A 70,818-nucleotide genomic window follows, 5' to 3' on the forward strand; every position below is an offset into this window, starting at 1 on the left:
GGAGGGAAGGAAAATAACTCAGTGTTGGTGAAGGAAGAAACTGGGTAAGATGACAATGAAATTAGTGGGAATCGCCAAGCTGGTTGCCAGTGCCTTGTAGGATGTAAAATGTGGATTAATCAGAATGCCATTTGTAAGATCCAAATGATCTTAATTATTGGAGCACACGGACTTTAAATACATGGATAAAATGGCTTTAAAATCTGGCAAGCAAACATGCTGAGGACCACAGTGATCTCTGAGTAGAGACCACTCCCTTTGCCTTCAAAGCTCTTCTGTCATCTCAGCTCCCTGCTGGTTTCCTTCTGCTAAAGGAAGTTTGAATTTGTTTGGTTTTTGATACAAACCGCTCTGTTTTTGATGTTTCACTGAAAGCGATTGCAAGAGTGCCTCTGGGGAGGGTGGAGCTTCCATGGAGGAAGTCTCTGATCTCGGATGTCGAGGCCATTCGATTTTGGGAACTGGCACCATGTTGCATGAAAACGCAGTGGCTCATTGCCCCTCGGCTCACTGTGCTGAACCCTGCTTTCTCTGTGATGCTCATGTGCCTCAAAGTCTTCAGTCTTCTTCCTCCTTGGTGGCCAGTTCTGCCACAACCTGCCCAGCTGGCTGTTGGCACCACTCACTGGTTTTCCATTCTTGCTGGGGTTCCATGGCTGTTGCATGGCTTCCTACAGGGGACACTCTCATGGCCCCGCCTTTCCACGCGGGCTTCGAAGCTGCCAGTTCCTCAGATCTGCCCACAGCTGTCCTAAGGTAAACTTCCAAAGATGGTCCTTGGTTGAGTTGGTGTCAGAAACAGGAGTGGGGACATGAGGAGTTCCTGCATTTTTTTTTTTTTTTTTTTTGGTACCAGGGATCAAACTCACAACTGTGCACTTGAAAGATGCTTATGCTAAATCCCCAGCCTGAGTTCCTGCATTTTTTGGAGTGGGAAGGATTGTCATTTGATTTGGCCATAAGTGGGTACCATTTTAAGCAAAACCAGATTTGCTGGCATGAGTGGTTTTAACATTCGGTAGACGCAGACATGGAAGTGAAATCCTCTGAGAAGCCACAGTGGGAAGCCCCAGAGCACTTTTCTACCCCGCTCCCAGTGCTCCACAGCATCTCTAAGCAGCAGGACTTCCTCTTCGTCCTTGGTTCCTTGCAGCCACTTCTAATCCCTGCCACTCTCTTGTCATTGTGGAAGGTGCCACGATGATACAGAAGAACAATTTAGATAGCAGTAGTTGCTCCCTCACACATGTATTTTGTTTTCTTAACCTTCTTAGAGTATCTAAACATACATACTCATAATGAAATTGTGCCTTTTCTATCAATAGGGTTGTTAGAATATAGATTCTGATTCAGGAAGTCTTTATTGGAGTTCCCAAACCCTGCATTTCTTCTCTCTCTCTTTCTCTCTCTCTCCTCTCTCAGTACTGGGAATCAAACACACAACCTTGTGCTTTTGCTTGCCAGGTAAGTGCTGCGCCGCTGAGCTATATCCTCAGGCCCAAAGCCTGCTTTTCTAACAAGCTTCCCAATGCCACTAAAACTGCTCTTGGAAAACCACACTTTTCTTATAGAAGCTCCAGGCAACCTCACCTCTGCCTCCTACCAGCCATCTAAATCCTGCTGATGTTCCAAAAACAGCAGACTGGGAAATAGGGTCGCAAAGCCTGAATTCTGCCTCTGTCTCTCCCTCTTTCTCTGTCTCTGTTTCTCTGTCTCTGTCTCTGTCTCTGTCTCTCTCTCTCTCTCTCTCACACACACACACACACACACACACACACAGAGTGAGGTGAAGGAAAGGGGGAGAGAGAGAGAGAGAGAGAGAGAGAGAGAGAGAACTTCAGGGACTCACAGTTGCAAGTACAGACCTCCATGCTGCAATCTGAGCTCTGCTAGAAATGGTCAGGACTTGTATCCCTCTCTGGGCCTGTTACCTCTCTTTGTGGGGCCCTTGTTTACCAGTTTGGGGGGCATGATGAGATGAGAGTCAGCTGGTCTGGGCAAATCAGGATATAAACAGGGCTTTGCACATGTAAGTGCCTGGCATAGTTCTTGTCAAAGTGAGGTCAGTCAACACAGCTGAACTGGTTTATGCTTCTGTGAAGCACTGGACTGCCTACCCGGAGGGAGGGTGCAGGAAGCTCTGCACTCCAGCCATCTGTATGCACAGATTCTAGATTGAAGGCTGCTAAGGTAGCTAAGGGAACTGATAAAGAAGTAAACTTTGAGATAAACTTGGAGATTTGAATCCCATTATCTAAATAGGGGATGGGAGGTAAGTATGTGAAGGGCACACCCAGGTGCTTCCTGATCAGTAGACTTGCTAGGAGGTCCCCAAACATCTTCTGAACTCACAACACCGAGAAGGCAAATTTGCTGGGAAACAGCACTGCAAGGGGTGAGGGTATGGGGGTGTCAATGCCTGATTCAAGGGCTCTGGGTGGCAGAGATGTCCAGGACTTCTGATGAGGTGGGGGTGAAGGAGACCAGAGATAAACTTCTTCAGGGCTATAAGCATTTTGGCTGTGAAACTGAGACATACTGACAAAGGAGGACATTTCACTTTAAAAACACCAGATAAGGATGAGGGTAGTGATGGAACAGGTTACCTTCATTGGTGACATTTGTTTGGAGGCTTGGGTTTCTGTGTAGGTATTTAAATCCATGTTTAAAATCTACTGACAAAACATACTACGGTAATTCAGGTCACTGATACAATCATGTTGTTTTCTATTTCCACAAGTGCTAAGATCTCACAGGGAAGTCATGGAAAATCTATTTGAGGGCTAGTTTTCTTTTAATCCTGGAAATTAAAGGTATCTTTTGTGGCCCTGGTGGGCCTCCTCTCCAATATTAGTTCCCAACATCACTTGTGAAAATATGTAGCATTTTGCCAACACCTGCCATTTCTAATTTTTTTTTTTTTTTGGTAGGGATTGGGGAGGCTACGATGCTGTTTCCATTAAACAAGTTTACAAGCTACTTTTCTTTGTTTCCCATGGACTTTGATGGAAAAATTCTCTGCCTAGCAGAGAAACAAGGGGCAAATATCACAGTCACTCATTCAAAGTCTCAAAACCCTCCTCTAGGGGCCCAGGCCGGGTGCCTGTTTGGATCAGTTGGTCAGTTTGATTACCGACTTTGTCAGTGGTTCCGAAGTGACCTACTGTGACCAGAACTTAATTTCTAAAATTTGTTTATTAGTACATGTTTAACGTACATAATGTTTACATCCGTGGTGAGCGGTTGCTACATGCACATAATAAATTCTCGGCTTTTGAGAAAGGTAGTTTGAAAGGGAAGTGTGGTAACTGTCCTGGGTGAGTGCAGCCTCAAGTCGGACCGCAGAGACCTTTCCTGGAGGGGCCGGGAGGCCCTGCGCGGCCAGCAGGCGGCGCGCAAGCGCTGTAGGCCCCGAGCCGCGGTGGGCCGCGCGTCGGCCGGAACGTGCGCGCGACCGTAGCGGCGGGGACTTGCACGCCGGCGCTGAGGGTGCCACTTCCGGGAGGGGCGGGGCCGGCGGCGGCACCACCTCCAATCTCTGCAGTGCCTGTGGAGTGGGGGTGGTGGTGGCTGTAGTGGGAGCGGCAGGGTTGGCGGCCTGCGGATCAGTTGCACGCTGAGGAGGAGACGCGGAAGCTGGTGCTGCTCGGGAGGAAGCGCGACCGCTGGAAGGAGCGGGCCTGCTGGTTCCGGTCTGAGGAGGTGGAAGGGCCGCCGCGGGTTCGAGCTGAGGTTGAAGAGGGCGGGGAAGAGGCGGGTCGGGGCGCCGGCAGCGCGAGGCCCAAGGACCGAGTGGGGTTGGAGTCCCAGGCGCCCGGCGCGGTCAGAGTGCGGAGTGCGCCTGGCTCACTGGTCCCAAGACGGGAACCGGGGTTGCGGGGGGAAATGCACCCTGGATCAGTGCCTCAGCATCTGATCCCGGGCCGGTAAGGGGAACCGGGGACCTCGGGCTCGGAGACAGTGGGGCGTGTTCCCTAGCAGCTACCTGTGTGTGGGTCCCGGCTAGTCCTACGAGCGAGGGAAAACAGTTGCAGCGGAATTGCGATGTTCTGGTTTGGAGTGGAGCGAGATACAGTTTCTGGGAGTGAAATCTGAGTCTTCCAAGGCGGGGGGCGCACCCCTGTCTGGGCTGCTGTGGCGAATCTAGGCGGGCTGTGGAGACAGTTTAAAGCCTTAGAAGTAAACAAACCTGTTTTCTTTTATAGACGCTGAAAAAAAGGGGGAACCGAGAGAACGTCGGAAAAGGAAGATGCTTAGTACAGACCTTCTGATGTTGGTGAGTCTTTTTCAGACGTCTGAACGCCCTGGACCTTTAAGATTTATTTTTAGTCCAAAGGATCCGGAGGATCATTTTGAGTTCCAGGCGAGTCTGGGCTGCTTAGGCCAATCTCAACTACATAGTGAGACCCTGTCTCAAAAAAACTCTCCTTCCTAAAAGCATCTCTTTGTAGCAGTTTTATCTCTGATGCTGGCTTTTGTCAGAAGAGCATCTCTACCATCTTTTTGATGATCAATCAGAATGCATTACATGCTTGAGTTAAATACACAGTGTATAGAACTTAAAAATTCTTCCAGAATGCTTTTCAAAATTCTTGCATTTTACCTCTTATACATATTCGTGTATAAGTACTTGTCTTCTAGAGGTAGGATTCCCAGGGAGGCACAGATTTCATGTCTTATTTGTTTAGGAGGGAATAAATTACCTTCTATAGTGCTCTGTTTTAAGTGCTTGACAGATGCTTGTTGAACTAGTCCGAATTTAAGGGTTTTTTTGTTTGTTTGTTTCTTGGTTTTAAGGATCCTGTTTTCTCTCTTCCTGATGTTTTTATGTGTTGTTTGTTTCCACAAAGTAGGGAAAATAACTTAGCAGTTACACAGTGACAGTTTAAATTCTGTGTAGAATCTTTATTTTCAATAGTTAAGATGATACATTTTATGTTATGTGTGTTTTACCACACTTGATTTTTTTTATTAAAAATAAAAGAATGAGGAGCTGGGGATTTAGCTCAGCGGCACAAGCGCCTGCCTTGCAAGCAGGCAGTCGTGAGTTCGATCCCTGGTACCGATAAAAAGGAAAAAGACAAAAAAAAAAAAAAAAAGAATGATGTCAAAGACAAATGGAAGAAAATAATAAAGATCAGAAGACACAATCCCTTATCAGATGGTCAACATCATTTTTCATATAGGTTAACATTTTGATTCTTAATTTCTGTAAAAATAAAAGACTCAGAATAGTCTAAACAGCTTTGATAAAGGAACAAAATTAGAGCTCCAACCCTTCCCAGTCCCATAATTTATCACCAGTCATGACAAAAAGGCACTGATATCAAGATAGACAAACCACCAAAGTACCAATATAAAGTCCTAAAATAGATACCCACGTAACAGACAATTGATTTCTGGCAAAGATGCAAAAGCAATGAAGTGGAGAAAGGATTGTACCCTCAATAAATATACTGGAACAACTGGATATCCACATGCAGTAAACCCAAACCTTATAGCACGTCCAAAATTTCTTAAATGACTTCAGCCAGGCAACAACTCGGGCCAACCTGCCTTCACCTTAATGAACACACTGTGAGTCATTTTGAGATGACTTCTGGATAGTTTAAGAAATTTCTGTGTAGAATCTGTAGTGTGAAAATTATGCGAAACCTGCATCTTTCAAATAAGGGTACAGAAAAAGTAGTTGGGTTTAGTTTTTGTTTAATAAGTCCCTTCTCTGAGTCTAATACCTCATTTTGCAATATCAGCAATTTAAGAATATTTTCTATCTTTTTCACCTCACTGTCCCAGAGAATTGACTGTTGTTGTTCAGAAGTTGGCTAAAACAAGTAATGTTGCTTTCTTATACCAGTGCTGACTTCCTGTAATGGCAACACCTGTAAGGTTGCAGGAAACATAAAGAAGAGGGAGAGTAAGTTGTGATTCCTTTTAGTGCAGGGTTGGGGCAAGGATGATTTGAGGTTGTGTGTCAGAGGTAGAGGACTACTTGCTTTATCCATAGAGTCTAGCGACAAGTTTGTCTAGAATAGATTCTTGCCCCAAATTTCACAGATTTCCAGCAGGTAATAAATAGTCTTACATAATTTAAAATTTTTATTTTAAGAGCATTTTTGTCAATAAATCAGGAAGGGAAACAAGTCTACCTCTTAGAGTCTTCCCACCCCTTTGGCAATAATTACATCATCCTGAGATGACCCGTTAGCATTGCCGAGTTTTAATGGTTTTAATGAGTGACAGTTTCTGGTTTTCCTTTTATAGATTTGTGTGTTTGTGTAATTCATAGATCCTATATTTATTTATATACAGAGTTATGTTTCTTTCTTCAGGAGTGTATGCACTTACATAGCCTGAACATTGAATTTATTCAGTATATTAACTTTGGAATCAGTTTAGCTTCGAAATACATACCTTTCATCTTCTCACCTCATCATCTAGAATAGTTAAAGGTGTTGCTTTGCTTGTTGCTATTATGATTCAGTTATAAAGGTGTAGATTTGGGTGCCCTGCAATGGTCATCGTTTTCTGAAGACAACACACAAGTTGCATGAAATTCTTTCACTGGAAAAGCTACTGTCTGTTCCTTGAGTGTTACTTCTTGATTTTTGTAGTGCTGTATATTGAACTGAGGATTGTACATGCTTCTTGTTTTATTGAGCATGTATTACATGTTGGGTGCAGAAGTAGATAACCTACGTATTCACTTAATTTTCCCAAAAACCTTTTGAAAAATGTGCTAGCATTTTCCTTTAATAGAGGAAAAGCTAGATTTATATCAGGTACCATAGCAATTAAGTGGTAAAGCTGGGTCCTACCTTAGCTGATCTAAACTTCAATCTGTCTCTCCTACCCCTCTTGGGATACTGCTCTGGGCTGTGTTCTGGTGGGGACTGAACTTACTGACCATTGTGCCAGGTGGAACAGAGTTTGTGTATAATGGGGTATAAGAAGAGAGTGTTGGGTCTGGTAGGGCTGACAGCGTGCTGTGAGAGAAACCGTGAAGATCACCTGGAATCCATAAATAATGAGGCTTTGAATCCAGACCAGGGAGCTTAGGAATTTGGGTAGTGTGTTTCTGATCTCAGTTTTGTACTCATTCAATTAGGGTGGTTTGCCTGGCTTTTTCCTTTTGCTTGTGTGTGACATGGTGGCACTGTGATACTTCTTACTTGTGTCTCAAGAGCAATAAAAGGAGTATGTTCATTTGCTGAGAGCTGTGATGCTTTCAGAGTGAATTCAAATTGGGCAACTGGGGAGCAGCCTTTCTCTGCTTTGGCAACTTTCTTTCCTTCCATATTCTTCTCAGTGCCAGGAGGTCTGATCACTTTGCAAATTGCTAAGTAAAGTGACTTTTCTCTTTCCCTACCCAAGGATGAATATTAGTTGGTATTCACAGCCAATCAGTGGTAGTGTAGGTGGCCAGGTAGTACTGGGTGGGGTTTGAGTGATCATTGCTTATCTAAGGCAGTGGTTTGCAGCTGGGAGTAGTTTTGTTCCACAGAGATCTTTGGCAATCTCGCAGACACTTTCGGTCTGAATACTTGAGGAGTTCTACTGGTTAGAGGTCAGGAATGCAGCCAGACATCCTGCAGTGTGTACCGTCCCCTACAACCCAGAATGATGTGGCTTACAATGTCAGTAGTATCAAGGTTGGGGAACCCTGATCTGTGGTTCCTTGACATAGATAAGTGTGTGTCTAAATAGTTTGTGCTTTCCTGTGGATAGGGAAATGAGTTTTTTCTTAGAGTTTCTTGGGTCTTTAGGGTGTTCCTGAGGGTCATCTTGCCCATGAATCAAGCTCTACTGCTTTGGTTAGTGTGTAGCAAGATCTGCAGGAAGAGCAAAATTCTTAGAAGATGCTTCCTTTTCAACGTTTTGGTCGCACTCTTTTCTTGATTTGAATCTAGCAAACCTCATTAGCCTTGGTTTTTGATTCAAACATCAGATCTTTCCAGGTCTCTGAGCTTTATCTTTGACCTTCAGATCTTTTTCTGAAATGTTTTCTTTCTGATGTCACATGAGGGTTAAGCAATAAACTGAAATGTTGAGTTCATTAAAAACTCATTTCTAAAAAAAAAAAAGTTCATTTCTGTCATTTGGCTCTTGTGTCTTGTTTGTAGGATTAGCTAGAAGAAAGGCAGTGTGTGGGAGATTGCCAGAGAAGACATCTGAACTTTTATAAGTGGCTGTTGTAGGGCGAGCATTATATTTGGCAATGTTCTAATCTTATAAATGGAACAGAGCTGTAATAAATTAGTCTTTAGGGAAGTTATAAAGTCCAAATCCCAGTATTTGACTTAGCTTTCTAGCCTATGTGACAGGAATTTTTAGTAGCATTTGCCTTCTTAATTAGGCGTTGCCCAGTCTAATATTACATACAATTTATACACATCGGTGGCAGAATTGGGAATCAGCCTGGGCTTAAGAATTTTCCACAGGGAATTGATTTGTTATGAGGCAGTCTGTATGTGTAAACATACAGCACTCAATTACTGAGAGAAGAACCGGAGGGTGGGGCTGAGGGGAGATAGCAGCCCCCTGGGAAGGTGGAAGAGGGAAAGCTGAGTGTGGAGTGTTAGATACATCAGCCAAGTGGCACATTGTAGCAGGATGGTTGAGGGTATCGAGGGACCATCGCCAAGGCTGGGCAGGCTTAAGAGAAACCAAAGGGATGATGAAACATCCCAGAGCCAGCACCTGGAGAGCCTGTACCACTCTTAGACCTCAGAGGGGAAGGGAGGGAGTAATGTCTGGAAATTTGCAGGAGTTCACATGAAGAGTTGATAGTCTGTTGGATTGTAGCCACTAAAACCAGTGGTCCGGCAGGAAAGGAATCGAATACTTTTCCTACCCTCTAATTACCTCCAGGAGCTTCCATTTGGTTCAGCCCAGCTAGAAACCAGGAAATAAGGGAGCCTGGCTGATTTAGTTCACAGAGGGCAGACACAGTGGAATTGGAAAAAGGATCTGGAGCAGAGAGGGGAAGTTGAGGTCCAGTTAGTTGCAAATGGCAACAACTGAGGGTTAGTCCTTGGGCAGAATCTTGGAAATGAATGGGATGGAATGATTACAGAAAGTGTGTATTCCCACGGTGGTAACAGGAGGAGGGTAGACTCCAAGGCATGTTGTTGCCACCGCTCTGACAAGTGCAGAGCCTTTGTCTCAGTAGTAGTAGCCTTACGATCTTTATTGCCTTCATGGAGGGCATTGAGAAGCCCAAAGTCCGGTTTTCTTGCTGAGTGTTTTCTCAGGGAGTTTGCTCTGCTGGTGGAAGACATTAGCAAGTGTTTCATTTGTTCAAATCACTGAATGTGTTCGTTAGGATTAGGGTTGACTGTGCTTCCTTATAACGAAAAAGCTAAAGTAACAGATTTTAAAGGATAGAAATGTATTTCTTTAAAGTAAGAAAATGTGGAGTAGGCAGTTCCTGGTGGACATGGCCACCCAGGTCTCTCAATTCTAGTTTACTTGCTGTCCGCTGCCAGTGAGCGTTTTCTCCTGGTCCAGAGTAGCTGCTTTTGGTTCATGTGTCATTCATCCTGAAGACGATGGAGAAGATGAGCTGGCCCTCCTTTTTAATTACAGGTGCTCTTTGAGTGAATTGTGTGATATATCCTGAAGAATGTATAAAACACACACCAGGGCCGGGAGTTCAGCTCAGTGGCATGAGCGCCTGCCTGGCAGCGCGAGGTCATGAGTTTGATCCCTGGTACCAAAACAAACAAACAAACAAACAAAAAACCAGAAACACAGACCTACATTTAAAGACTTACACTAAGGAAAATCACGTATCTACCACCTGGGTTAAGAATTACAACATTTATGCAACTACCTCTGCCCCACTCTGTCACAAACATCTCCTTTTCTTTTCTCTAGGGTCCCACTATAATTATTTCCTTGCCATTTTTGAAAAATGGTGTTAATACTACCTAATACTGGGCATTTGGGTTGTTTCCAGTTTGGATTTTTTAAAGCATTGCTGTTCATGATGTTTCTTGTGTATGAAAAAGGATCAGAGGTGTAGTAGTTGTTCTGATTATAGCTAGGAGTAGAACTATTGGTTTATAAAAGACATGCACCTCTAACTTTGCACCTCTAACTGATATATAACTGCCAGACTTCTCTAAAGAAGTTGATATAATTTGTATTACTGTCAACAGTATGTGGGAATTCTTGTTTCTATGCAGCTTGCCAAACATATTTATAAGGCTGTTGTTTTTTTGTTAAACCAGTCTGGTAGGTGGATGTCTAATGTGGTTTCCATATGTGTTTCCTGATTACTGATGAAGGTAGGTACCCTTTTCAGTGTTTATTAACCATTTGATTTCCTGGTTTGTGAGTGCCTTTTTAAGACATTTGCCTTAAATTTTTTTGTCTAGTTCTCCTAATATTAGATTTTGTTTTGTTTTGTATCTATCTATCTATCTATCTATCTATCTATCTCTACATGTTGAGAATTTATTGCAAGGTGCATGTAGTTTTAAAATTGTTAAATCTTCTTAAGTTGAGCTTTTAATCTAATAATGATTTTTCACTTAATACAGTAAGTCCCTGACTTACAAAGGAGTTCTGTTCCAGGAGAACATTCGTAAGTCAATGTCATTTGTAATCCAGCAAAGTGAATCTTTACAATATACCTGTAAAGTTCACCACTGGAATGTTTATAAGTTGGGACCATACTGTACAGTTTTTTATCATAAATAGGCAAATGTAAGTGTTTGATGAATGAAAGAATGAGTTGTCTGTTGTATAGGCAGAATGTGTAGGACAGTCCTGGGCCGGAAGTTGCAATTAATTTGTTTGTCCTATAGCAGATGAACATTTATGTTTTGGGCTGTTATGAACAAACATATTATTTGAAAAATTATATTTAGGCTGTTAGGAATGATACTGTCTTTTGGTAAACATAAAATATAAATAGATTTGCTGTGTCACGATCTGTGCCAAACAAGTTTCCTGAGTGGTTATACTAATTTACATTCCTGTAGGGTTTTCTGATATGTAACATTTGGATTTAGTTTTGGGCAGCAAATGTTAAATTTCGGTTACCTGCACACTAAATGTTGAGAGAGTACTAAGAACTCTTCTACAAAGTATGAGGGCACTTCATTAATGTGAAATGCCCTTTTCAGTAATTTCCGCAGAGAGTAAACCCTACTACCTTCTTTTTAATCTAGTCTGTAAACATTAGTAAACATTTGATGGGAACAAGCAACCCAGATTATTGGGTATAAAATGGGCTATGAAAAGGATTGAATTTAAAATTGTGAAACACCATTTGTAGGAGTTAATTCTGAATCTAAAATCATAATCCCGTGTAACAGTTAAGAATCTAACTTCATACTCTGTGTTGGAGACACCATGTTCTCTAGGAGCTTTTTCTAAAGCATTTAAGTTCACTGTTTAGAACTGCATTTTGGTAGGTGGATCTAAAATGGAACAGGTCCATTCATTATTGAGTTCCAGGTTCATTGCACCTAGTCCATGAGATGTTTGAGGCAAACTGAAAATTTCTTTTCAAACTCTAATGAAGGCAATCTAGGGCAAATAATGCAAATACTATGGTGGATCTGTTTCTCATCTAGCTGTTTGGTGGCCATAGTGGAAGAAAACCTAAGACTATATCACCCAGACCTTTTTGAAAGCCTTTTCAAATGCTTTCTGCTGGTCATGATCATAACAGCAACAGCAGTCTGTCTGGATGACTGAAAACATACATTTATGATATGCAAACAATGGGTAACTGCTTTACTCCTGTTTTGTTGGTAGGTAAGAGGGCACTTGCAACCTTCTGATTGATTTAGTAGATTGTTGAAGGTTAAGAGTTGATTTAGCATATTGCTTACTGAACTGAACAACAGCTCATTACTAAGAGATGTATTTTATTACCACCATTTGCAAGCAAATACAGCATGGGCTTGTGAGTCAAACTTCTTAAAGCCTCTTCCAGTTCCTTTGTGACTTCATTTGGATTCTGCAAAAGTTGCTTTGCTTTGGTGGTTGCCAAAGAAGTAAGGAGAATTTCAGCAGAGAAGGAACATATTTAGTAAGTGTTTATTACGCACAGTAATTTTCTTGCCTTATTTAATAGGCACAACCCTTTGAATAGCAGCTTTTTTTGGGTGAACTTTTATTTTTGCATATGAGCAAAATCCAGTTGCATAGCAGTTGAGTAATGTGCCAAATATCACACAGTTTTCAAGTGAGAGCTCAAAGTCAAAGCTTTTGATTACCAGTGGTGACTTTCTGGGAGCACACAGCTGCCTATTTGCCTCTCCAAAAAGTCCATTGGAAAAGTGATGACACACCGGTTCAGGGAGAACTCAGAAGCTGCTGACATTCTTAGAAGTCCTGGGGAATTGCTAAACAAAAAGGAGTGTTTTTACAAAGTATGATCATTTTAGCAGATAGTGGCTTTGTTTATAAATTCTTCAAAACAGTTCTTTTAAACAATAATGACTCTTTTTGTCTAGTTTATACACTTGTTTGACAGATTACTAAACAACTTAGATTTTAGTCCTTTGTAGAATAGCAGTTTCTGCTGTTGCCTTCAGTGTATTTTAGAAACCTTCAGAAGCCCTTTTTTCCCCCCTTTTTAAAAACAGCCTGTGAATCCAAAGAATCTTAGGTTACTGTTAGATGACAGTATTTAGTGAATATTCTGAGTTGGTGATGCTTTTTAAAATATACAACTCAGTGAAGATTTTTAAATTTTGTATTCATCGAGTTGTGCAACCATGACCACAATCAGTTTTTGAACATTTTTCAAAGAAAAATGCTCAGCATGCATATCCTTCTTTCCCCCAAGTCTCTTAGTCCTACCAGTGTGCTGTCTATAGATTTAATTCAGGACATTTTATATAAATGTTTCATATTTTTTAATAAGACAACTTTATTAAGCCAAAAGCTGTATACCAGTTTATTACCTTAAAAAATAAGATTCAGTAGATCCTAGTTCATTGACAGATTTGTTTCTTATAATTTCTTATAAATTTCATATAATATCCTTGAGTCTCTGGCTGAACTCAAGCTAATCATGATGTGGTCTTTTGTGACTGGCTTTCTCATTTATAATGTTTTTGAGGAACATCCATGTTGTAATAGGAATCAGAACTTTATTTTTTATTGCAGTTTTAGGGCTTTTCCTGGAGCATTTTAAGTAATGGACATATCAATATGTTTCAATTTTTTTTTTCACTATAAGAGACATGGCTGGGTTTTTTATTTTTTATTTTTGCTTACTTTGCATATTTGTAATACTATTTCTGTGATTCATGTTAAGTATTAATAGAGGAATGAGTCCCAATGACTGGCCTTTCAGATGTCCTGAACTCTGTAATTTTTTGCAGAATTGTAATGTTTGCAAGCATTTTCTGGAAGCTTGGGAAACTGGAAAGATTTCTAGCTTTTGTTAAAAGATAATAAAGTAAAACCATGACTCACACAGATACACAAAGAACTTTCTTAAAGATTTTATTTTTATTTATAGTGAGGAGACTAGGAAAATGTTACAGTGAATTAAAAGAAGAAGTGCAAAGAACGTATTTCTAGATTAGGAATATTTAAATGAATGCGAAGTGGAGGCAAAACTCATTTTTTCTGTAATGGAGAAGAAAGTCAGCTGAGCCTTTACTGCGCTGGCGTCGTTTGCTTGTGTATCTAAGAAAATTAGTTGGTGTTGCTACTAATTTTCTACCACTTTCACAGCTGCGTATTTTAGGGTTAGAAACCCAGAGTAACACATATAATACTAACAGGGCACGTTTCCTTCTCACTTTGAACAGATTATCAGGAGGTCTGAAACACTTCCAAATGTTAATTGTAAATTAAATCCTTGCATTGATTATTTAGGTGTTTATTTTTATTTATTTAATTTATTTTTTAATTTTTTTTGCGACAGGCTCTCACTACACAGTTCAGGCTAGTCTCGAGCTCACTTTGTATCCCAGAATGGTCTCAAACTTGCAGTGATCCTCTTGCCTCAGCCTCCTGAGTGCAGGGATTACAGGCGTGAGCTACCATGCTCGGCTTTTATTTTAGTTTTTAAAAGCAGCTCTTTGGTAGCAGTTTGGAAGGTAGACTTTCTACAGGGTTTTTATGTAGGTTTATTTAGTTTGAGGCAGTCAGAGACCTGAGGATAGATCCCTGTTTTAATATTTTGAACAGGATTATGTGTCAGAAATCTCCAAAGAAACAATTCCAAGACATCTCAGTAAATGAAATACAATAATAATAAGGTTAAAACAATCTCCAAATAAGTAGCCTTAGCAACTTAGATTGTATATATATATTCTCTATTTTTCATCTCTGATAGCAGTATGCCAGTTGTAGGGAAGGGATTTCAACAGGTGGTTATAAATTTGGAAGGTGTAGGTTTTGTAACTCCATGGCAAAGGTAGAATAATCCTGTTAGTGAGATTAGTGTGTGGAGAGAGAAGCTTAGCACACCTCTTCTCCAATTTGACTACATGCAGAGAAATTAAGGCTTTTCTGGGTGAAGAATACGGGATTGTTTCAACAGATCTGGCTTATTATCCAAAAATTTCTCATTTCTAGTCTTCAAAGGATGATTGTACTTCTTTTGTACTTTGGAGGATAACTCTTCATTTGGCTATTTATAGGGGACTAAGAGATCTAGCAAGATACCATGTACCAGTTTGTGTAGAAGTTTTTCCCTTTGTCTTACATACTTGCCTTGGGCTGAGAGTATATTTTACTAACCCATAATTACTTTTTTACTCACACCCCTCAAACATGTTCTGTTTTTTGAACTTACTTTAATGCATTTTACTCTTCTCTCTCAGTGTAAGCTCTCTGTAGTATATCTGAGAGCTTTTTGGTATATCTGAGATAACCAGTGTTCAGAATTGTTACTTGACAGAGTCAGCATCTGTCTTTACTTTATACTTTGTTCTGATTACAATCAATTAATCAATAAAAAATGACCTTATAGCAATACTTGTCCCTGAGCTTTTAGGAGCATATAAGCTGTAGTTTCCCATGAGTAGACTGTTGACCTGGGAATATTTCATTCTGTCCTCTCCCTGTGGCAGGGTGGTTTTGTATCTCCTCAATAGAAAGGTACTTGGCCTGAGTACTGCAGGGCTAAGTGTAACAGTTAAATTTGGAAGCCCTGATGGAGTGCTGAATGTACATATCCGATCTTGACAAACACAGCTGGAAGGGAAGGGTGGGCACTGGTAAGTGTTTTGACATGAACTTTTCAGATATTGCACGTGTTGCTTCACCTGGTGAGATTTTAGGGCAAGTGTGTGGTTTGCTCTTGAGGTAAAGAAGAAGAGACTGTGAGAATTGTTAGTTTGGATCCATTCTCTGATTTGTACTACTGATAGGTAATTTCTGGAAATTAGAGTAGTGAAAAAGGCAATGCATTTCAACCAGAAGATTTCAGTCCTTTTGCTGGTATTTTTGAGCTGTGTGACCGTTGGACTTTAGTGTCCTTATCTGCAAAGGACAGATGAGCTCTTATCGCCTGGGATGTGATTCATCCTTGAGCTTATCCTAAGAGTACCAGTGCTGGCAGAGTCCAGTTACAAATGACCGGCCTTTGTCCTCTGCAGATTCAGTCCACTGCTACTACTGTGTCTTGCACAGTTTAAGTGGGAGAGATGCCTCATGGAAGGAGAAACTTGCTAACATCATATGAAACAAAGCTGTGAAAAACAAATGTATTCCTATAATTATTTTATCTTAAAGATAGATACTGTGTTGATCATACAAACTTAATCTTGCTTTGTACCGTGTAGAAATTAATAGCACTGTTATCTTAATGGGGAATTAGTAATTACATTGTTTGTTTGCCATCTCAGTCTAGATGTTTGTCTGTAGTCATGATCTAGCTGTACAATTTTAGATTGTTGGGAACAGTACATGTGTCCAAGAGGATAAACTGGTTATGTCTAGAACAAAAATTGTGAAAAAGAAAACTTGGGAAACCCCTGGATTATAATGATTTAGGGGAAATACAACTCCCAGCCTGCTAGATGTCTGAAATGCTGAGTTTGTGTTCTCTAAAATCGGTGAATGAACAATGGTAGTTAAGAGTGGGAAGAATTTATTGAAAGAAAATTTCTGTCTAAGAGGGATAGAAGAGGGCTGCCCACCAATCCCTGCTTCTCAAAGGTGTTTACTGAGGAAAGCCATGAGGTGAGGTGGCTTTAAGGTGGGGCAGAACTATAATAAGATTACAAGGATAGCAGCTTAGGTAATACTAATCCAGTGGAAAATCGTAGGATGGTGTGAGGTGGGATAAAACTATGGTCAGCCATTAAGATTACAGTCTGTATAGTCTCCTGGGTAATACTGATTAAATGAGGACCAAATGGGGGAAAAAGTCTTACAGCAAGCACATATGGGACGGACAAGGACTTTCCTGGAAGGAAAGTGGGTTAAGGAGGTTTGGTCCTTTGTCCCAAGTGATGTCTATTAGAATGTCCACTACTGTTCATCCTTAGGGAAAGCATATGGGTTAGTAGTTCCTCTTTTTTTCTGGCCTTCAGTGAATATGCCTCCAGCTACAGCTGTCTTCTGCAGTGACCTCTGGAGGACCCAGCCCTATCTGTCTGTAGTACACTACCTAAATTAGCCATCTGTAATAACGTCATGTGTAGTCCTGTGCCATACACACTGAGAATCAAGATTTGAAGGCGTTATCTAGTACTGCACTGAGAGGTTTGGATTTGTGGGCTTTGCTCAGAAACAAGCCTGTCTGTAAGAGCTTAGGCACACCGTCTCCTTCTGCAGCCTCTGCTTGGAGAGAGAACTTTGCACTCGATCTCTAAGCTCCTGGATTCTGTGGTTCCTCAGGGTTGGAGTATTGCATCAGGACCCAGCCTGGGGTTTGTGATGTTTTTAACACCCAAAGGAGCTGCTTCATCCTTTTATTTTCCCAAGGAGATAGGCTACATAACCCCACAGAGCCAGATTCTGCACTGAGCTGCCAGCGTTGTGAGGTGTCTCTTCATTGGGGACTGCATAGGTTGTTTGTAGTAACCTAGAAGGACCTTAGCATGATGCCAGGAGATGTAATTTCTGTGTTCAGATGGCTACCTACTTAAAAAGCTTGCTAGAGAACCATTTTATCTTTAGATTTTGGAGGTACATCTTCTCTCAAAGTGTCTGTTTTGAATTCAAAGATTCCCACTGTTTTAAGCAATTACCAAGAAAATATGTTCTGTGAACTTAATTTTAAAATGTTAGAAATGTCTTCACATTTGACTTTTAATGCTTGAGTAAAATTATTTGGTTTTTACGGGTTCTTTACTGTCTCCCTAATGCTAGTTCTATTTTTTTTTTTTTAATGCTGGAAAGAGTTGATGATATCCATGTTCATCTTTTGATACTGGGTAGCCTCCAATTTCTGGGTGAGTTAGGAGTTAGTACCAGACGAAAAGCTCTCGGTGACTGTTCATTCACATTGCCAATTCATATGGTTTGGTCACAGCTTTAACGCTAGACTGTTTTTTGTGATGATGGAAGTCTCACAATGATGATGGCAGACTCCTCTGGTCTCTCCCAGGTTTGGACCAATACAGCCAATGCTTTGGAGCATTGAGGTTGTTGATAGCAACAGCAGGCTCTCAGGAGTGGCATCAAGAAGAAGGGTGGTGGAGAGAGGTGGGAGAATTAGCTCTCTGGAGTCTTCCATACGGGCACTGATCCTAACCATGAGAGCTCTCCCTTCATGAGCTAATCAGCTCCCAAAGCTCCCATATCAGTACCATCTACCACCCATCGGTACCATCAGTGGGAGGTTTCAAATAGGTGAGCAGAACCATGGCAGGTGGGAACGTTTTCAAGAAACACGTGGTAATGCCTGTCCTCTTAAGCTTTCACACTTTTGTGTTAGCAGGATGTGTGTCCAGCAGAAACATAGCTCAAACCAGTACCTTTTTTTTTTTTTTTTTCTCAAAACATCTTCAGCTTTCTTCAGCTTCCCTTTCTTTTTTTTGTCTTTCCACAGTTAGTGGTGACATCGTTATCTGGTATCTCAAACTTAAATTTGAAAATTGGGAATTAGCCAGTGTCCTTCCAGCCTCAGCTCTGTGATTGATGGGTTCACTCATGTACTCAGGCACCGTCAGCCACTTCGCCAGTTTTATATGCAATACGTATTGTGCGCCTTATTCTGTATTGAGAATTCATTGCTAGCTGAGAAATGATCCCTGCACTCTTGCAAGCGTCACTCTTACCGCACAAAAGAACTGCTATTCCCAGCTCCTTTTTACACACTTGCAGCTATTTACCCTTCCTGGTGTGACTTCTTGCTTTAACTTTGTTTCCAAGAGAGTTTTCTTTATCATTTCAGCTAGCTTAAATTTTATTATCATTATTGCCCCAAGCAGAATCAGGTGGACCTTCCTTAGTGTTCTCAGTACTCACATCCTGCTATGGCTTCTCCCTTCAAGAGTTTTAATTAGTAGTGTATGCGAGGATGCCCGTCTGTTTATAAAGGTGTGTGTATATGCAGACATCTTGGTACCTCCCTTAGGCTGTAAGTGCAGTGAGAACAAGGAACCACAATATATACTTGACTGTTCCTGCAGCTTAGTACTTTAAAGATTTGAGTAAATAAATGGATAAAAGGCCATCAGTGAACTTATTTTTGCAGGATACTGTAGGGAGTTGTAAGTATGAATGAGATCTGGCTTGTCTTTAAGACATAGCCATAAAGGATCATAGTCAGGGAGGTAAGAAAAAGAGGAATATAGGAATATACTGCAAGGCAGGTTGTGGTAAGCTATATACAGACTTTTTTAGCTGTGAATACTTAAGAATTGAAGGGATGAGATCAGTTCTCATGAGTGCGATATTCTGTACATTTATAGAGAGGATTTTTTTTCTTCCTCGTGCTACGTACGTATCATGAAGGATACATATGATAATAAAATGTGGTCCCTGACTTTTAAGAGTTTTATAGCCAGTAGAGGAGGGATTGGCATATTCTACCCTGTGGGCCAAATGTGGCCCTTCATCTGTTTTTTAATGGCGTGTGAACTAAGATTTTCATTTAGTTTTAAAATTGTTGGGGGACGTGTTTTGTGACATGAGAAAATGATATGAAATTCAAATTTCTTTGTGCATAATTAAATTATGTAAGAATGCAGCCACATATATTTACATACTATGACTATGTTTAAGCTACAGCAGTAGAGGTGAGTAGCTGTAATAGAAATATTTGATTCACAGTATCTAAAATATTCATTGTTTGACTATAGAACCAGTCTGCCCACTGCTAGGTTAGAGAGTGGGAAAGATTCAAATAAAGCAGAGGAGGACAGAAATGATTTTCATATTGAGAGGATTAGCTTGAGTTGAGAGAGGGGTCAGAGAATACTGGCAGTCATAATAGGATTGACATGATGATCAAGCTTAGCCTTATTTTACAAAAAAAGATCAAACATTGAGTCAAAGTCCACATGGCTCATAAGTGGTAGTCTTAGTGTGAGTGGCACAGATGCTTTTCTGTAGACAATAAAATTACTGAGGTGTGGCTGTATCAGAATTGATGAACAAACTAAAAGCAGACTTTCTCTGAATTTAATGTTTCTGTTTTTCTCTTGTATTTCTAGAAGGCCTTTGAGCCTTACTTTGAGATTTTGGAAGCATATTCCACAAAAGCCAAGAATTACGTAAATGGGTATTGCACCAAATATGAGCCCTGGGAGCTGATTGCATGGAGTGTCCTGTGGACCCTGCTGATAGTCTGGGTGTATGGATTCATCTTCCAGCCAGAGAGTAAGTATAGTGTCCCTTCTATAACAGTGAAGTGTCCATAACCTTGATGCTCATGGCTGGTGAATTAGATTAATTTGTCTTTTGGTTTGGTTCTGATTTTTAAAATCTTAATGACATTGTCTTCCAGTTTGGTAATTATTACTTATCTTAATTTTTTTCTTTCATTTATAGCTTACATAAAAAGTCCTCAGAAATGAGTCTTGTAAAAATTCATAGATGTTTCAGAGTAGAGCTTAAGTTTTTTTCAGTACCAATTTCTCTTCAGAACAGGAATGTATTGCTTTCATTTTGAACCTTCCTTTTCAATAAAGATTAGGTGAAATTGGAACAGCACCGATCGGCTCCCATTTGAGTGCCTGTTTAGGACCAGCACTGTGCCAGGTAGCCTAAGATCTTTCTTTTGGAGTAGTACTTCTAAGGCGATGCAGAAGTTAAATCTCAGTGATCTGCTTATAAATAAATCTTCCACCCTTTCTCAGATGTAAGCCTCTGTCCTGTCCACCCATTTCCTTCCCACTGAAAACCTGACTGCGTGTGACCTTCCTCTGACCTTTTTTTTTTCCCTGCAGGCTATGCTTGGTGTGTTGGATTACACCTAAATCTAAACAGTAGGTGTGGTGATAGATGTTCTCTTAATTCTGCACCCTTTCTCCACTCTCAGAGCGTCTGAGTTAACTTTCTTGGTGTCAGGAACCAATCACGTTGTGGAGAATCTAGTCATTTTCCCTTGGGTTGAATTTCTGCAGTGCTTTGCTAGTTTCTCTGATAACATCTTTTGAAAGGATTCTTTTATCTGTATCTTTTCTGCTTTCTCTCTTTTCCCTCAGGAAAAGCCATTTAATAGCTAGATTGTTTCTATCTCTTAATCATATATGCAGCCCATGCAGAGTAAATAAACATTGCAAGAAATGACAAGTAAGAAATAAGTTCCAGGCTGGATGTGGTGATGCACCCCTGCAATCCCAGCACTCAAGGGCATCCTGGGCTGCGTAGTGAGTTCAAGGCCATCTGGAACCTCACATGAGACCGTTTCTCAGGAAAAAAAAAAAAAAACAAGTTCTCCTGCTTTATAGCTTTTTAGTTAAAGTGGAAAAGAGACATAAATAACTGTTTGTGGCAGCTTTACAAGCCCTGTCCTCAGTTTTCATAAACTCTAACAGATTGGATTGACCATTTTGCTGCATCTGCTCAGTGACTGGGTTATAGTTGTACATGTGTCATCTGCGTAGCACACTGCTTTCCCAAGAAGTATGCCATTCATTGAGCAAAGAGCCCGTCGTTCTACAGGGCGAAGCACCTCTGCGCTATCCAGAGAACCCTAGGGAATAGCAGCATAGCAGTGTTCCTGGGTTTCTTCCTTTTTACTGCAGTAAGTGAGATAGATAGATAAATAGATAGATAACATCAGCCAGGCATCGCAGCACTCAGGGAGGCTGAGACAAGAGAGTCATAAATTCGAGCTGCACCTGGGCAGCTTAGTGACGTAGGTCGATCCTGTCTGAAAACAGTGACTGACTTCATGAGGAGTGCAAACAGGGTGCAGGCACTTCACTGTGGAAGCGGAAACAATGTAATTTCCCTTTAAAAGTACTACATTTATGAAACCATATTAAATCTAGAGAGCTTGAAATTTGTATTTGTTTGCCATAATGAATATTAATGTTAGATATTTAATTCCTTTAAATAAAACTAATTTTAGGTGACAAGTCAAATTGCATATATTTATCATGTTTAACATGCTGTTTTGGAATATGTGAGCAGCACAGAATGGTTAGATTGAGCTAGTTAATATATGTATTACCTCGCACACTTCGCATTTTTCTGGTTAGGTACTGACTTTCAGTTCTGCAGCTTACTGTGCTGTGCATTTTGCTTAGCTGATAGCAGATGCACTGTCATCTTGGGTTCTGATATGTACTTATCTGCCTTTCTTGTTCAAAAAGGAATATGCTGGCTCTGCGCATTCCATGAGAAAATATTAGCAGCAAAATATTAAAGATCTTTGTGGTTAGCTCCAAGCCATTTCATTGTGTATGTATTTCATTACAAAAATCAGTACATGTAGGGGCTGGGGGATTAGCTCAGCGGCACAAGCGCCTGCCTGGCAAGAGCAAGGTTGTGAGTTCGATCCTCGGTACCAAAAATAAATAAATAAATAAAATTTAAAAAATCAGTACATGTTCCCTATGAGAAATTTAGTCAATATACATAAACCATAAGAACAAAATTAAAATCTTGCTTTCAAATGCATCTATATCTAGGTCTAATCTAAATCAGGTTGCACCATAAAAACTGTAACTGTTAGAGGTCTAAAATTGTTGAATATTGACAATTTAATGTAGTTGACACAGAAGACACAGTTTTTGTTTTGTAATTTGCAAATTGAATTTCAGATACAGATTATGTCTTTCCTCCAAAGATAAGGGGTAATTTTGATAGGGTTGCTATTTTATTAGTTCCTTGCTCATGTTAGGAATATGCTATGAACTGCCTTTGTATAAAGTATATTGTAGAAGCTCCTGAAATTGGACTCATGTTAAATTAGAGCATTAAGTAATTCTGGAACAAAGAGTAGAAAGTACCTAAGAACTGTAACAGCAAGATCCTGGGCAGGTTCCCTCTGTGATTATCAACTCAAAAGCTATGCCTTAATGCTTCATTATTGAATTTAACTTGGGCTTGTCCGTTGTTTATCACCAGAAATCAGCTTAATGTGAGGTGAAATAATCCCCTCTCCATTTCTCACAGGACCTCTTGGGCAGCACCCTTAAGCATCCTGTTTCCCCATAGTCAAATGAGCATGGAAATACCTGATCCACCTAGTCAAAAACAGAATTTATAAATCGCAAGGAGACAGTTGTTTTTAGGCAGGCATTTCTGTTTTAGATGAGCAAATTCATTTTTTAAATTCCTGTGGTTATGGAGTGGAGAGGGAAGATGGAATTACCCAGATTGTCTTAGAAAACAGTATAGGTTCATACTCCGTTCATGCCTGGGATCAAAGCTGGGTCTATAGTCTTAGAAACTCATGTGGGTTAACAACATTCCTATCATGCATTTGAAGCAGCATAGAGTTGCGGACTAAAACAGAAAGACTTTAGTTAAATCCCGCTGTCACTGATCTGATCTGTGGCCTTAAGCAAGTTTTCCTTGACTGTCAGTTGCCTTTTACGTCACTCAGGTGCTGTACAAAGCCTTCTAGACCAATCTCAAAATACTGTTGTCAGGGTCAGTTGAGATTTATTGAATGTGAGTGCACTAAACAGTCTAGTTAGATACCGTGTATTTATAGCTTATCATTATAAATCTTATTTATATTACATAAGATATAAACTATTTATATTACACAAATTTTATTTATACTTTTATTTGTGTGTTTATTTTAATTGACTTCATAGTGATTATAACTGATTCCTGTCAAACACAATTCTCCATTCTCCATACTGCCTTTCAGAATGGATTCTGGTGTCCACGATTTTCAGGGTCTTCTTAGGTCCAGAAAATGTTGCTAGGATTTGTGTTAAGGTTTGTGTCTCGATGACTCCCAAAGCCTCATGTGGTCTTAGGTGGGGATTTTTCAGAGGTGACTGGCTCTAGAGTGTGTGGTGCTGGGACTGATTCATGGTGCAGTGCTAGGATCAGGGGCACTTGGTTTAAGAATGTGAGGGTTACCTGCCCTAGGTAGCCTGCATAAAATGTAAGACATCCATTGCTTGTTTTGCTACCTTCTGCCCACCATAAGCTGTTCCTCCTCAGTTGTGTCACCCTGCCTTGGAGCCTGCCAGTTATGGACTAAACCCCCCAAACTGAGCTAACTGAATTTTTCCTCCTTTAATTTTGGGTATTGGGTATTTTGTCTCAGCAGCAAGAGAAAAGTAACTAAGACAATATGTGTTGGATTGGAGATAAGAGCATAGATCCTGAAAAAACCTTGGGTTGTTCCTTTCTTCAGAGACCAAGCAGAGAAGCATTGGGCATCTGGAAACTGTGACAACGTTTCTGGAATACACGTGTCATTTGATGCAGCAGTTCTGCTGTTGCACATTTGTTTGTAGATACACTAGTGTGAATGCAGTATAGTGCATGTTACGAAGTTTTCTTAACATAGATTATAAGAGCAAATATTACAGACAGCCTGTAATTTACCAGTAAGGGGTAAATTATTCAGTTGTGGTACTTCTAAACAATGACATAATCTGTAGCTAGTAAAATGAAGGGGAAAACACTGATCTTCTAAGGTAAGATTTCTAAGTAGAAAAACAAGGGCTAATATAGAGTTAGACTATTATCTTTTGTATCAAAATGAAGAGAAATGAGAATATATCTTTATGGTTATTTGTGTATACATAAAGATTATGAAAGAGACTAGAAGAATATGCTGGAAACTAGGTGTGTTTAACCCGGGAGCAGGTTAAGGCCCATGAGATTAAAGAAAGAAAGAGTGAAGTTACTGTGTATGAGTATTTTTAAAATAAATTCTGGACTATGTAAAGATACTACTCACTCAGAAAACTAAAAGGTTTTTACCAGGTAAACTAAGCAATCTTTGCAGTGAGAAGGAAAGTAAAGTTGTGAGATACAGTGAATAATCTGTTGACTTGCAAGTAGGTCATATCCATAGAACTACATTGGAGTAATGGAACCTTTGTTTCTTGTAGGCTTATGGTCAAGGTTTAAAAAGAAGTTTTTTAAGCTTGTAAGGAAGATGCCCTTTATTGGTAAGAAGGTGAGTGGTTGCTATGTAGGTCTTTCTTCCCCTCTTTAGAATCATAACTCTGTCTTCTTATTTGCTATTACTGTTTGAAAAGGAGCGGCTGATCTTGTCTTCTGCTTCCAGGGGACATTTGGCAGTGTTTGGAGACAGTCTGGGTTGCTGTGACCCTAGTGCAGTTCTGCTGGCATCTAGTGGGTAGAGGCCAGGGTGTCTGAAACATCGTACCATGCACAGGCCAGCTTTGCAGCGGAAATTTATCTGCTCACGATGTTAAAGTGGGCCAAGCAAGGCTGGAGGAACCTTGAATGAACCATTTCTTCAACACGTGAGGAGAGACCTGTTAAAGTAGAGTAATTTGAAATTAGAAAACTTGACTGAAGTGTTACCATTCTTTAGAACAGTATTTGGCTGTTCTAAATGTAACTTTTTCTAGGGTTAAGTTAGATTAGCCAACTTTCTGTAAAAGGGTAGACAGGAAACATTGTAAGCTTTACAGGCCATACTTCTTGTTCTAGCAAGAAGAGGACAGTTGTAAGAAATGAGCCCGTGTGTATTCCAGGGAAACCTCATTCCCAAAGACACCGAGTGGATTTGACCCTCACTACAGTTTACTGACCCCAGGTTAGAAGCTTAAGGAGATAAAAGGCTGTTCCCTTGCTCTTTGCACCTGTGTGCTGCTGCCTTCACTGTTTCCTCTTTGCTCTCACCAGCGCCAGATAAGCTATCCCCTGTGCCCTCCTCCTGGTCTTTCTTGCAGAGATAAACAGGGCAGGCCCCCTGCAAGCTCTGAGGAAGCCCGACGAGGCTGGATGCTGTCACCTCTCCCAGCACCCTGTCCTGCCCTCGGCCTTCTTTGATTCTTTTCCTGCTTAACTCGCCTTCACATTTTCTTTCACATTTGGCCTTCGCGTCCTGGGGTGAGAGAAGAAGCCATACAGTGGCAGGCTGATAGCATAAAGACAGTCGGGCTCCCCTTTGTGTCATTTGCCTGTTTTCTGTTCATATCCCTCTCCCTTTGTCTTTCCATGTCAAGATTTTGGGGACAAATAAATGCTAGAGTTCCAAAACCCACTTGTAAATTTGTAACAGAATTGAAAGAAGCTCAGAGATGGCCTTTTATTTTTCAGAAGTGAATTCTGAAGCTTAGAAAAGTTCTCTCATGTGTTCATTACTACCACGTTTATTGAGTACTTACTCAAGCGTCAGGCACTTTCTGGGTGGTGAGGCTGAGTGGTAAACAGCATATGGTGGAACTTAAGCAGCATTTTAGGAAAGACAGGAAAAAATACATATATAAAATTTCATTTTAAAATACATATTTTGAAGAAATTTAAATTGAGTAATGTGATAGAGGCTGCAAGGTAAGAATTACAGGTGAGAAGGTACTTGCCAAGCTGTCTAATATTCCTCTCATTGTGAATTTTTTTGGTTGTTTTCTTTTTTAAAAAACGGTGTAGTCTATGCATGGAAATGCACATAGTTTGCTCCAGTTTACATGGTTGCTTTGGACTCGGTATAATTTTTTGTTTACAGCTTTACAAATATTTCCACTTTATAGTGTGATTCCACATTGCCAAATAGTGTGAACTTCGCTGCTGGCTCGGGCTGGCGTGGCAGGCTGCTGCAGGCATGCTTCAAAGGAGTGGCTGTCCCTGTGGTTTCTTTGTGGTTGGGCACATTCCAGACCCTCCAGTACTTCAGTCATCCAGGAGTAGGCTGAGAAAACAGAGTTCAGAGTGACATCTTGGGCATCAAATTTGAACAAAGGCATTGCTGGAGTCCTAGCTTTTTGTCATGTACATAGCCTTTGTCCTCAGACTTAGCGCCTGGGTACTTTATCATCAGTAGTAACTCCTGCTGTCCTGTCTCCTCCGTACTCTGCTGCACTCATGAGTCTTCCCCCTCCTACCCTCAACTTTTGCTTTCCTGACTTCTGTTTTCTGTCTGTCTTGCTAAAACAGTGTCATGAGATCAGCAGGTTTTCCCACTGTGTGTCCACTGCCTCAGTTCCTTCTGTTCACTGTGTATCCCCGGCCAGTCCTTGTTCAGCAAATATTTGCTAACTGCGTGAGTGAATGAATGACAGTGAGTGGCTCCCAAGCTGTGGTTCTAAGGGTGAAAGAACCATAGGCGATAAATTACAGGTAGCAAAAAGGACCTTAGTTCCTCCTGGCATTTCAGCGTCAGACAGTACAAACTGTTGACAGCAGGAGAATCAATGCAGTCATTTTGGCAGCCCTTCATGTTATGTGTTTGTACACAGGAGCTTGTCTGGGACCTCCAGGTTCCCAGTGTGCACTGTGCATGTCGGTCAGAGTTCTTGTCACTTGCATAATGACCGAGATCCCCTTTACTGCACTGTGGCTGGCTTCATGGCTCTGCCTTTGTTGCTTATATGTGCATGCTATAGCTGCTGCCAAGGCTAGAATGAAGTCCAGATACTGCCCTCAGATTAGTGTTCACTTCAGCAAATACAAACCAGGTAAAGTCGGGAGAGGAAAGGGATGTGAGGAAAATCAGGGCAATTTGACTGTTAGGAAGTTGACTTCTTTTCCACAGTTCAAATCTAGGCCCTTGCATTTCTTAGGCAAGCACTGTACCACTGAGCTACATTGCCAGCCCCTAAAAGTTGGCTTTTTTCAGTTCTCAGCGGTTGTTGCTGAACAGTTGGTATCACATCTCTTTAAGGAATACTGTCCCAGTTCACTAGCCTGTGTGTAATGCCTGGGGTTGGGCAGATGGTCAGATGGAAAAGTCATGACTGGCTTTTCCACGTTCTGAATTGTATCCTTTTATCTGTTTTCATACGCTTGAAGATTCAGAGCAAATGTTCAGAGATCAAAGAAGACCTTAGGAAGCATTTGCAGTTCCTGAAAGTGGGTAAAGACTATGTGAAAGCTCTGCCAGCCCAGGGTTTGAGCACGACGGCAGTCCTGGAGAGACTCAAGGAGTACAGCACCATCGGTAAGATGCTCGGGGTAGGCGGTACCCACGCCTCTGTGTGGTGGCTTTTGTCATCCTTCAGTAATTTCTTAGGGTAGGAAAAACTTATCTCTGGTTCCTGTGTGTTCAGGAGGGCCCACTCCCTGTTTGAAGGTCTGAATTTCATATTTGAAAAATTTAGATTCATCATGCATTCATTCATATACTCATTTATTTATTTTAGATATTGTCTCATTATGTAGTTCAGGCTGCCCTTGAACTACTGTGTAGCCTTGGCTGCTCTCAAACTTGTGGCGATCACCCTGCCTCAGTCCACTGAGTGCTGCGGTTATGGGTGTGCACCACCATGCCTGCCTCATCATTTGTAAAGCAACCAGATTTGAGAGAGTGGAACTTGGTTCCATTTCCTTTGGTAAATATGAATAAAATAGATAATTTGTATTTTTAAAAAGAACCTAAATAGAAATGAAATACAGGTTTATGAAATTTGAAATCTCTGTCAAAAAAGTCACTAGCATGCCACTATTAAAAGAGGAGCACAGATGATACATTTCTAGGTAGATACAGATAGACAGATCTGTTTAGATCTATATCTAGAGATACACTATAGATACCTGTATCTATTTCAGAGGTTTTTTTTCATTTGTTTTGTTTTTGAGACAGGGTCTCATCATGTACTCCAGGCTGGCCTTAATGGTGATATTCCTGCCTCAGCCTCTGAGTGCTGGGATTATAAGTGTGTGGCACCATGCCCATCTTCTAGCTCAGAATGTTAGCAGTGTTTTGTGTGAGCATATACAGACATATGTGTGAGCACCCATGGGAAAGATCAAAAACGCCAGATAACTTAATGTTTAAGAGTATAACCCATGGACTGGTTTTATATCCTGGTTTTGCTAAAAAGAGTTACTTACTTTCTGTATGCCCCATTTTCTCTATCCCTGCAATTTCTGTTTCCCTAAAAGGCTGATTAAAAGATTAAATGAAATCATCGGGGGGCTGGGGATATGGCTCAGTGGTAGAGTTCTTGCCCTCCATTCATGAGCCCTGCCCTGGGTTGCATCCCCAAAACCACACACACACACACACACACACACACACACACACACACACAAATCAGTTGAAATCACACATGGAAATATTTAGTATCTGGCATATGTTGCACAGTACCTAGTATTCAATAAATGTTAACTATTGCTGCTATTAATGTAAACATATATATGACTTTTATATTAAAATCATATAGGAAATACTTTTTTAAAAATAAGCTTTTTAGTTTGACAAAATTTTAGATTTATAGAGAAGTAGCAGAGATGCTGTAGGGACTTTCTATGTTCCTTGCACTCATCTTCTCTTTTCTATTCTAATATCCAGTCCAGGATAGATGCCACATTGCATTTTGACAATAACATTTCTAACGAATAGTGTTGAAGAAAGAGTGAAGTCGCACTGGTAGCAAGCCAGAGATGGCTTTTGCTGCAGAGGGCTGTGAGAGTGAGGGGTGGCTGTGTATCAGCTGCTCAGTCTCTGGTGTCTTGCTAAACTGAAGGAGATTTTTGCTTTGGGGCCTGTGACTACCGTGTCTGCATTTCCAGTTCCTATGCTTCTGTGATAGCTTTCTCACTGCCCATCTTCAGTAGGGCACAACCATGCTGCAGCAAAAAGAGCCAGGACACCCACGTAAACAGCTATGTTGCTATAACGTAGAGTGTGTGGGTAGACACACCGGGCCGGCATGTGCCAAGTCCGACCCTGTGTTCCGGTCAGCAGCCTTCTCACTTTAGTCTCAGGGCTGACTGTGCCTGAGCTCTGACATGTCCTACGGTCCCTGGGGCTACTTCCGTGTGGGCTCCAGGCTTGGCAGAAGGCAGGGCCTGAGACGGGGGTGTGTGCGACTCATCCTTCATCACGGCCTGTGCCGTGGCCTGCAGCTCTGATGGTGGTGTACTGGAATTCCACACTTTCCGCTTGCTCCTCTCTGTCAACCCTGCTCACAGCAGTTGCCACACTTCCTGCGACTGGATGGAAAGGGAAAGAAGGAAAAGGTCATGTTAAAGCCAACAGAGAACACAAAGTAAGTGCAGGCAGAGGGTAGTTTTCTGCTGGGAGAAGAGTGCCGAGGACACGGACATCATTATTACTGACCGTGCTGCACCTCCGTGTGGTCAGTGCCTTTTCACACTGGCATGGACGCTAACTGACAGTCTGTTTTATTTTGTGGCAGCAGATTTGTATTGATTAAATATAAGCACTACACTGGGCTTCCACTCAGCTTCTTTTCTTTCGTTCCCAGAGGGATTCTTCATGTCCCCTCCATGTTAGAATGCACCTGCCTTCCCTGATGACTGAGTCCTTGCCTTTCTCTGCAGATGGCGTCTGGCAGGAAGGGAAGGCCTCCGGAGCCGTGTACAACGGGGAGGAGAAGCTCACCGAGCTGCTCGTGCAGGTGAACGCAGGGCCTGAAGGGAGCGTGCGGGCGCTCTCCCCGTGTGCTCGACTTCGCTTCTTCCTTGTGTCCTCACAGCAGCTTACTTAAGGATAGTGTTGCATAAAACCTTAGAACTTCACACAGGCTCTCTTCATCCTAACGTGAATTCAGGTTAATCTTGTCAGAGACACTTCTGGTCAAATGTTACTCTTCTAGGCTTTACAGAGGCTTCGTGGAGAAGGCATATTACTAGGAAAGGTACTCTGTCATTTGAGATTTTTATTTTTCATTTTTTGTTTATTTTTTAATTTTTATTTTAAAGAGAATAAAACCAAGCAAAATAAAACAGAATAAAGCCAATCAAAACAAAACAGTGAGACACAGGATTTCAAAACAAGATAATAGGAAATCAACAGTGGTTACCATATGCCTCTTGTTGTCTTGAAAATAGCTGCCTATACCTTGAGATGTAGTGAAATGAGGCAAAACCGAACAAAATAGAATGAATAAAAGCAAAACAATGACTGCAGTATAGGACTTCAAAACAAGATACTGGCAAATCCAAAATGGCTACGGTAACAGTTGAGATTTTTAACGGACCAATTCTGTTTGGTAAGAAGGAACAAGATAGATACAGTAATAATTTCTTCAGATCATATGACCTGAGAGATCATTCTCAGTCTTTGTTGACTTTAGAATGGTCTGTGGCCTCCTCCATTTCTGATCAAATGAAATTGTGTATGTGTGTGTGTGTGTGTGTGTGTGTGTGTGTGTGTGTGTGTATGTGTGTGTGATGTTGAGGATTGAACCCAGTGTATTACACATGCTAGGCAAGTGTTTTATCACTTTGATTATCCCAGCCCTAATCAAATTTATTTTTGAAGTCCAGTTCATCATGTAAATTTGGGGTTGTACTAATGATCTGTAAGGGCTTTGTGTTTGATAGTTAACTATGAACTGTGCACACCTTACTGTGTTGTAAGTTACTTCTGTGTTTAAAGTCTTTTTAATAGTTCCTCGTTTCTGTGGAGTAAAGCGCAAGTTGTGACGTGTCAGGGAATGTGAGTCCCACCCTGAGTCAGTGCCCACTTGTGTAACCTCTCCTGGTACCGTCCCACGTGAACACTTAGCTCCTGTCTTTCTGTACTGAATGCCACGTTCAGTCTTGCTGCCTTCCTGTCCTCACTGCTCGTGTTCCTTGTGATGAATTCCTGTTCCTCTCTCGGCGTTTCACTTAGCAGACCCTTTGAAGAGCCGTCAGCACATTGCGCTCTGCCTTCCTCGGGGTCTCAGTGCTGTGCACAGAAACCTAGTCTTGCCCTCAATAACAGTAGCAGCTTTATGCCAGGCACCTTCATCAGTGTTTTGAATGCAGTATGTTGCTTGCTTCTAGAACTCTGTAAGATAGGTTGCACGATTATCCCTCTTTGCATACAGGGAAACTGAGCGTCAGAGAGTTATTTGATATACACAGCTAAAAGCAATAGGCAAAGCTACGACTTTGAATAAGATCTGTTGGTGTCTGCTTTTAACTATATTTACACTTCTTCCCTTATCACTTGTAAAATAATTTATTTGCATGTCTAACTCATCCACTATATTTTGATTTTCTTGAAGGGGAAGAATATATGTCTTTCCAGCCTTTGGGCTTAGTATCTTGAAATTTATATTTAGTGCCTGAGTCTTTGTTCTGTGCACTGCAGCAGTAATCTTAATCTCACATCCTCTTGTGTTTCTTCACAGGCTTATGCAACCTTTGTGTGGAGTAACCCACTACATCCAGATATTTTCCCAGGAGTACGTAAATTAGAGGCAGAAATTGTGAGGATGGCTTGTTCCTTGTTCAATGGAGGACCAGATTCTTGTGGATGTGTAAGTATATGCAGATAGCATCAAATAATTTTACTTTTCAAGCTCAAAATGGAAGGGTTTATGTATTACGGATTGGGGATATAGCTTAGTGGCTGAGTGCTTCCCTAACATACACAAGGCTTGAATTCAATCCCCAGTTTTTATATATTAAAAAAATAAAGGTAGCTCATGCCTGTCTCTAAAGCCAGCTTCTCTGGAGACTGAAGCAGGAGGGTCTCAAATATGAGCCCATTTTGAGGAACTTAATGAGAACCTGTCTCAGAAGTGGCTGTGGATGAACCTCAGTGCTTTCTGGAATCAGTCCTCAGTACTGTAATTATATGACTGTTGTAGAAAGATGTAGATTGAGTGGGATTTAAAAACTTAAACTTACCTTTAAGTCAGTGTTTTATTCTCAGCAGTGGTTTTTTGTTCCATGCTGTTCCTGGTGTGTTTATTAGTTCTACTTTGGCACCATCCACTACTTTATACTTTCAGGTCTGAATCTTATTCTATTGACTCATTGTTTCGTGTTTGAATTGTTTCCTTGGAAATCTTACAATTTTCTAGAATGGAGAAACAGTTTTGAGGAATTGTCTTCTGTTCTTTAGCTTGTGTTGTTCTCAGTTGGGCTTTTGTTCTGAATATTGCACATACCCGCTTTCCCACTCTTCAGTTTTTTGCACAGTTACTGCTTTCTTTATCTGGACCCATCCTGGGGTGCCTGTTTCTAAACGGTCTATTTGTTCTGACACACAGTGCGTGACTGCTTGTCTGCCACCGTTTGATTAGAGGCAGGATGTAGCGAAGGCTTCATTGTGGCTGTGCTAGAATTTCTAAGTCTGTTCTTCTGAGGGTAAAGTTTTCTCTCTGTTCAAATAGAACAATGCATTTTGAACTTCAGTTCATCCTGCATTCCTGAATTTTCACTCAAACGGACAGCTCGGATGTGCTCTCTTCCTGTTCTGCTGATTTTCCTCAGCAGCCATGTCCTCCACTCCAAAAGAGGAAGATCGAGAAAGCCCTTATGTGTGCTTTTCTGAAGATTTCTGGGGCCTGTTAATGAGAATTCTCAGGATTTTTCTGATTCCCCAGTATTTCCAGAGTCAGTCAGGAACTGTCTTACTGTGCTTCTGTTACTTGTGTACATTATTCTTTGTTTTTTCTCCTGTTTGTTCTTTTTTTTCTCTTCTTTCCTTCCCTCTTTTCTTGTCTTTCCCTCCGACGTGGCTTTCCTTTCATTTCTCTTCAGTGTTAGGGATTGAATTCAGGGCCTTGTGTGTGCTAGGCAGCTCGTCTTACCACTGAGCTACATTCCCAGCCTGTTCCCCGCCCACCTTCCTTCCTTCTTCTCTCCCTTCCTTCTTTCCTTCTCTCCCTCCCTCCTTCCTTCCTTCCATTTATTGAAACATAATCTTGCTAAGTTGCCTAGGCTCTCCTTGAACTTGAAATCCTTATCTTATGCCTCAGCCTTCCAGGTAGCTGAGAGTACAGGTGTGCATCACTGCGCTTGGCTTGCTCACCCCTCTCCCTTCCTGCATCCCTCCTTGTCCGTCCTTCTTTCCTTCCTTCCTTCCTTCTTTCCTTCCTTCCTTCCCCTTTGCTTCTTGTCCTATTGTCCCCTTTCCCCTTTATCTCCTTCTCCTCTCCTCACCTCTCTGTCCCCCCTTCTCTTTCCGTTACTTGATTCCAATATTTGAAGTTTATCACATTAGATTAACTTTTTATCTGATGGTTGTTGTTACAGGTTTTGCATCTTTGTTTGTTTCATTTGTATTCATTCTCTTGGCTATTAATGGAAAGGAACTCTTTGAAGGAGTTTCTCTCTTCCATCTTAATATGGAAACCCAACCCTAGAGGCTTTTGAGTTGCCATAATTCAATCATATCTCTGCCATTGTGACTTTCTTAATGGCTGTGGCAGGGATCTGGAACGGTTAGAGTCTGATTCCTAGTCTCTTTCAACATTTAGACTTCCATAAGAGGACTAACTAGCTGTGGTATTATTTGAATCTTCCTCTCCCGTTTTTCCTGTCTCCTCTCCATTTCTCCTCCATTTGGATCTGTTTCAGTTTCAATCTCTGAAACTACTTTTGGTGAAGACAGAGTTCAGCATTCAGAGGTAGGATGCAAGAAGACTAGGTTATTCCTGACAAAGGGTCTTTCTTTGCTCATTCTTTGTTTTTTAACCTTAATCTTTCCTATTACTAATTTCATTTGCCTCAGTTACAGTGGATGAGAGGCAACAATGTCCCAAAAGATACTAGTTCTCATGTGGAGTATTCTTGGCTTGTGCAAATGCCAGTAGGTACAAAAAGATTTGAACGAAAAGTTCTTATTTTCTGAAATACATATGTGCTACATATATATGTTGGACAAACTCAAGTAATATGATAAGTAGTTAACTGAAAATGCCATTTTCTTCACAATTTCTGTTTTTCTTTGGGCATAAGAGGTGGAAAGAAGTAGAAGAGTTACAGCATTTTTAAACACAGAATTTAGGGTTCAAAATTTCAAATTAGCAGTGAAATTTAGGTATTCCTGCTTTTATAGTCAAAAGTACAATGGTATTTGCCCAGTATAAAACTAATGAGGTTGATTTGATTAGTTGTTGGCCTGCAAGTAGAGAATAGGGCACATGAAGCAAGTGACCAGGACTTTGGAAATACTTTTGCTTACATCATTCCTGGGCCTTAGTAAGAGATTGCTGAGCTGGAGACGCTTTGTGGTTTCCTTCGGGGCCTTTCTTCCTAGCTGGCTGGCGCACCATGTGACACGTCTCATGCTAGACCACAGGCCATGCTGATTTGTAGAGCTGACCTCAGCTGTGGCAGTTTGTCTTCCCCAACTTAAAATGCAGATATCTACAAACAAGTTATTTTGTGGATGAAGATAGACAACTTGCTGAGTCAAAACTTAACTCTTCTGAGTAATCTTCCATATAACTCCTGACCCCTGTGATTTTATAACCAGCGATATTTTTGTCCTGTATTTGGATATGAGGAAAGTTTAATAACCACTGTCTTTCATTCCATCTCACTTTATGCTTCATTAAGTAGCAAAACATAACATGTTTTACTTTGTGTCATCAAATATTAATAGATGACACTAAGGAATTGCTTAGGTATTTATTTTTCTCACCTTTGAAAAGAAAAACCTAATATTATTTGAATCTTTGGAAATGGTAAATTTAAAAGGTTGCCCTGTTAACTCAGTGTTGATAGCCTTTTGCTTGCTTTGGTATTAACTCATTCTCAGATGTTATCAAAATATAGTCAGGTGACTATGGCAGCTTATTTTGGTCATGGTTTTGTTTTGCTTACAGATAAGTAAGGTAACCAGCTTCTAAGTAGAAACTTCTTTTTTCTGGCTTTTAAACTTGTCAAAACCACAAGTTCACTCTGGAAAGTCTGAATGTCTCTCTGAAACCTAATGTTTTACACAATTTATTAGAATTGTAACTTCACAATTTCACGTTCTTTGAACATGCACTAAACTTTTAAAACAAAATCTGTTCTGGCCTGGGGATGTAGCTTAGTAACTGAGCGTGCCCCTGCGCTGAAGGAAAAGTCAGGAACCCTGCTATTTTTGAGTGGTATAAAATGCCATATCCTAAGTGAAAATTGATGAGTACAGAAATGTATGTGGATTATCAACAGATTGGATCTGAGTCAGTGCACGTCTGTCCAGACAGTGCTGATGCCCTGTTCTTTCTTCTTTAGTTTTCATTATTCTTCTGAACTAAGTCTGGACTTAGCAACAAACCCAAGTTTTCCTCTAGAAGACAGAGCGGTATCTGCCCTGCAGCATACATCCGAGTCCTCATTTCTCTGTGTCAAACCTTGTCAAGATCACTGTAGGCAGTACATGCTGATATCTGTCCCTAACTCACCACTGTGAATGGCATCTCTTCTTTATTTTAGATGACCTCAGGGGGGACAGAAAGCATACTGATGGCCTGCAAAGCTTATCGGGACCTGGCATTAGAGAAGGGGATCAAAACTCCAGAAATGTGTGTATGACGGTTTCCCACTGTGAGATTGCCCGTTTGGGGTACTGTATGTGGAACTGGGCCTAATAATGTTCCCTGCTTCTCTTCCTCAGCAGTTGCTGTTCTCTTTACCCCTGCCCTGATCCTTCTACCCTTCTTAACCTTTTACTTTGGCAGGATTCTAAATGGATAAGCCAGTTATCCTCATGGATCATTTCCAATCCTGCAAGTTTATATGTGTGTATACTACAAGTAGGGATGAGCTTTTCTTTCCAAAAGTGACAGAGTTAGAGGACTATATCTTTATATTCTGTGATTTTTCTTTTTTTGGTTTTTTGAGACAGGGTCTTGCTTTGTAGTACAGCTGGCCTTGAACTCACTCTGTAGCCCAATGTGGCCTTGAACTTGAAGCAGTTCTGCCACAGCCTCCCGACTGCTGGGATTACAGGTGTGCACCATGATTCTTGGCTTGTGATTTTAAAAAAAAATACTGTAAGTTATCTGGAGCCTAAGGAAAATCGTAGTTATCTTTAATACTGTGCATTTCTTAAATATATACTGCATTGGAGTGTTTCCTGGGAGTATTTCAGTCTGAGGCCTGTTTCAAGGAAGGAAGGTTTTAAAAGTCTCAGAGATTTGAGATTGTTGCTACCTATGGGCATAATTTTCATGATTGAATGACTGTCTCCTGTACAGTGTGCTTATACTACTGGGTTAATTTTTTTCTATAGCAGTCAGTGACTAAGGTTTTTTCTTTTTTTAATTGCTCATGGCTCAGGCTGTAATTCATACTTTAGTTTATAAGAAGAAATCATTCTGGGGCTGGGGATTTAGCTCAGCGGCATAAGCGCCTGCCTTGCAAGCGCATGGTCATGAGTTAGATCACTGGTACCGGTAAAAAAAAAAAGAAGAAGAACTCATTCTACCATTCTTGCCTCCTATGTGAATGTTTGATGTTGGGAACTTTATGGAGATTTTTTTTTTCTCTTAAAAAGAGCAGAGTAGTGAAAACGGTGGAATAAATAAGGGAAGCCTGAAGGCAAGTATGTGCCTGTGACTGGGTTTCCTCTTTCCACACTATTTGAAGTACTATTTCCAAGTGTGTAGGAAAAATAGGGATTTTAGTTTCATAGAATTATGATCTTCAGAGTTCGAGGGCCCATTGACCTGATGCCTGGCTGCTGCATTCATGTCCCTGCCAAGCAGCACACGTTCCTCTGAGAATGTGTATTGTGTCAGGAAACTTTTGCTGCTGTGATCCATTCCTCTGTCCCTGGACCTTATCCTGTCAGGCCTTGTTTATGCTTTGGAGCCTTCATACTGAATTACTTTTGGGTTCTTGTTCCTGTTGCCAGAACGATTTCCTAAGTAGCAGGGAAAAAGTTTCTACAGGATGTTAGCTGGCCTCTTTTTGTTTATGGTCTGAAAAGAAAATGATGTAAAACATTAACTTGAGGAAAAATAATCAGAAGTTTACTCCTGAAGGTTTAGATTAGCTGGCAGCTTTATACTTTCTTGAGTCCAGTTTTGGTCTGAGTTCACTCTTCTCCTCTTCCCCATCATCTAGAGTGGCTCCCGTAAGTGCCCATGCTGCATTTGACAAAGCAGCCAGTTATTTTGGGATGAAGATGGTTCGGATCCCTATGAACAAGATGATGGAGGTTGATGTGCGGGTAGGTCCTCTGGAGGCGGAGAGGTGGAGTGTGCATCATGTTGACTCCTTTTCGGTCACACGTGGGTGCCCTCCACCCTCGCAGAATTTAGCAGTCAGATCATGTGGCTCCTGACTTAGGATGTTAAAGACCTGTTTTTTACTTTCAGTACCATCACTTCCTCTCCCATTTATCAAATGAGCATCAGTGAACTTGCTCCAAGACTCATCTGTGGTTTTGATTGCCTGAATTAATGCATTCATGGTTTTTATGCCTCACATTTCTGCAGAACTTACTTCATAATTTCAGAATCACATTTGAGCTTTCAGATAGTCTATCTAGGTTGTCAAACCTGTAAACATCGTTGCATTTCACAAAGGAGGCTGAGCCCTTCCCTTGAGAGTCTCGGTGCTAGTGGACTGGGCCTTCACTTGGCTCCTGTGCCACTTAGCGCAGTACCGTCCCCCACACACAGTGGTTCTTACCTGGCGCTCTCGGTTTCGAGCCTGGCTGGGGTATCTGTGCCCTGCCCACTGGTGGGAGGCAGGCTCCTAGGCTGCTGTGACAAAGGTGGCACTAGTGGACCCAGGACTCTTACGTTAGTGGCCCCGAGTACTCTCAGGCAGCAGAAGAGAATAACTGAGCTAGGTTCTCGTTTTTTCTTTTGAACTGAAATCCCTAGGCAATGAGAAGAGCCATCTCCAGGAACACCGCTATGCTCGTCTGCTCTGCGCCACAGTTTGCTCATGGTGTGATGGACCCCATCCCAGAAGTGGCCAAGGTGATGAGAGAATTGGGTCACTGGGGCCGTCAGAATGAGACCTTAAAATAGAATCTAATGGTGTAGTACTTGGCAAGTAGAAGCAGTTTCGGATTATCGTAGCAGTGATGAATAGCTCTCATCAGTCCAGGACTGAGCCCTGCAGCTCTGTTTAGAGCCTTTGAAAGTCACTAGCTTCTACTTCAGATAACATGAACCCAAGGCTTGTCTTTTAACTAGATATTCTGAAATGGTATTCACTTTTCAGTTCAGATTAGGAAGAACTGTGCATTTAGGAACGGTCATCCGCAGGGGCCTCCATAGCATCTCCCCTCCACCCTTTGCAGGGATGTGCAGGACCTTCCCCTCCACCATCGCTGCCTGAGAGAAATCTTACTTGATGGTGCAGGGAATTTGAGGTCATGTACATTTAAATAAACTAGATATCACAATATAGATGGATTATTTTCAAGACTAAATACAGCGGATGGATAAACTTTCTTAGGAATGTCAAAAATAGCCAGTTTTTAACACATGGGAGATACAGTACAGAATAGCTTTGTGGTGATAGCAAGCATTTCCACCCATGTCCTGCCAAGTTTTTACTATAGGGCTGTTAAATGAAATTCTGTTTTGTTTTTTGTTTTTGGAAACTAGCTGGCCATCAAATACAAAATACCTTTGCATATAGATGCTTGTCTGGGGGGTTTCCTCATCGTCTTTATGGAGAAAGCAGGGTACCCACTGGCAAAACCTTTTGATTTCCGGGTCGAAGGTGTGACCAGCATTTCGGCCGACACTCATAAGGTAAGCTAATTGAGGAGACAGAATGCTGACCGTTATTTTAACTGTTGCCCACAAAAAATAAGTTGGCTAAATCATCACCTTTCACTCAAAGTGTCAAATTAAATCTGGCTTTTTTCTCCCGCCTCATCAGCTATTCAGATGATGCAATATATAATAAAAGTGAAAAGCAGTAATGAAAAGGTGGCTGTTAACTTTGTCTCATTGGCTGTGGAAATCTCCATCATGCCGATAGCATTTACCTGGGGTCTGCCAGCCTAGGCTCTTTACGACAAAGTCTTCTAAAGCCTGAGCTTGTTGGAGGTGGCCGGGGAGAAGGTGAAGGTTGATCTTGGAATTTGAAGAGAGCAGCTCTTAATACCACTGCTTCTGTGCTCTGGGGGCCTGGCCTGAGTGTCAGAAATGTGTTGGTAGAGGAGTCCTTTGGGAAAAGAAGCCCCTGTACTCAGGCCTCCAGTGACTGAAATGTCTGTGTCCGCCACCCTCAGCAGACTGAAGTGTAGGTCAGACGGGAACTCTTCTGAAAATACATCCATATGAAGAAGTAGTACTAGAAATCTCAGGAATGTGTGCCTTGTTTTATTTTGGGGATACTGGGCATTGAATGCAGGTCCCTTGCATTGACCTGTATCCGCAGCCTGTTTTTCATTTTGTGGCAAGAGCTCGCTGAGTTGCTTAGATTGGGCTTGAGCTTGTGACCCTCTCGCCTCAACCTCACAGAGTGTTAGGATTATAGGCATGTACTACCATGCTTGGCTGTGTGCACTTTGTTTGATTGTATTTTCAAAATTCCTTTTAAGCTAAAGACTTGTTTTTTAAACTCTAAATGATCTGCAATAAATTTTTATTCAGACTCTGTTTTGCCTTACCATCCAGACAGCTCCTATGTCCTTTTCTGTTAATCATCCATCTCTGTGTGGGTTAGGAATGAAATTGTAGTTCCGTGTTAGCTTCAGTTAGAGTTAATTAGGAGAGCCCATTTTCTGTGAGGAAACCAATTGCACAGTACATGTTCAAGCTGAATTGAAGTGTTTTTGGATTCTGAGCACCACTGTATTCTTAAAAAGATGTGTAACATTGAGCAGAAAGATGGGAAGGGATCAGACTGATGTTTAGTTGCTCCAGGTGGCTTGGATTTCACTCTTACCAGGCTTCCAGTAGAAATTATCTTTGTTTGTACCCTGGCTTACCAACCCCAGAGAAAGATTTTAAATAAGGACTGTTTCCTGTTGGATGAGAGAGGAAGGAAATCACTCACTGAGCACAATGCTGTTCTCTACCTTCTTACTATGACAGAGAACCTGAACTCTGTCCCTTAAGTTCCTTCTGCTCATGAGCTAATCTGAGCCCTTGGTGTGAGTGGGAAACATTACCAAGATCTAATATGTCAGTGGTGTGCTCTGGGCCAGGGCCTCCAGGCCCAGTCTCATTCTCACCTGTCTGTTTCTCTCCTAGTATGGCTATGCCCCCAAAGGCTCATCAGTTTTGTTGTATAGTGACAAGAAATACAGGAAGTACCAGTTCTTCATTAGCACAGATTGGCCAGGTGGCATCTATGCTTCCCCAAGCATTGCAGGCTCACGGCCTGGTGGCATCATTGCAGCTTGTTGGGCCACCATGATGCACTTCGGTGAGAATGGCTATGTTGAAGCTACCAAACAGATCATCAAAACTGCTCGCTTCCTCAGATCTGAGTATGTATGGAAGACGGGGGTTCTTTCCGCTTTGTCTCTTCCTTTTTCCACCAGTCAGCCTTTCAAGGCAGCTGCCTGGCTGCACACTCATAACCCTGCCCATTTGCTATCTCCTGAGAGACGAAGGGTTTAGGACAGTGGCTTAGGAGTTGTGCAGACAGGAAGAGAAGGTCCCTACTCTGCATGGGACTCAGGAGTTGGGGTTTGGCCTTGGGATATTTCTAATGTCTGTCCATGTTTCTGATCTTCATAAGAACTGTGATCCCGGCCTAGTCTTTGTGTGGAAGATGAGAAGACTAAAAACCTCAGAAGGCTAGAGGGTTATAAGGAAGACTTGAGATGATTAGAGAGATGCTGAGCAGCGGAACATAATGTGGCTGAATTTCCTGTTTGTTTTCAGACTGGAAAATATCAAGGGCATCTTTGTTTTGGGGGATCCTCAGTTGTCAGTCATTTCTCTGGGCTCCCATGATTTTGACATCTACCGGCTGTCTAACTTGATGACTGCTAAGGGGTGGACCTTGAACCAGCTGCAGTTCCCACCCAGGTATGCTTGAAGGACCTCCTCTCTTCCCTGTGTCCATGGCTTTTGAAAAACTTGGGGAGCAAGCAAACCCGATACAAAGAATCTACCTGGTAGAACCCGGCTCTTCAGTAGCAGCAGTATTTGTGGGATTTGTCTCTTGCCATCTGGAATAATTAGATGTAAATAGTTAGACGTTTAGCTTTCACCTGTGGCAGAATGAGGTGCCAGCCTCCTGATACAAGTGCTTATTTATAAGGTTTCTTCCCTATTCTTTAGCTTCTGTAACCCTCTAGTCCATCTCCTACACAGCCTTCAAATTGCTTGTATAAGGTACTTATTACCTGGGTAATATTTAACTCAAAACCCTCAAGAAGGTGCCTGAGGAGTCAGACTTCCTACTGGGTTTTTTAGTCTTCTAAGGTGCCTTTAAATGTTCCTCTCCAGCACAGTGGGTCAGTTCAGCGTCTTTTATACAACAGATTACCTTTTCATAGGTTGCTGCCATTGCTAGCCCCATGTGGACTTCCCCTTTGCCTCTTCACAATCTTCTATATTCCATCAGAAGCTGAGTTTGTTTCTTCCCTTCCTTCAAGGCTCCAGCCGTATAGTCCTGTCCACATGAGGACTCATCATCTAAGATAAAAAGCATCCTATTGGTGCTCATATGGTTAAAGCAGTTGTGATTGGCAGTTATAAGGGGTGGGACAAAAACCCAGCTGTGCTTATTCTTAGATGGTTCCGGGTCATGCTGAGAAGCCCTGATACCAGCTCTGCTTAGCAAACCCAAGTACAGTATTGGAGATCCCCAATTCCAAGAACTGGAACAGTAGAAATAATCTGAAAAGACAGCCAGTAAATTGAGGACTGCTTTATTTTAAAACACTTTTTCCATTTTCAAGCTTCATCTCCCTTTCTTCTTCCATAGTATTCATATCTGCATCACGTTAGTACATACACGGAAGCGAGTAGCAATCCAGTTCTTAAAGGACATCCGGGAATCTGTCACCCAAATCATGAAGAATGCTAAAGCAAAGGTCACAGGAATGGTAAAGACACTTGGAGATTATTTCCCCCCCTTGGAAATTTAGGTATTGATGTGGGAGTTTGAAAGAATCAGACAGTTGGAGGCTATTCTTGGCTGAGCCCATTATTGCCTGTGAACCTCCTTCTTGTTAGTTTATTGTTGCCAGTGACCCCTGCCTCGCCCATTCCTAGGTTTGATGAGCATGTCAGATGAGATCTACTGTATATAAAGCACCTTGTGAATTTGAAACTGCTGTACAAACATAGGTGGCAATGTCCCTTTGAAAAGAAATTTTTGACATAGACTGTAAACATGTTTTTTTTTTTTTTGCATTTTTTCCCCAGCAAATTTTATAAACTAGTTCCTTTATATAGAAGGGGAGACTGGAAAGTACCTGTGAAAACTGTGCCACTGCCAGCTGTTTTTCTAATGGAATGAGACCTAGAAGGGAAGTGGACAGGGGGTGTTGTGCTTTGAAAGCTAGGATGGGGAAAAGGGGATCATAATCACAGCTTTACCCTTGTTTCTGTACTTGTCACTAATTCATCCTTGATTGGTTTTGTAGGGTGCCATCTATGGCATGTCCCAGGCAATCATTGACAGGAACCTGGTGGCAGAAATCTCCTCGGTCTTCTTGGACAGCTTGTACAGCACGGATGCTATAACCCAGGGCAACCAGATGAATGGTTCTCCGAAACCCCGCTGAGCATGGGCCTTTACTGGTTCCTGAGGATCCTGGCCTTCAGAAGGTTCCTCTGGGTGTGGAACAGGTCACTCACAACTTTGACATCTTATCTTGCTCCATAGAGCACAAAGATAGGCCATAAGACAACTTGAGCCTCAGGATTCTTGTTCCTCCTTTTGTTACTTTTTGTGATTTTAAATTTGAAGACCTTGGGGCTGGGGATTTAGCTTGGCAAGCTCTAGGTTCGATCCCCGGTACAAAAAAAAGAAGACCTGGAAGGATTTTACTGTATAACGAACCTATTCTGGTTAGAAATGTAGTAGTAGGAATTGTTTTAACCATTTCTTTCTTTAACTTCTCTAGTCCCCCCCCCCCCCCTAATCATTGTGTGGTGGCTCTGACCTGGAGGGAAGCTATGCAATCACAGAGGGTCTGTTACCCAGGCAGAGGCTTTAGCTAGCCAGGTGGGAGGCATTTATGTAACAGTGTTTCCCAGGTGAGTGTTTGGAGCACCTTAGGTGACAGGCTTTCTCAGCCCTGTGCTTAGAGTAGGTCAGATGTCTCTGGTAGAATCACTTCCACTGCAGCTTGCTCTGTTTTTGCAGGGTACAGGTTGACCATAACGTACCCTGTGTGTGGGGAAGCATGGCTGCTCGAGTAGCCATGGCAGCGTTTATAGTGCTCCACTACTTGCAGGCCCATTTGATAAACAGTCGCCTCTGTTTTTGGAGATGCTTATTTGAAGTGATGCTCCCATTACCTTGTTTTCTGTAGAATAGGATGAGAACATGGTTATCAGAGGATCAAGGACTTTCTGGCTGTGGTCCTGCCTCCTTGACTTGGACAGCGGCCAGAGCACACCTAGCCCTCTCCTGGACCTAAGATGAACAGACACCAGACCCTTTTCTGTACTTCCTGCATGCCATCATAGGTGAACACCCAGTTTCAATTATGTGTTGCCAGATTTGGTGGCAGTCCTCTGCTTCCCATTGCCTTCAGCCATGTGATGAGAGTGTGCTCACTGAAGGAGAGCTCAGAGCACCTCCGCAAGTGGCCTTCACTTACCCTAAGTGGGTATGAGGAGAGTGCAGGGAACATGTTTCCTCCATTCGTGTGCTCTTCCTGCCCATTTCCCTGTGCCCAGCTTCCAAAGGTACTTTGGCAGTTTATCCTCAGGCACTGGGTACCCCTCAGCCCTTGCTAAAAGGGAGCAGTGTAGGATTAGGTATACATTTGGGAATTGGATAGTATGGTGGCGAGCAGACATTGTGGCCCTGGGCCTAGGAGTCTTTCATAAGACCAGCTGCTCAGGGTGGTGCAGGGACAGGAAAAAATTCTGTACCCACTTGCTACTCTCTTCTTCATGTCTGGGGGCCCCTGATCTAGGCTGAGTCACTGTCCTGCTCTAGCGACATACCATGTGCCTTTCTCTTAACAGTGGGCTCTTCTTGTTCTGGCCCCAGGGAAGTAGACCAGACTTTGAGATTTCTGTGCAGATTGGAGAGAATTTAGAGCAAGTGAGGAGGGACTTGGCTCCCTTCACCTTCTCAGGGACTCCTGAATATGCAGGTTCTTCTGCAGATGCTGTCATCTGCCCCCCTCACTGGGGAATGCTGGCTGAGGGCACCACAGCCACCAGACTTTCCCCCAGGGCCGTGTCTTTGCAGAGCTTGTGTGGTCCATGCATGCATATGTGCATCCCTCCTGTTTGCAATATATTGTGGGGTTCAAGAATGGTGGGCTGTTGGGTATGTCAGGGTAAGGCGAAGACCTTTAGGACATAGGAATCGTATGCTTCCTTCAGTTGCTGGGCTGGTAGGTACCTCCTTGAGAGAAGCTGCCATCTAAGCTGTGAAAAAGTTACCCTGGTCTCCAATTCATCATTTTGGAGGAGGCCTAAAGACCCAGAGCTACCAGCAGGTACTATTACGGCTGCTGGCTGCTAAAATAGAAGGCCATGCCTCACAGTCTCTCTGGGATCAGACCCTAAGCTGCTTACTTCCTCTGTGCTGTAACCGAATTAGTGCCAGGGGCTGATGGCGTTTTGAAAGATACCTATTACAGCCATTTTAATTTCTAATTAAGAGTCTTGGTTTGATTTAACGCTTTTGTAGGCTTTTCATTTTTGTGTGTATTTGTGTGTGAAAGCACAGAATACCTGTTCTGTGGCAGGTAGGATGTCTTAGTAGTATCATGTTGCTAGCAGATGTGAGATTGGCCTCTGCACCCCATTTTATACTTGGAAAATGGTACTTGCCTCTTTTAAGTCTTTTCTCTAACCTCCCTCTGCCTGTCTGCATGTTCCTTTCCTAACTGCAGCAATAATCTCTTAAAAAGCAATTAAATAATTAAATATCCTAAACTGTACTCACTGGATGGTTGTATTTGTTTACTTGGGCTGCTGACGAGAGATTGCCCCCTGCTGGGGAAAGCATTATGCCTGACCATTGATGCCAGGGCCAAGGGACTCAAGCCATCTGCAGGCCCGCTGATCTCCAAGCACACAGATAGCTCAACAGTCTCTCTCTATACCAGGAGTAGTCATGACTGTTTTGAGGCAGACTGGAATGCAAGACCTTAGTTCTCCAGGAAAAAAAGGTCCTTTCTTATATTTTCTGCCATCTTTTGCTTACAACTTACTGATGGATTAAGCCATCTGGGTGGTTTCTAGCCAGCCTGGCACGTGGCTTTGCCTGCACAAGACACTGACCTCAAGCTTAGTATTTGGATGGGGCCAAGTAGAGCTCCTCAGATGATCTTCAGATGTGTAACTGCTGGGCATCTTGTTTCATTCTGAGTGAAAAAACCGAGACTCCCCACACAATTAGTCAGGATATGATCCTTCTCATGCAGGCAACCTGCTTTATACTTGGGCTTTCAGCCCTTTCAGGGTTTGCTAGAAAGCAGACAAGGAATGATGTTTTTGCTGTGTTTCCTGCCAGACAGCCTGGTACCCTGAACACCTGCACACCCTGAGAAAGAGAGGCCAGCATGTGCTTGCACTGGGAGGCTGGGCTGACCTGGCAGGTAGCACTTGCGGGTGCTGGTGTTGGCCCTTGTGCTGTAAGTCCCTTTGCTGTGGTTTCCTGGCACCAGTGAGCAGCGTTCAGCTGGACCCAGCTTGACAGAAGTAATGACTGAGACCAGCTCTAGCCCAGGTGGGCAGAAGTCGGGCTTGGAGAGCCTTTTCTTGATTTGAAGCCTTAATGGCCTTACTTCCACTTAGGCTTTAATCCCTGTCATAATTTCTTCTCTGCCTAATATCCTCCCCAATAATTGCAGTTATTTGGATTAATTTTAGAATAAAGTTATTTATTTTTGAAAAGTGTCACCCATGTCTTTGAACCACACAAAAGTGTCATACAAATGCCAGAGCTGAATTTTTCAGCCCTTGACCCATGATAAGCAGCAGAGGCAAAAAGGCAGCATGGCATGGTCCTTAGCTCCATGTCTGGTGTCTTCTGCACTAATCCTCGGTTTTTAAGTCAAAGCATACTTCGAACACTTTAGTTAGAAGTGGAGCAGGTAAGAGCACTGTCTGGGTCTTGGACTTGATGTTAAGTTCTGGAGAGAAGCTGCCATCAGTGAAGTGTTAATGGGCCAGAATGGGCTCCTGCCAACCCTCTTGACTATATTTATTACCCAACCATCAACCTCTGCCTCTTTTTTAAGTTGCTCCTTAAAGGAGCACCTCGGCCCAGCTGGCTGGTTGTGGCCTTGCAAGATGCCTGCTCCACGTGAGCATGCCATTGTGGATCACCTGGGCCCAGGGAGGACTTCAGGCTAACGTCATTGGTGGGAGCTGCTGGGAGACAGGCTTCCTCTCTGGCTTGGGCACATGTGAGCTGGTGTGTGTGGCATGCACACTGGGTGGAGTATGCACACCGGGTGGAGCAGAGCACATCGGAGGATGCTTCTGTCCTGGAGCTGCTGGTTGACAGCCGAGAGGAGCAAATGTGTCTGTGACTGCTCAGATGGTACAAAGCCTGCCAGCCCCTACCTGCATTTCTTTCTACCCTCTCTTTACAGAGCAAAAGCAGGTGAGCCCAAGACCTTGATAAGATTCTAACAACTTTGGACACCATGAAGATTAAAATGCTCCCCTCTGAGGTTTACGCTAGTATATTAGGGTTTTCCAGGGAAACACCCAATTCATGTGGTAAGGAAGAGGAGATTGCCCAGAAGAATAAATCACTTCTCTTGTCATCTCAGTAGGAACAGGTATTTTGTTTTGTCCTGAGAGGGTCTCACTGTATAATTCAGACTGGTCTTGAACTCACTACATAGCTCAGGCTGGCCTCCAACTTGTGACCCTCCTCCCTCAGCCTCCTGTGTGCCTGGACTGCAGGCGTGTGCCATCACGCGGGGCTGCCTCTCAGGAATCCTAGTCAGGCTTTGAGGCATAACTCCGTCTCCTTTCTCACAAATCCCCGTGTTTGCTAAGGTCATTTCTTATGCTGCCATCCATATTGACTTGAGTTCATCCTGCCTAGTAACTAATAGTTTTTCTGCTGGGTTCCCAGATGATGATAATCCTGAAGGCAGGATGTTCAGCTCCTTCCCTTTCCCCAGAACCTGGATGAACGCCTTATACAGAGTAAGTGCTTTCACTTAAACGCCTGTTGGCCAGAGTGTAGCTCAGTAGCAGGGTGCCTGCCTGGCGTGTGCAGGGGCCTGGGTCCAATCCTCAGTGCACACACAATGAAAAGCTGAGTGCTTACTGATTCCAGTTTGAACTGACCTGTGGGAAAAAGTTTCTAGAGCTTAGACCAGTGATAAAGTAGTTTTATTGGGAACATCAAGGCACACGCTTCTGAGACATGAGATGGGATTTGCTTTAGGATCCTGGGTTCTAAGACAGGACTATCTCACCCCTCATGGCTCCTTGAGAAATTAATTAGGGGCAAGATCCAGCCAGGTAAGAACACCGTTACAAAGAACACCACCAGGGTTGCCAGGAAGATGCAAAGAAGGAGGAACTTCCTCAAAGCAGTGAAAATAACAAAGCTCCCAAGGATGAAGAGAGGCTTGGGGAAAAGGGCTTCGTTCCTGGTGCTGGCAGTGACGCTGCCATCTTTCTGCAGTGAAGACTCACCCCTCCACAGGGGTGGTTCTGACTGCAGCAAGGTGGGGGCCTCTCGGTTCCCTCCCTGTGTCCAGTTCAGCCACCCCTGCCCTAGGACTGCAAAGAACGGAGGGGTCTAGGTCATGGACACTGCTACTTGTTCGATGAAGCTGGCCAGGTTTATGTCCCGTTCTGAGAGGCCCGCACATTCGTGGGTGCTCAGGGTGATGTGCACCTGAAACAAAACCACAAGTTCAGGGCCTGCCGACTCTGGACTGCCTAAGAGAGGCAGAGGATGGCTACTATTAGGCCCTGCCTCAGTGAGAGCTCCAGAGCAGCAGGTGATCGCTGACAGTAGCCGGTCGCTGGGGTCTCTCCTGGGGATGGTAGCCAGTCACTACTGTGGTACTCTCCAGGGGACAGATGGTTACCACCATCTTTCGTGGGGACTGTGTACCTGATGGGTCTGTACTATGCCTTCCCTGATGGGACACTGGATGGCAGGAGCACCCTAAAAGCTAAAGACACTCACAGACCACTGTTAGGGGCTGGGGATTTATCTCAGCAGCATAAGTGCCTGCCTGGCAAGCATGAGGTCATGAGTTCGATCCCCAGTACCAAAAGAAAAAAAAACCTGCCGACTGCAAACTGCTATTGCTTCAGATACCCTCATACACCCTTAGCAGTCCAGACTTCTAGAGCTCCTGGCATGTGGCACGCATTTAAGGACCCCTTGAGCAGACAACATTTGCTATGCATAGATAGTTGGAGTGCCTAGTTATTCCTATTTCATTCTTCCCTACCTCCAGAAAGATCAAGGGCATCTAGAGCTATTGACAGAAAGTGAGTCCTGTTCTACGGCATTGCCTGTTTCAGCTTTTAATGTAGTGTCCACTTCAAGTGCACGTACTCAAGGTTTTTAAACTCGCGTCTGCTTCATTTGCAATGAGACTGCCAGCTTGGGAAGGGTGTTTACAGTAAGTCGAAGGTGAACAGAACAAGACTGTGATGCAGTCCCACAGTCGGAGCCTTCCGAGTCGGTGTTCTCAGAACTGGAGGAGCAGAGCACACGAGTGCCTGCCCCCACTCACCTTGTTGTATACGTTAAACCATTCAGGATGGTGATCCAGCTTCTCAGCCTGCAGGGCCACTCTGGTCATGAAGCCAAAAGCCTGTGTGAATGAGGCAAAAACTCAGGTTAGTGTCCTGAGAGAAGAGGTGCCTGGGTACCTTCCTATGGCCACTATAAGCCCTAGACCCAGAAGGACAGACTTGCTTCATACAGGGACTGCCCCTGGCTCTAGTCCTTTCCCAGGGTCCTTCCTTTCCTCAGGCTGGAAGAGGTGGCCTTTGTAGCCGAAAGATGTCTCCTTAGGGTCACTAGCAAGGCGAAGAGCACAGGAGGTTAAAGTTCTGCCAACCTCTTGGCTAGCTATTAAAATGTCATTTGATGTACACCTGTTCTGTGAGTTCCAGCTAGGAAGGCCCCAAGCCCATCTTCCTGACGCTTCAGTTATTCAGGGATGTGACTTTTCCTCATAGCATCCACAGAGACGAGCTTAGCGTGGTCAGCCGAGCTTGGCCACCAGGACTTTAAGCAGGGGAACAAGTCTTCATGGTGCTCACTGCCCCAGCATGGCCCCTATCCCCTCCCCCGACGTACCCTGTTGAAATCTTTGAAGTGGAACTGCTTGAAGATGGCATCACGGCCTTCCAGCTCGTTCCATCCCACAGCCCTCAGGTTGGGCAGCAGCTGGTCCCTCTCCTCAGCACTCAGCCTGTGGGCTTTGCCAGCCTAGAAGAGGAAAAGCACCCAGGCCCCAGGGCATTTCCTTCTATGGGTCAAAACAGGGCCCCAGACCTTTGGGGAATTCAGGTAGCCTGGGCTGCTGTGACAGTCACAGATGACCTATCAAAGGGCAGTGGGGCTTTAAGCAATAGACAGGAGCTCTGAGGGTGCTGCCCTGCCCAGGAGGTGGGGACTCAACTTGTTCACCAATAGGCCCACAAGTTTTGGGTTTTGTACTCCTCAGAGAAAGAATTATCTCAGAAAAACTGTAAGCCTCACAGAGCCCACTGAAGCCCACTGAAGCCTCACAGAGCATCTCCCCAACCAAGATCAGTGAGGCAGTAAAAGCAAAATGCATCCCAGATCAAATGCATTAGAACCCAGCCTCGCAGGAGCACTGTCCCAAGCCTCCAAGCTCTCTCTGGGATGGATCTAGTGTACCCTGTCCATCCCATGCCTGACTGCGGAGGACAAGCTGACACTTTGAGCAGTGACGTGATGTGTGTGGTGTTCTCCTCACCCCTCAGTGACACACAGGCAGTTCTCAGCGTGATCTGTGTGTCCGTGTCCAGCATTTTAAGTAGGTTTCCAGGTGGCTGAGCCACACTGTTGTTGACAGCCCTCCCCGATAGCCACTGCTCCTCAGTCACAGCCTCCGCTCTGAGTTGCCAGGCCTAGGTTGTTGGACTTTCTGTCTTCTGGCAGGTTGGGGAGCTGGGCAATAACTGTTCCAAGGGCAATCAACAGTCTCAGTGCCCCATGCTATTTGCCTGCCATGCCAGATACCCTCAGGGCAGCCAAAAGTGGCAAAGTTATGGCTATGTGTGGACCCTCAGAGGACTCAATGAAGCAAGGGTCAGTCCTGTCCTTTGGAGGAATCTGAGTGGAGGAGAAGGGACAGACCCCGGGCCTGGACTTCCAAGACAGAAGCATGTCATGGCAATGGGGAGGCAGTGCTGAAATCTCTGGGAGAGAGCGTGCAGGGGGCAAGTTTAGGTTACAGCAGACTTGACGCCTTGGGGTGAGCAGGACTGTGGCACAGGGGTGCCCAAGGGATACGCCAGTGAACACCATGGTATTAAGCAAATGTCATTTGTAGATCTAAAGAGGCCTGTGAGGGCCCACAGTATGAGATAGCAGAAGCACTGCAGAGTTCAGAGCTCGCAGTCTGACCTGAGGGGGCCTAGTCCCCCTCTGTCCTGAGTCCTGGCTGTGAGTGGCTGCAAAGGTGGCAGCAGAGATCCACAGCACCGCTCAACACAGGTCTCTTTCCAGAGGTGGCCAGTTTCGGTGGCTGCCGGTTCCCAGTATCCAGGAAACCACCTGTCAGCCAAGGCTTCAGAACCACTGTTTACTTTATTGGCTTCTCAGAAGGCTGGTGGATACCAGCTAGCTGGGGGATGGGGGGGGGGCTCCCTTATCTCCTCTGACATCTTCTAGAGCCTCTCTTGTCCCATGACCTGGGGCTGATCAACAAACCCTGGAGGCTCTAGAGCCAGAGGGGGAAGGGCCCTGTTTGCTCAGTAAATCAGGATGAGGCCCAGAGCCCCCATTCGCAATCCTGGTGCAGAGCGGTTACTCATTACCCAAACTTGCATCTTTGGGGCTTTAGTGCCCCTCTCAGGGCCCCATGTCCAAATTTCCTCGTGTCGTTGACTGCTCTGGCTATTGTGAAGCTTCCTGGCCTACGGGCGGCAGCTCGGCCTGGAGGGACAGACCCTGGGCCATCAGCGGCCAGCTGCAGGCCACAGACGCCATAGAGGCGTGGAGGTGGGGTCTAACGCCCAGGACAGTATCGGGTGCAGACCCTGGGGTGCCAGCCAGACCTCCCACGGAAAGTGCAATCTGGAGGGGACAGTGAGCAGCACCCTCCCGTGACTCACGATGTGGGCCTCCAGCCCTCCGCCCCACACCGACGATCGCTGAGCCCGACCCCGCGCAGCGGCAGAGCGAGCCCTGGCCCAGGAATCAGGCGCAGCGCGGACTCCCTGCTGGCCAGGCCCGCCCGCCAGCCACCGCCCCTCTCCGGCCCTCGGTGTCCAGCGGATACAGTCTGCCAGGCCGCGGGGGCTGCACAGCGGGATCAGAGAGGACCCCCCCGCCCTCCCTCCCGCTGCGCCCCGGTGCAGACCCCGCTCACCATGTCTGCGCGCGCGGGCAGCAGGTGGCGGCGCGGGGCCAGTTGGGCAGAGCGCACTGGGCAGCTCCGGGGCGGGGCCTGCTCGGGCCGCCCCCAGCTAATGATTAACAGCGGCTGAGCTGGGCTCCGCGCCTTCCAGCACTTTCGTCGCCACCTAGAGCTGCCCTGCGTGAGGGGGGCCAGGCTGGAGCTTGCTGGCCGCCCCTGCAGGCTTATGCCTGACCACTTCCCTGCTGGGGGACACCGGGGCGCCCGCCACACCACGCACTTGCTCGTTTTGAAGTGTTCAGATGTAACTGACGTAGAATAAATCGCACATATTTAAAGGGTGCAATTTGACATGCTTTCCCCATAAAATCATTCACCACATTCAAGATTATGCACATGACCATCAACCCTAAAAACCTTCTTTGTTGCTTCGCAATCTCTCTCCCTGGGTTCTTCTCCCAGGCAACCTGGGATCTGCTCTGAGTTTCTGCAGAGCACTTTGGATTTTCTAGGATTTTGTGTAGGCGTCTATAACATACATTCAGTGTATCTGGGGGTTTGTCCACAGGGGCAGTATCGTGCCCTGCTTCCATTGTTAAATAAAATGCATCTATTAGTATTAATTTGTATGGCTATTACCGCAGGTTGTTCAGCAATTCACAGTTGATGGACATTTTAAAGAACTTTTTATTTAAAAACAAAAATAAAATCCAAGGGGTGGGGATTTAGCTCAGTGGCACAAGCACCTGCCTTGCACATGGTCGTGAATTCGATCCCCGGTACCAATAAAAAATAAATAAAAATAAAATCCAAATCAAAATATTTCCCATAGGAGACTTCTTTGTCTTTTAAAAATTTTATTATATAAACCTCTCCCATTTCTATGTATCAAAGGAAATATGTTCTTGTTTTTTCTAAAACCAATACTGGAGAATTTTTAGAAAACAAAACAAGATCCAACTAGCGTCCCTCCTGCCCTGGCCCCAAATAACTCTAATGTATCAGTTGAGACAGTGGTAAGACTCACCCCATGATGCTTGCATTTAATTTAAAATTTTTAACACAACATTGGAGGTTGTTGACTCTAAATCAACAACAAAAATGTATATTTACACTATTTTCCCATAAAACAAAAAACATAATGAAATCCTTTGAACACAGTGACTTTAGGAGTTTTATTTATGGAGCAATTTTTTAATCATCAAGTGATTTTTATCATAGATACTTATATGTGATATATAATATACTGTATACATGATTATTTATATATAAATATAAATATATATATATATTTATATATAAACATATATTTATATATAAACCCTTTGTGGGTTTTGCCCTGATGTTGGGAAGAGGAGAGCAGCTGAGAGGAGATGCAGGAAGGTGGTGGAACTTCTGAGTTCCCGGAGTTCCTCTGTCCCCAGATAACATCTGGTTAATGTAGACCAACCCTCCCCTCTAAAAACCATTTTCTCCTCAGTCCCAATGAAAAGTAAAACCCAACAAGGGCACTGATCCATCTGCTGTGGTGGATACTCTTCAAATAAAGCTTCAGGAACATCCATGTCCATGACCAAGTGCGGGGACATTCTTGTCACCAGGGAAGCTGAATCAGATGCCGGGGGAACTGGCCCCTCTTCTCCTGGCCCCAGATCCTTTGTGCCATGGAAAAAAGAATTCAGTCAAGACACATAGACCGCCATGCAAAGGTAAGGGCAGAGTTATTGTAAAGCAGGTCCTGAGAGAGTCAGGTGTTGGGGTGAGAAGGTGGACAGTGTGGATCTTTTCCGACTGTGAATCTGTGTATCTTTTATGCTTTTAAAGTTAAGGGTAATTATTAACGCTTATCAACATTTTTCTCAGAAACTAGGACTTTGCAATTGCAAAATATCTTGCTGTCTTTTTTAGATGGTCAGTGTTCCCTCAGGGCCCTTAATCATGCAAGAAGTTTCAGAAAGATAAATTCAAATGAAATCAGATCTCAGCCCAAGGTGGGAGAGTTTAAAGAACATTTCCTTTTCAGATATCACTGGGCCAGAGGCTGTGGCAACCAGGAATCCTGTGTGCCGTGTTCTAGAAACAGAGGCCCTGGGCTTCAAATCAAGACTTAATAAATGATTATGAATATATTATGCTCTGAGGTCTTTGTTTCCTCATTTAACTATAACTGATACTTGGGACCTCTATACCTACCTCTATCCCATCCATATTCTGTGTACAGAATAAAAAACTCTCAAACTCTACTTAGTAAGAAAACAAATAAACTAAACTCAGGGGCCTAGAGTTCCAGCAACTTGGAAAACTGAGGCAAGAGAATTATAAGCCTGGGCAACCTAGCAAGACCCCATCTTAAAATAAAATTTAAAAAGGGCTTGGGATGTAGCTCAGTACAAAACCCTTGAGTTTGATCCACAGTACCACAAAAATAGGAAAGAGGAGACACCCTCAGTTTTTAATGGGCAGGAAATTCAAAGAGGCAATTCACTAAAAAAATACTTATTTATGGCAAATAAGGACATGAAAAGATGTTCAACATTATTGGACATTAAGGAAACTCAAAATCATAAGGCAATACCATTTCACACCAGGTAGAATTAGAATGAAATGTGCTGGCCACTCCAAGTATTGACAGTGTTGTACTGGAACTCACACACTGCAGATGGGAATGTTAAAAGGGGCAACTGTAGAGGCTGGGGATTTAGCTCAGCAGGTATAAGCGCTTGCCTTGCAAGCAGGCAGTTGTGAGTTCGATCCCCGGTACCGATAAAAAGGAAAAAGACAAAAAAAAAAAAAAAAAAATACAGTTTGAACTCAGCCTGGAGAATTTAGCAATTTAGGGAGGACTGTCTCAAAACAGAAAATAAATAAAGCCAGAGCTATAACTCAAAAGATTTGGATTCAGTCTCCAATACAAAATAAATTTTAAAAACAAATAAGATACAACTACTCGTGAATGTTTCCTAAATGTTATTAGCATGCACCTGCCTTTTGACCCAGACATTTCTAGTACTGACTCAGGAAAAATGAAAACCGTAGGCAGATTGTTAGACTTAGCAGACCTGGGGCACAGAGAGGGTAGAGCTGGGGTGGAGGCCCCAAGTACCAGTTATAATTAAATGAAGAAACAGAGGCCTCAGTGTGTAATACATTTATAATCATTTATTAAATCTCAATTTGAAGCCCTGGGCTTCTGTTTCTAGAACATGACCCATAGTGTTCCTGGTTGCCACAGCCTCTTTAAGGAGTCTTTTTTAAAGACTCTCCCACCTTGGGCTGAGATTTGATTTCATTCGAATTTATTTTTCTGAAACTTCTTACAATTTTGTATACTGAATTTAAAAAATCAAATGCATGATTTAAAGATATTCTTTGCATTCTCTTTGTCTTTCAAACAGAAAATGTTCTTAATTTTGTTGAAATTCAATTTTGTTTCTTTTGTTTATGGATTGGTATTTTAGTGTTGTAATTAAGAAATCTCTGCCTGACCCACTCACAAAGATTTTCTCCTATGTTTTCTGGTGTTTTACAGTCTTTGTTTTTTTTTTTTAATTTATCAGTCTTTGGTTTTATATATAAGTGTATGTTCTATTTTGAGTGAAAATTTTAATAAGTTTCAAGGTACAGACCCAAATTCACTTTTTGCATATAAGTAGTCACAGAATTGTTTTTTAAAACTGTTTTTAAAAAATCATTTGATGATAAGGGATGGGGATTTAGCTCAGCAACATAAACACCTGCCTGGCCAACGGGAGTCGTGAGTTCAATCTCTCGTACAAGAAAAAAATTTTGATGGTGTACGTATGGGTTTGTTTCTGGGCTCTCCTTTTTTACAGATCTGTCTCTCCATCTTGATATCAATACTACATTCTCTTGATTAGCACACTTTATAGTAAGTCTTAGAGTCAGGTAATGTAAGTCCTCAGAATTTTATATTTCAGAGTTTCTTCTTCCTCCAGTAACACTGTGGCGAATGTGGTTAATTTTTACTTTTGTAAAAATTATGTGGTTTTGCAAGATGCATTCTTGTTTGGTCTATATGTATTTTTAAAATTTATGCAAGTAGTATTATTACGCATGGCATTTTTAACACTTAAGCTGGACTTAGGGGTGCATGTTTGTAATCCAGCACTCTGGGCAGCTGAGATAAAAAGGTGGCAAGTTTGAACCTGGGCAACTTAGTGAGATCCTGTCTCAAAATAAAAAATGTATAAAAAGGACTGGGAATGTAGCTAGTGTGAAGGTGGGGGTTCAGTGACAGTACTACAAAACAGACAAACAGACAAACAAATCAAACCCTAAGCAACAACAACAGAAAGTGCTGGCACTTCCTGGAGAACCGTCACCAGCCCACGTTCTCTTGTGCTTACCTAGTCTGTGATACTAAGTGTTGTAAGTGCTGCTTGGTGTGCCTCCAGGAGGCTGTACCATGGTCTGCAGTCCTCCCAGTGGCAGCCACTCAGGCTTTTTCCCACTCTTTGCCACCGTCACCATCACCACTGTCACCTCCCAGGCCCGTGAGCAGGTGGTCTTGTGTGTGCGCTCACAGCAAAACTACAGAGAAAGATGCGGCACTGACCATCTGGTCTAGCAGCTCCCTGTCCGGAGGCACGTTTCCTAGACCGGCTAAGCACGTGCATCACCGACGTAAAGCCAGCCGTTCCCCACCATGAACGTGTGCGTCAAAATAGTTCCAGCTGTTGTCCAGAATGGCCGCCCCAGCCCTTTCACACCTGCACTGTGTGAGGTGTCGTATTTTTCTGGGCCCAGCACACACGTACTCACACTGGTATCATCTGCTTTTTCAGTTTTTGTTAAGCTAATAGCTATAAAATGAGAGCTTGCTGATTTATTCTGCATGTTTTTCTGATTACTAATGATTTTGAGTGCTTCTTCCTATGCTTGTGAGCATCTGGGGCTTACTGTTTTTAAATCGCTTTTTAATACCCTGTGCCAAATTTTTAGAATTTATAGTTAATTTTTTTTAGCTGATTCTGTGGGAGTTCATACCTAGACAGTAATTGCCTATCATTTTTAGATGTTACAAATATCTCCTCCCATCCTGCCATCTGTATACTTAGTTCATCCATGATGTCCTTTTATGGGTAGAAATACATATATATGTGTGTGTGTGTGTGTGTGTGTGTGTATACTATATATGTGTATATATGTGTGTGTGTATATATATATATATGTATAATAAAAAGAAGGAGAAGAGGAAAGGAAGAAGAAGAAGAAGAAGAAGAAGAAGAAGAAGAAGAAGAAGAAGAAGAAGAAGAAGAAGAAGAAAACTATGACAAAATTTCAAAACATGCCCATCAGGGGCCAATATGGTACATACATGGCAGTGTCTTCCCCAAATCATTCACCCAGAGCACAAGACATCTGTAGTCCGACCAATACCAGCAGAAGTCTAAAAATCTTATATTTTGGTGTACAGATTTATCTCTTTTTTTCTTTTGCCTTGATAACATTGTCCTTTTGAAGATTTACCTTACTAGAGCCTCTCCTAACCCTGCTAAAAGCACTGTATGCTCCTTTTACTTCTGCCGAGTACATAGTTAGATTTATGATCTAAGTATAAAAGGTCCCTCTCTATGTGTAGTATTAGGTGGATGTTAGCCAGTATCCAAATGGCCCTCTAGTGACACTGGACTCTATAGGTCATTCTCACCATGTTTAACCTGCATGACCTGCATAACCAATTGAATAAGGTAGAAATGTCACCATGCAACTTTCAAGCTACGATCAAAGCAAGGTCACTGTTACCAGCCACAAAAGAAGCAGCTTCTGAGCTCTCCAGGCTTGCCAGGCTTTCTGCTGACTTTAGCCCTGCAGACATCTGACTGTGGTCCCGTGGGAGATTCCAGACAAGGTCACTCATCCTTTGGGACCATGAGAAATTTATTTTAAATCACTAAATTGGTGACTTAGTTTGCTCTGTAGCAATAGATGGCAGAAATTAAAAAAAAAAAACTGGCAGGAAGTAAGATGTTGCCATAAGAACAGCTTAAAACATATGGCATTAGGTGGGCAAAGGGTGGTGGGAGAAATTGGAGAGAAGGACCGAAGGACAAAAATTCCCACTTCCAGCTAGGATGTGGAAAGCTGCGAAGAGGATCACTCCCACAGTAACAATGAGGATAAATGTGGTGGGGTCACCCCTCAGCGTGCATGGGAGGCCAGTGTCGGGACCTCCTTGGATACTGGGACCCACTGATGCTCACATGCCTTATACAGAGTGCTATAGTGTCGACATAAAACCCTGCATCTCCTCCCATGTACTCTGATCATTGCTAAATTACTTCTAACACTGGGTGCAACGTAAATGCAATATAAATAGTGGTCACACTGTATTGATTGGGGAACAATGAAAAGACAAAGTCTGCACATGTCAGTACATATGCAAACATTTTTCCAAATATTTTGATCTATGGTTGGCAGAATCAGTGGTTGTGGAATCCACAGATACAAAAGACCGACTGTCCTACAAAACCATTCTCTTTCCTGAACTCATCAGGGAGCTGAGGTCACAGGGCAGCCAGGGAACTTGAACTTCGTGGGGAGGGTGGGAGGCTCCCCTCAGGGGAGGGAGGTTGTGTCCACAGCTTGCTCAGCAGCACTCAGGAACAAGGAGCAGCCTTCCTAAGAGAGGCTGGGAAGAAACCAGTTTGGTTTTTAGTAAATGTTGGGAGCCTTGTGTGAGCTGGCCTTAAAGTCTGGAACAGCAGGAAATTACATACACACTGACTGGCTTTTGTCCACAGAAGAAGGTGGCAAGAAAAGAGAAGAGAGAGACTCCTCAGAAGGTCAGAGATGGGGTGGGGTTCGCTGCTGTGACTACAGGAAAACACCAGGCTCCATCCCTCCTGTCCTGATGCCAGTGCACCAGAGTCAAGAATTTTTTTTCTTTGTTTAATGAGCTTCTTGAAGAAGCACGAAGCAAGAGGCCAACAAACTCTGCGACTACCAAGGCACAGAACCATGTAGCTTCTTTTCCGGTAGAATAAAAAGCCCTCTGGCCTGGGGAAGACACAGGAAGTAGTTCTGCACCCAACATTCTGTACCAATTCCATCCAAGGCCGGAATCACTAGGGAAGAGCTAGAAACACCTGTGGGCCATCCTGGGGAGAAAAGCAGGAGATGGAGCAGGCTCCAGTACCCATGGCAATGGCCCACCTGCTCCCTGTACCCACCCGGCACCACGGAGCAGGCCCAGGGGCAACAGGACAGGGAATATGCGGAGACACCCCTTTCCCAAGGACCACTGAGGAAACCTCCAGAGTGAGCAGGAAAGAGGCCACCTGACAGCATCATGTGCTAATGAGGGTGCTGAGTGGCTGGAACTCTCTCATTGCAGGTGGGCACAGATTGGTTTAGCCACTTTGGAAGATGATTTGGGGATTTCTTATGAAGTTAAATATACACTTAACTTACATAGCAGCAACCCCCTCCAAGAGAACTAGAAACAGGTCCACATGGAAACGTGTGTGCTAAGGATTATGACAGTAACACTTGGAAAATAATCCAAGTGTCCTCAACTGGTGAATAATAAACAATCATGGTATAGTGCAATAGCAGGAAGCAATGTGAAGGAGCAGGTCACTGTTCCCTTCTACGACATGGGTGGATCTCAGAAACATCATCCTGAGGACAAAGGCCGGTCCCAAAAGGACACATATCACATTGTCTTTTCATAGCACATTCTAAAAACAAAAAAACTATGGGGAAAAAAATATGAGTAACTGCAAGACCCTGGAAAGGATGGGTGGGTGGGGGGCTCTGCTGGGCCATCAGTGTACTCTATGTCTTGACTGTGGTGTGGTTGCAAAACTGGCTGGGTCTGTCATAAAGATTGGACATTATGTCTCTCAATAAACCTGACTAAAACCAGAAAATGAGTTTATGATGTTAAATCTCAGGATAAATATTACCATTGGGAACTGGTGACAGAAAAAGGGTACTAGTGGGCTCCTGTAATGTCCCATTCCTCCATCCATCTGTGTATTAGGTATGCGGGTCAGTTGGATTATGGAAATTCTTTAATCTGAACCTCTATGAATTATGTGCTGTTTTGTAGGAATAATATATATATTTTCTTCTTTCTCTTCTCCTTCTTCTCTTCTTTCCTCTTCTTCCTCCTCCTTCTTCTTTTTCTGCAGTAGCATGGACTGAACCAGAGAGCACTGAGCCTTGTTTTCTTTTCTTTGACTTTGAGAGAGCTCTTGCTAAATTTCTTAGGCTGGCCTTGAATTTGTAACCCTCCTGCCTTGGCCTCCTGAGGAGCTGGTATTGCAGTTGTGTGCCACCATGCTGGGCTACATGAAAATTTTTTAAAGAAGAAAGTGAGGGAATTATTATTGGAAGAAAGACTCAAGAGTACTAGTTTTAGTATCCTGAAAGAGACAAAGGGCTTCTATGAAGCTCTAAGCTTCTAGCAGCCTATGATAAAATTGAGACGAGATGGGACGTGAGCTAACACATGAGTTCAGGCTTCTCTTAAAGAGATTTTTGTCAAATAGAATAAACCTCTATAAGATCCATGGGAACTTCATACAAACTTTAATAGAATTTTTTTGGTAATGGTGCTACTAGCTTGAAGTGTAGGTGAGAGTCCATTTGAAATGAAAGGGCTCCATGGGCCTCTCTCCTTCTAGGAGGAGAAATCAGATTGTTGAAGCTAATGCACACGGACATGACTTCTCAAAAAGAAACAAATAAGTCAGCTTTTGGATATAAGAGCTCAGCTTTCTATAGTAAGAGCTACAGAGCCTGACTCAAGGGAATCAGACTGGGCCAGCGTCCAGTGACCAGTGACCTGTGCCCTTCAGATTTCAGAACTGCTGTGTCCTGAGGAGCACTCTGTGCCCTCCATGCCCCATTGTTCCAAAGGGAGTATTCATTGTCCCCATCATTGCATACTGGATGTGGAGGCTGAGACAAAGTGGTTTAACTACAGCAGTGACGCTGGTAAAAGTGTGTCACTGCTGCTCTGAGTCCCTCTTGCCTCTTGATTCTGAACCACATTTACTGGTGTGGAATACAGAGAAACAGAGCTAACAGGTGCTCTGGGGCCCCCTGCTGGGCAGAGGCAGCCTCAGCCCCTTTTGATGCCTGCTAGGGTGTGCTGGCTTACGCTGCAGTAACGTCGCCCCAAATCTCCGGCTCATTACCTTCTCTTACATTGTGGCCCATTCAGGTGACAGGGGACTCTGTCCACTGCAGTCGGACAAGATCAAGACTGAAGGGTCCTTCTCTTGCATGTTTGCATGACCTCTGCAAACATGGGGTGGCAAAGTGATGGGTCAGCACCAGACCTGAAGCCTTAGCTTACCCAGCTGTGCCCACCTCCACAGACAGCTGGGGGTGCAGGTCTACCATATGTCTGGAAAGCAGGATACTGGAACTCTGTAGGTAATGAACTAGAGGAAGGAGCTGCACAGGGCCCACTGCCCCCAGGAAGAAGCTCCTGGTAGGCTAGAAGCTGGCCCAGATGGAAAGAGAGCTATCCACTAGGCTTCACAGCCTCGGGCTGGAGTGGGGCTGAGCGAGGCTCTAGGGTGTGGCCATATTAAGGAAAATCACTGTGTCCAAAGGGACTTCTGAGGTTCCTAGTTGAGTGTGGGAGTTAGTGATATCCAGACTGTTTTTGTCACCTCCTGATGGTCGCATTCCACCCCTAGAATTCTATCCCTTCGTTAAAATACCTCTTCCGAGGGGTAGGGGCAGATCCAGGATTTCATATAAACCTGATGCTTCTGCAGTTTTGGAGGCTTTCTTTATGAAAAAAGTACCCACACTGCAAAACAATTTAAAATACCATCATAAATAATTATTCAGAAGGAGAAAGGAAGTCACAATGAACTACAAATTTAAAAGAACTCGCCCAATACACATTTATAACAATTTTAATTTCCTACTGTACTGGCTATGTTTTGACAACCTCATTGTAATGAAGGGTTTGGATCAGCATTTTCTAAACAGAGAATAGGAAGATAAATTTGGCTCCCTTTCTAGAAGAAAGACATTGGTTCTATTATCAATAGTGCGGATGAATCAGCGGTGACCTGACACACAGTGTGCTCGCTGGTTAGACCTGACAAAGAATGAAATTCTGGTAAGTTCTATTTATGCAATTAAAAGAACAAATTACAGTGTGCTCTAATTGAATATGTTATTTTATTGAGAATATTCCTAGCAAGGAGAGAACAACTCTTATGACTATGTATTAATTGAAAGGAAATTACTTCCCAGAATTCTGTATCTGCTGATTGGGAGAAATTCCCAGGGATTATGGCTCTGTACACACATTTCTGTTCTGTTACTCACATATTCTTCTGCCAGTGGCTACAGGACATATCCTGTAAGTGGGAATATTCCTGGAAGGCATTCCTATGACCACAATGGCTAGCAATAACTTATCTTGATATGATGGTGACTAAGAATCACATAAATGTGTCCTCCTAAGCTCACATGAAATACCTTCCCAGCTCAGTTCTCCCTTAGCCAGATTCCCAAGCACACCCATCATCTACTGTGACTCCATCCAGGGTTCACGGGGAAGGGAAAGTTGGGGTGCAAAAAGACAATGAGGTGGACTGCTGGCATTTAAAGCATCTTTCTCTTCAAACTTCGCAGCAATGTGTGACAAGCAGGTCTTTGAATGGATCCCATTCAAAGTGAAAGTCTGGGGCTCAGGCTTCATTTGCATCCAGAACCCCAACACCTGCCAGGATTCTGCACTGCTAAGTCCACTCAAAGCACCGCATGTCCTTTCTTTCCCTGGCACCTGGTAGGGGAAATGGCACCTCTCTGTCCCCAACAGTGTCTGGCACTCTGCCCTGTACTTTATACCTTTCCCCAAATGCTCCCCGGGTCTGTATGTGTATTGTTGTTTGGTAGCTGAGAGGGCCACTAGGGACTGGCTGTATACAGTGTTCCACATCAGGGGAACCATGACAAGGGTGACACTGTACCATTTTTTAGTACCATTTATGTGGTACTACACTTTGTCATGCACTGAGCTAAAAATGCAAAACATTTACAAAGAGAAAGGATGGAACCCTATGATAGGGGGTAAGTAACTCCAGCCCACACCGGCTGTTTCCACCCAGCAGTCCAAGGGGTCGACGCTGAGGTCTGCCTCTACCGCTTGCTTGATCTGGGAATCTTGAAGTTAGTTATCTTTTGGGACATCCCCCCCCCCCCCCGTAAGCTGGGGGTAATAATAATAGCGGCTCTGTAGGGTTGTTGCTGTGACTAAGAAGTACTCTTTCCAATCCATGCCGAAGGTCACCCTCATAGCACGCTTTTCTGCCTCTCTGTGCCAGGGGACATCCTGGCCAGAAGAGACAGACCGAAGGGCACCAGGTGTTAGTTCCAATACTCCAACACCGCCACCTCCCTGCACTGCACAGTGTTTCCCGGTGACCCCAGCAGGACTCCCTGGTCACCTGCAGGACCGAAGATTCCTGCTCCCCCCACTCAGCTGTCTCTTTCTCTGCCATCTTTGCCTCGACCTTCTCCTTCTCCTTCCTTCCAAGTTGTCCTTTGCTCATGGGTTCATAAACTAGCAGCCTTTTGTTCCTTTTCTATGTTGTAAATATTTTCTCCCAGTTTAATTTGCTTTTTAGCTTGATAACGCAGAGAAATGTTTAATTCTCAGGTAGCCATGTCTATCTGGCTTTTCCTTCACATTTCTAGATTCATGTCTGGTTGAAGAAGAGTCTCGTCACCCCATGATTAACAAATGTTTCTCTCCACTGCCTTCAAATACCTTTACAGTTACTAAAAACTGGTAAAGGGCTAGGGGTGTGGTACAGTATTAGAGTGCTTACGTGTGAAAGATCCAGGCTTTGGTCTCCATGTCACAGAGGGAGGAAGAGGAAGAGGAAGGGGAAGGGGAATTCTTTCTGAAATTTACTTTTGGCATTATTTTTCTGTTTTCCAAATTGGTAAATAATCATCCTACGCTATTTTATTAAACGTTAAATAGACCATCCTTTCTTCATTAATCGACATGCTTACTTTGCTAATCCACTCCCGCCCCATAATCCTCGTAGCTGGGTTTCTGCATTCTTGATTCTGTCCTTTTGATTGGCTCAGCTCCACCCTGTTTAACTTCCCTAGCTTTATAGTTCATTTTGATATCTGGTAGGTCAAGTTTCAGCTCATCCTTCTTTTTCAAAATGTTCTGGCCTAATCTTGCTTGTTTACTCTTTCAGATGAGCTTCAAAATCAACTTGTCAAGTTCTATAAAAATCCCTTTACGAATCTGATTGGAAATGCATTGAATTTATAGGTTTAATTTGGGAAGAATTGACATCTTCATATTATCAAGTTTCCTTCTCTTGGAGCAAGATATATCACTCCACTTACACAGCCCTTCTTTACGTCCTTCAGTAAAGTTTTATCGTGTTCCTCATATAGGACTCGGACGTTTCTTGTTAAGTTTATTCTGAGGCTTTTTATAGCCGGTGTTGGCACCGGGCATGGGATGTTTTTCCCATTACATTTCTAATTGGCCTTTGCTGGCCGCATAGGAGAGGAATGGGTTTTGATATGTGATCTCCTCTCCAGTCTGCAAATGAACTTGTGCTTAGCTGCACTGTGTGTCAGTGCATTAGAACTGTAACCCAGTCATGCCTGGCCCAGTGGAAGGGGCTCTCTGCAGAGCAGGGCATTCCTGGTGGCAGTTGTTGAGCCCACCAGACCTGTTAGGGCTGCTGTATAGGGCAGAGGCTTTGAGGTTCTGTGAGTTCATTTCCATGTACTGTCCCCAAGGGCAAGTCCCTTCCTTGCATCCCTCTTTCCTGCTTCAAGTGCATTTTGATTGTCACTATGCCAAGTGCCATGCCAGGCACAGGGATGTGGCAAGGAGATGCCAACACTCACAGGTTTAAGGCTTCTCACTCTTGGGATTCAAATGGTGTTATTTACAAGATCCTCAAATTCCAATGTGATAGGGGTCCCTTGTCCCCAAAGTGGCTGGAAATGCCGTCAGTATCTGGAGCTTCCCTTCTGCACTTCCAGAGCTGGCTCGTGGGCCTCAGGAGTCTGCACAGTCCCAAGGGTGGACTGCCACTCTCATGGAGCCAAGACTCTGGTGGTGGCCTCTTGCTGACTGCTATCCTTCTCCTCTGGCCCACGGTGCCACAGTCAGTGTGGGCCTTCCACTGATTGTCATGTTCCCACTCTGGGAGCTTCTTCCCAGGGTCCTGTATGGGGGTGGCAGCTCTGTCAGCACCCAGCCTTGGAAGGGACCCAAAAGAGGTCCCTATCCTCAGCAAAGAAGACTGCTCCTCAGGGATGTGTGACCTCAGAGCCGGGAGCAAGCACAGGGAGAGGGTCAGAGCCCTGCCTGCTGGGCCCCAAATGGCTACTGCTTAGATCCTTGGAACCATCCCAGAGCCTCGGCTGTACTCCTGCCACCCCCAATGCCAGTGGCTCTCCCACCCACCTCTCAAGGGATATGACTGCCCAGCAGGAGACCCAAAGGCAGTGGTTCTCAATCGGGGTGACAGTGCTCTCCTCCCCCAAGAGACAGCTGGCGATGTTTGGGGACATTTTTGGTTTCACAGCTGGGGATGGGGTGCCATTCTCAGCTAGTGGGTACCAATTTATCAGATGTGCTGCTTACCATCCTACAGTACATGGGGCAGTGCCCTGCCAACACTATTAGCTCCAGCCACCTTACATCCTGCTGAGAAAGCCGGGCTGCCTGGTGCTGCCTCGTGGAAATCTAACAGGAGCCCCAGATGCCAGCAATGTACAGACTTTAACTATCCCAGCAGCTACCCTGAAAAACCACAAAAGGAAACATGAAATTATTTTTACCGTAGTCTTATTTAACCCAATACGCCCCAGAATGTTATCATTTTAATGTATGATGGCTATAAAACTGAGATATATTACATTCTTTTTTAAAGAATGTGGGTTTGAAATCCAGGATATATCTGATGATTATGGCATATCTCAATTTGGACACTACCTTTTCATCAGAAATACTTGGCTCTGTATTTAGACTTCATGCAATCCATGGCTGAAAAAGTAGATTTGCACATCCGACTCATTTGAGCATCAGCATTTAGGTACAAATTAAGATTAATCAAAAGTAAATGCAATTCTTGGGTCACAAGGCCACATCTCCAGTGCTAGTGGTCACCCATGACCATGGCTGCCGTGCTGGGCAACATGGGTCTGGATATCAGAAACTGAAAGTCTCAGCCTCTTCCTTAGGGAGGAAAAGCTGCCATGTCTTCCTCTCTGACGAGTTGGCCGTGGACCTAGGCAGCTTGGGGCTTAAGCAAGGCTACATGGTAGAAGCTGGACATTCACATTCAGTCTTCATGGGCATGGCCATGCCACCTTCTCTCGGGGACCTCCTGCCAACACTGCAGGTGATGAGTGCAGTGTCTGAGGACACAGGATACAGTAGCGGAGAGACACAGGGAAACCCTCCATGTGGGTGCCAGTGAAGGGTTCCCTGGGAGGGGGCGTTTAGTGCACATGCTAAGGATCACTAGGAGGTGGCCAGGCAGAGGTGAGTGTGTGGGAGTAAGGGGAGAGGTATCACCCCAGGAGAGAGGGGAGCCTGAGCAAAAGCCACCAGGTCTGATGGTGCGGTACGTCCCACAAAGGTGAGTCCTTAGAGGACTCGAGGAGGCTGAGGGAGCAGGTGGTGACAGGCTCTGCGGGATTCTGTTACGGGCTTTCTTTCCCCCACAGCGCCCTGGCCTTGTCTCTAGCTCTGAGTCAGGCAGGAGGACCTTGAACCAGCACTGGAAGAAGGTCTCACTTTGCCAGCAGCCACCCATGCAACACTTCTTTCTACCAACAGGGGGCAGGACACTCTCGGAAAATGCTAACCCATTCTTAGGGATGCTGCAATCCAGGGGAAGTTCTGAGTTAGGTGAGACCTTTCAAAAAGGTCAGCGGGTGTTTCGGAGCTTCAGTGTCCCAGGATGCGGAGACTATGGGAGCTCCTCCATGGCAGGGGGCAATCCATCAGTGTGGTGGCCAGAGGAGCAGTAGAACCAGCTTCTCAGAGGAGATGATTCTGGAACTGAACTGACAGAAGTGGCCCTCTCCAGTGACAGGGTCATAGGCCATGCCACTCGAGGTGAGGGGCAGAGTGGGGGGCAAGGAGGTGTGCTTCGGCCTGAGTGTCTGCTTGCTGGCAAGGTCCCACATCCAGAAACACAAAGAACAGGGGTGGGGTGAGCACGGGCCACTGAAGGCCTTGGTGCCACCCGAAGAGCTCCATCCTGGTGCAGCAGGAGAATCCGACAGAATTCCCTTTAACACACACACACACACACACACACCTCGTATTGTGAAACTTTCACAGTGCATCTAAATATGCAGACAAATTCATGCACTCCCAGGTATTCATGGCCTAGACCCGGTTCCCACTACACTGTTACAGCTTTTCAAAATCATCACTTTCTTATAGAAAACTCTGAGCACACAAAAGTAAAGAAGCTCGTGTGATGATCCCCACAGACCTATTCTCCAGCTCAACAACCAACAACAGGCCAGGCTTCGTTCAGCTCTGACCCTGCCACTCCTCCCCACCCTCGAGCCACCTTGAATCAAACCACTGTCATATCACGTGGGTACATTTCTGTCTGTACCTCTAAAACCTACGAAGCCTAAAAAATAAAACCGTAATTGGATCACCATAATCACACAACTCACCTCACTTCACCCCAATCCCACGTGGGAATGAGCCCAGAATCAGATGAGCGTTGCGGGAAGACCAGCCTGAGGAGCCCGGAGCCCGGGAGGCAGGAGGGAGGGCACCGATCCAGGAGATCTGGGGGAGGGAGCAAAGGAAAAGCTTGACTCCGGCAGAGCCAGGAAGGTAGGGGCTGTGGGAAACTTATCAAGTGTGCTCCAGTGTCATCCTAATTTATCCTCACGAGGTCCCAAGAAGGAGCTTTCATCATCCGCCTGGCGACTGATGCGCAGCCAGCAGCTCAGAGTGATTGAACCACTGACAGCCACACAGCAAAAATCACAGAGCCAGGTTGCAGTCGGTTTTCAGGTTCAAGTCTGGGTGCTCCCAAAGCCCTGGCCCCTGACCACAGGAGCACAGCCTGGGGTGTTCGGCCTGAGGGGTGCAGAAAGGGGAGCTCAGCCTAGGGGGAAGAGAGGGGAGGAAGGGCAGGGCTGTTAGGTTGCAGCTCTGGCCAAATGTGCTGCCAGCTTGGATGTGAGGGCCAGGGAAGGAGCTGTCTGCCCCAACTTCCTCTTGGCTGCTTGGGTGACTCCATGGACATCGGCAGGCAGAGGAGGTGACAGTGTTGGGGGCAGAGACCCCTTTCTTACCCTGTAGCCAAGAACACACAGGATTCCAGCCAACTTTATGCACGCTTTTGAGTCACCTCCCTCTCCCTGCCTTTCCTCACCTGATCCCACTGGAGGTCCCAGCCACGCAGGCTGAAGGCAGGGACAGGCCCATCCTGCTGAGTGGGGCACCAGCAAAGTGGATGCCCTAGGAGGGTCTGCTGTGGAGGCAGGGCTTACATAAGCGCACAGTCTTAACTGTGGTGGGGCGACCCCTTCAAAGTGAGCTGACCTGGCTGCTTCGGTTCCTCCGTGTTAATAATACTTCCTTAGAGGGAATTCCTAATTCCCCATTCACTGTCTCCCTTTGGGCCCCTCACAGGAGTTCCACATCTGTCCGCAAGGCGGGTGGTGGGGCAGAAGGCGACCCTCCCTCTGATGCCCTGAGGTTTTAGGAGACTGACCTTTGGCTCACAGAGGGAGTAGATGAGGTGGGGAATCCTGAGGCCTAGATTCAGGTCCTCAACCTATGACCTTCATTAAGTCACTTCATTTCCATGAAGTCACACAACACCAACCATGCCTTGATCAAATGGAGTCCAGTCTAAAAAGAAACTCCTAGACCACTAAGCAGTGGACCCGTTTTGTGGTGGCCAGAGAAAAGCGGCTAGAATTACCAGTATCCAGACAGTGATTCCTTCCTAGGCTCCAGGAGACTGTGAATATTAGTCTTGCTGATTTGCTGTGTGGCATTCGGTAAATGTCCTAACTTCTCTGGGTTTCATAAAAATGGAGACAAATGGTTCTCTCTGCGGTGGTATCAACCTCCTGGCAACAAGGAGAAGCTGAATGGGAAGAGCTTTAACAAACTTGGAAGAAAAGCCATCCATAAACCTAAGATTATTAACAGAATCCAATAATCAAGCTCGTGACAGAGACAATCGCGAGACTTGAAGTCTTGCGGGACGGCGGCCTGCACAGCACAGGGAAAGCTCCTCACTGCTTTTCCTGGGAGTTCGGGGCTGAGAATCCTCAAAGGCTGTGGACGTGAGGCTTTGCTTCTGCAAGTCAACCAGTAATGAGCTCCTCCGCAGCGTGCACAGGAAGTGCCAGGAGGGCGCGCATGGTGGGTAGGGCACTCTCGCTGGGGCAGGTACCCCGTGGGCAGGGTTGGGCGGGGCTTGCAGGGTTGGGCGTTGCTGGGCGGGGTTTGGTGGGTCTGGGCGGGGCTTGCAGGGTTGGGCGTTGCTGGGCGGGGTTTGGTGGTTCTGGGCGGGGCCTTCAGGGTTGGGCGGGGCTTGCAGGGTTGGGCGGGGCCGGGTCCTCCTTGTTCCGGTTCTCAGCGCCCACTTAGGGTTAGGGTTAGACTTAAGGTTATGGTTAGGGTGCCTGGACCCTCAGCGTTCGTCTGCACGTGGTTGCGCCTCCCACTCTGCCTGACCCTGAACGCAGGAGCCCCGCGTGCACACGGCACGGGGCGGGGACATGATTCCGCTGTCCTCCCTGGCCAGGCCGGACAGGCCCCTCAGGCAGCCAGGGTGAGGTCCCGGCCAGGTCTGGGCCGGGAACACCTGCCTCTTGGCTGTCATCTTTCGTCCCCGCGCGGCCTGCGGGGACTTTCCTCCCGGTCCGGGCTGTGCTGCCTTCTCTTTTTAGACGACTGCTCTCATTCTGTCTTCCTGTCCCTGCGAAGCCTATTTTTAACTTTCGGCCTTGGGGGAGGGGAGGAAGGGTGGCCAGCACGCGTTTCTCCTCCCTCCTTGTTCTTTGTCTCTCCTCTTTCCCGTCCTCCTCTGCGCTCCCGCGTGCCCCCCCCCAGCTCTGTCCCGCTCTCCCCAGGCTCCTCTGCCCTCCTGTCCTGCACGCCTCTCCTCCCTGCTGCTCTCATCCTCTCTGCCTCTGTCCTTGTCCCTCTCCCTTCTCTCTCTGTTCCTCTGCTGAGGTCCCTCCCACGCCCATCTGTCCAGATGGTCCCCCGCTGCCCCTCGGGGGCGGCCCGTTGTTCTGCATGCCCGCTCTCACCTCCTCAGGCCACCCGTGGCCTAGCGAATTCTTTGGGGCAGCAGCCCAGTCATTTCTTGGTGTCCGTGACACCAGGGAAAAGTCCTCCCACAGTGCTAGACAGGCATTTGAGGGTGCCTGTGCCCTGTTCCTTCCTTTAGTTCTGGCTGTTGGCAGTGACAGGGCCAGCTACAGGGCTGCCAGCTCAATGCCCTTCTGCCTTCTTTGGGAATCTTCCCCGACCCCGACCTGCAACCCACCTCAAACTGGGTTGTCTCTGCTATTCAGTGGGGCCAACCCAGCCCCTAGCTTTGGGGATATGCTTGTGACCAGACCTGGGCAGAGCGAGTTCCACCGAGGTTTGGGCTGGATTGGAAAAGCATCTTTGTTCTTGGTTGGAAGCAACCGACCCTTCCTTTCAGAGCTGCTGGGGCATCTTGGCTCTTAGGGTGGGGTGGGGTGGGGAGGTCATTTGAGGGAGAGATAAAGGTCAAGGTCAAGAGGGAAGAAACTAAACAGCAGTAGAAGGAGGATCCAACATCTCACCTGAATACCGGGCCCCAGCTGTTCCTGATCTCAACATTTAGTTGTATAAACTGATATTTTTTTTCTCTTACACCACTGAAGTTGTTATTTGACACTAGTTAGACTGCAGGCTGCCCGGCCACGGATCACTTGGGTTTGCCTTCCCAGTCCAGCCTCTCCCACCTCACTGC

The 70,818-nt window shown here is 44.2% G+C and overlaps 2 protein-coding genes across 6 annotated transcripts; one reads left to right on the plus strand and one right to left on the minus strand.

Moving 5' to 3' along the window:
• Positions 1 to 3,512: 3,512 nt before the first annotated feature.
• On the plus strand, positions 3,513 to 45,199 carry Sgpl1 (sphingosine-1-phosphate lyase 1). 5 transcript variants are annotated; one of them, XM_063238622.1, is made up of 15 exons: positions 3,513 to 3,702; positions 4,206 to 4,276; positions 19,596 to 19,761; positions 24,420 to 24,487; positions 27,292 to 27,439; positions 29,788 to 29,864; positions 31,590 to 31,718; positions 35,620 to 35,708; positions 37,255 to 37,360; positions 38,022 to 38,120; positions 38,757 to 38,906; positions 40,359 to 40,597; positions 40,998 to 41,144; positions 42,049 to 42,169; positions 42,713 to 45,199. In XM_063238622.1, the coding sequence occupies exons 2-15, from the start codon at positions 4,250 to 4,252 to the stop codon at positions 42,851 to 42,853; spliced, it is 1,707 nt and encodes a 568-aa protein (XP_063094692.1). In that variant the 5' UTR covers positions 3,513 to 3,702; positions 4,206 to 4,249; the 3' UTR covers positions 42,854 to 45,199. The 5 variants fall into 5 exon arrangements, with proteins under 5 accessions (XP_063094692.1, XP_063094694.1, XP_063094691.1 ...); XM_063238624.1 differs by having other exon boundaries at positions 3,513 to 3,692; XM_063238621.1 differs by having other exon boundaries at positions 3,537 to 3,732.
• Positions 45,200 to 47,596: 2,397 nt separating this feature from the next.
• Positions 47,597 to 51,982, minus strand: Pcbd1 (pterin-4 alpha-carbinolamine dehydratase 1). The gene is made up of 4 exons (XM_003473594.5): positions 51,827 to 51,982; positions 49,561 to 49,692; positions 48,989 to 49,069; positions 47,597 to 48,132 (listed from the first exon to the last, which is right to left on the minus strand). The coding sequence occupies exons 1-4, from the start codon at positions 51,827 to 51,829 to the stop codon at positions 48,034 to 48,036; spliced, it is 315 nt and encodes a 104-aa protein (XP_003473642.2). The 5' UTR covers positions 51,830 to 51,982; the 3' UTR covers positions 47,597 to 48,033.
• Between the last annotated feature and the right edge of the window lie 18,836 nt (positions 51,983 to 70,818).

Source organism: Cavia porcellus, unplaced genomic scaffold (assembly GCF_034190915.1).
Source record: "Cavia porcellus strain 051 isolate PalLab524CR breed Dunkin Hartley unplaced genomic scaffold, mCavPor4.1 scaffold_28, whole genome shotgun sequence".
Taxonomy (NCBI): Eukaryota; Metazoa; Chordata; class Mammalia; order Rodentia; family Caviidae; genus Cavia; species Cavia porcellus.

Bases quoted from the DNA above. Each gene is read 5' to 3' on its own strand.
- Sgpl1 (XM_063238622.1), top strand. From the start codon at position 4,250: ATGCTTAGTACAGACCTTCTGATGTTG. The intron at 29,865-31,589 runs GTGAACGCAGGG...GTTTCTTCACAG, and splicing joins TCACCGAGCTGCTCGTGCAG to GCTTATGCAACCTTTGTGTG. The intron at 38,121-38,756 runs GTGATGAGAGAA...TTTGGAAACTAG, and splicing joins CCATCCCAGAAGTGGCCAAG to CTGGCCATCAAATACAAAAT.
- Pcbd1 (XM_003473594.5), bottom strand. The intron at 49,070-49,560 runs GTACGTCGGGGG...TCATTCACACAG, and splicing joins ACTTCAAAGATTTCAACAGG to GCTTTTGGCTTCATGACCAG. The intron at 48,133-48,988 runs GTGAGTGGGGGC...GTTTTGTTTCAG, and splicing joins GGTTTAACGTATACAACAAG to GTGCACATCACCCTGAGCAC.